The following is a 60,667-nucleotide window of genomic DNA, read 5'->3' as shown; positions in this document are numbered from 1 at the left end:
GGGCACCCTCTCCCGAGGGAGAGGAAAACCACAGGCCCACACCTCCCATACCCAGAGCCCAGCCTCCGCACAGCAGAAAGGGGGGGTGGGGGGAGGGCCGGAGCACCCGCCACCAGCCAGGCACCCCTGCCCACTGGGGCCTCCCTCACCCTCAAAAGGCTCCAGGATCCCTCCCCCAGTGTCAGGTGTCCCCAGCTACCCGTTCTTTATGTCCCCAGAGTCACACATCTGGAGAAAAAGGCAAATGTTGGCCGAGCTGTAAGACAGTAGAAAGAACCAGAAGTCTGAGGGGTCAAATCTCAGCTCTGCCACTCCGGGTGACCTTAGGCAAGTCGCTTAACCTCTCTAAGCAACTGTTTACTCGTCTGTGAACTGCCGACCTCAACAACGGGCTGTGTGATTTAAGAGATAAAAGTCCTGGAAAGCACCTAGCACAGCGCCCACCCAGGACACAGGAGGTGCTGGGCAACGGGTCCCCTCCCTCCCCCGCGCCTGCCAGCACCACCTCGGGGCCTCCCTGGGCAGTATGTCTGCTGTCCCTGCCCCAGCCAGGGCTAGCAGCTGCTGACAGGGCTGGGCGGGAGAATTACCCATTTTCCAGGGTCTGCTTCCCCCCAGACTGAGGACAGGAATGTGGGGAGAGGAATATTCGGGGTGTGGGTGGAGGCCTGACCACAACCCTTTCCCAAATTCCCTTCTTTCATTTCACAAACCAAAAAAGGGAAACCTTTGGACGTGGGGAGGGGAGGAGGGGAAGAGGAATAGACGATTTCCCCCCCTGCCCCCAGGGAGGAGGAGCCAGGGGTCCCCAAACCCAGCTGGCCCTGCCCCCCCTTCTTCATCCACTCCCTCCTCTCTGCTTCCCAGGCTACCCCACTACCATGGCTCCCAAGGAATAGAAGCCAGGCAGTCCCGGACGGGCTGAGAGGAGGGGATAAGGATTGGGGAGCTTAAAACAAGGGGGGAACGGGCTTTCCTAGGCATTCTAGACAGTCAGTGAATCAGATGCAAATGACACCCAAAGCTCAAGCTCAACTTGGGGGCGGGGGACAGGGACTCCAGCCCTGACGGAAGCAAAGACCCAGCCCCTCTGGACCCCCTCCCCTGTCAGGAGCTGGCAGAGCAGGGCAGGGCGGGACAGGGCAGATTTCAAACCAGAACAGTGGGCTGGAACTATTTATAAACTTTCCAGAAAAATACACACACACTCACACACACACAAAGCCAAAACCTCTCCCCTCCCCCATACTCCTCAGATGAACATTACTCCCTTTTCCCCCCTTTTTCCAGAGGCCCCTCTCTCCTCCTCCCGGCCACTCTGGTCCTCTGTTTACCTTTTGCTCTCCAGGCTCTGGGCTGCAGGAAGCCAGCAAGGCCAGCCACATTTTGAGAGAGACCACCCCAGGAGGGCCTGAGAAGGATCAGCGGGGTGAGGTTGGGACAGGTGGAGGGCACCTCTTCCCCACCAGTCCTCAGAAGCCCAGGCCCGCCTCGCTGGAGCTGGGACTTGTTGGAAAACCTGCCCCAAGCACGTGCAGGGCCTGAGCACATCTACGGAGAGAGTCAGGGGAGTGCTGAAGTCCAGCGTCTGGCTTCTGGAGGCTGCCACTGCCCACGGCCTCAAGACACAGCACCTAGTCCCAGAAAAGTGGATCTGCTGTCTCCCCAACTTGTACCCGCCCAAGCTTCTGCCCCAGCTACACAGGGCTGCCTGACCTCCACGGGCCATCATCCCCGCAGTGACTGAATACCAGGCAGAAAGGGCAACTGGACAACCCAAGCCCAGGCCAGGCCAGGCCAGGTGCTGGGAGGAGGAAGTGGGGGAGGCGGGGATGTCTGCTGGTCAGGGCAGTGTCCCGACTCCGCACCCCAGGGACTGCACCCCGGAGCCCCCTGGGAGATGTGCCCAGGGCCTCCGAAGCCCAGGGTGGCTGAGGGGCCCACCCAGAACCAGAGCTGAAGCCTCCCACCCAGTCTTCCCTTGGAGCAGAGAGCAGGTGAAAGGGCAGGGGGCAGCCCGGGCCTCAAGGAGAGGGATGGGCCCACGGGGAAGGAAGAAAACAGGAAGGGGAAGAGATGAGGCTGCCGAGGCCACAGCCAGACCACAGGAGTGTGTGGACCACACAAAGGCAGCTCTGTCCGGGTCGGGGACCGAAGGGGCGCAGACAAAAGGGGACAGCCCCCCAGCCTGGAAACCACCGTCCTCACAGCCAGCCTGGCACGGGGCTTTCCCCACCCCCACCTTGGCAGCTGCCCCCTCACCACCGTCTCCCCTCTCCGCGGTGCAGGAAGCATAACTCTCACAAGGGGCGGGGGCTGCCGAGCACACAGAGCAGCAGGTATGTGCGCGGCTGCGCGGCTGCAACCCGCCTCCCCCAGCCCCTCAACTGTGCTCCAACCCTGCCCCGGGGCGGACTGACTGTTGGCACGACCCAGTGCTACCAGCCCCCTCCCGGCGTCCTTCCCTAGGGACCCGGGCTGCAGGGAAGCCGGGAACGCCCGCCCCCGCCCCCCTCCCGCCTCAGGATATCCTTTTGGCTCTGACCCCAGACCAGGCCTGAGTCAGCCTGTGCCCCGCCCCACACCCCCCATCCAGCGACCCCCAGGAACTCCCGACTCCCCACGCTCCACACCCACCTACTCAGGTGGGGCTAGAACTAGGGGGAATCTCTTCCCCTCTCCGCCCCCAGCTGAACAGGGAAGCCCACCAGGGGGTGGGGCGGATGGTCACAAGGTCCCAGGACCAGCCCCTTAAAGCACAGGGCCTGCGGGATCAGGGCGAAGCGGGTGCAGGCTGTGTGCGGAGGGGAGAGGAGGCCCTGCGGACCACCACCTCCCCGGCCCCAAAACACACACAACTGGGGATCCTGCCCAGAGGCCCTCCCTACTCCAGCCTGGACCCCAAGAAACCACAGAAACTCCCTGGGGAAGGTAGTTTCCATGAGAACACAGGACGGGAGAAGGCTCCAAAGGGAAAGGGGACAGGGAGCGGAGGTTCCAAGAACGGGCATCTTTCTGGGACAGCGGGACCCAGGCTGGAGGGGACAGGGTCTGCACAATCGGTCAGATTCACAGTCAGCCACAGCCAAGCACAGCCAGACGTGGTCACAGTCTCCCCGACGCTCAGTCTGAGTAGGTGGCTGTGACTCCTTCCCACAGACAGAAGTCTGGGGGGCCCTGGGGGATCTGGGGCATCGGAGACCACACACACTCAGCTTGAAACAGCCCCCTGGGCATGCCCCCCCAATCCCCCCCGCAAACTGTGGGCCTAGGGGGAGGGGCAGCTCCCTCCCCACAAGAACCAGGGTAGTGCCCAAGGCGGCCATCTCCACGGCAACCAATAACAAACATCCCGGGAACCACAGAGAGCCAGGAAGTGACAGCCACGTGACAGGAAGACAGTTTTTTCAGTGGGGGGGGGGGCCGAGGAAGATTGTTAGCAGCCCCTGGGGAAGCAGCTGTCCCCTAAGTTTCCCCCACCTGGAACTGGAGAGAAGAGGTCAGCTGGGAAGGTGGCCACACATACACCCCCAACGCCACTGCAGTGTGCGCAGCTGGCCGCAGGGCTGACGGGCCCTCCCTTCCCGCCTGCCACTCACGGTTCTCCCCTTTGGGTCCCCCTCCCTTCCACTTCCTGCCGTGACTGGAGATCAGAGAACTCCCCACCGCAGCTTCCCCTTCTCAAGTCTCGATTCCTGGGCTGAAGGTTTACTGTGGGGCGAGGGACACAAGGAAGGAGGGCTGGGGACCTGCGGTAGGACCCAGGGGACAGAGGCTCCAGGGGAGGAGCCGGGAGGCAGCTACTCCAAGGTAGGTGTGTACACACAGGCACACATAGAGTGAGTGGGTCACGGTGACACACCACCGGGCGCAGTGACACACAGAGACTGCCTGACCTCAGGCAGCTCTGGGGGGAAGCGAGCAGGGCCACTGGATCCGCCCCGGCGCGCCCCACTCCAGCTCGGTTCCTGATCCTCCGGGTTCAGCTCAGGCGTCTCCTGGCCTCCAGGCAGGCGAGGTCCCAACAGTGCCCAGCCCCCACCGCCTCTCCCCTGCCTTTCGTGCTGAGGAATCCCCCTCCCTGCTCCAAGGTGCTCGCCCAGACGAGGGCACCTTGGCCGGAGGCGGGGGGAAATGGAACCTCCCGCCACCCCCCTCCCCTTCTCTGCAGATGTCCCAGACTATATTTAGCCCAAACCGGGCGGCTAGCCAGACCCAGACTCCCCACTGGCCCGGAGCTGAGCTCCCAGTTTTTATGCAATTAAAACATTAACAGAGAACCACCCCCATCCACACACCCCCATACCCCCCAGCCCAGCCAGAGCAGCAGAGCTCAGAAAACACGACAAGGGCAGCCCAGCCCTGCAGCCAGCGATGCGGCTGGCGGTCATCGGGCAGATAGCAATAAACTCACCCCCTTGTCCATCTCCCGGGCCCTAACCCCCACAGGCAGGACAGGGACATCACCCACGAGATCAGGTTGACACTTGGGTGGGGGGGCGGTTAGGCTTTCCTTGTTCCGGGGCCGGAAGGGAAAGGCATATCCAGTGGGTGGGGGGTTGCCTGGTTGCAGAAATTCCACCTGTCATTTTGCAGCCCCCCTCCCTGGCCGGCTCCAGTTACAGGGCTGGGGGTTGGCAACAGGTGCTGGCCAGGCTGGCAGCAGTCTAATCCCCCACCCGCTCCCCAGGCTGACGGTGGTGCCTGAGGTCCAGGCAGGGGCCCTGGCCAGCAGGATGCCGGGTAAAAGAAGGAGGCATTGCTGCCTGGTGGGGAGGGGGCAGCCCAGGCCCCTTCTGTAAGACCTGGCCCCCTGGACTCTGTGATGTGTGTTGGAGGGTCTGGGGAAGGCAGGGAAACCTTAGTTCCACCGCACCTATTTCATTTCCCCACGATGCCAGGCCGGGCGGGCTAGAGCGTGGGAGGTCTGTCTGCCTGCCTCTTCCTCCTCCTCCTCCTCTCCAAATTCCAGGAACAGGCAAGGGAGGCTCCAGTTGCAGAGAGAGCAAGCAGGCGGTCCCAGCTGAGAGGGAGGGGGGCGGGGACTGGAGCGGGAGGCAAGATCCAGACGAAGCAAGAGACGCCCACGCCCAAGCCAGACAGGACAGACACACCGACACTGACACATTCTCACACTCTGGGCCTGGTCCCCGAGTGCCGCCCACTCTGCAGGGACACCCAGACTCCCTCAGCCAATCCTGCCCATCCCCAGAACACTCCCTGGACACCCACGGAGGGCCAGGCCTTCGCTCCCACCCCACATCCCCCCACAAACCCTGTGGGCTCCGTACAGCAGCCAGAGGGTGGAGAGGGGAACCGAGGGAGGAAAGACAGCAGGCGTCAGAGAGGACATGGAGCCAAAGCCCTGGGAACTGGGGTATCAGTTGCCACACTCCTTTCCCAAAACCCAGTAAGTCAAGACAACCCTGGCCATCTTGCCAGGAGCCCTGCCAGCTTCCCACACTCCCCAAACCACCACCACTAGAAAGGGTGTGGGGTGCTGGGTGAGTGGAGATTACCCCCATTTACTCATCACAGGGATAGGATTACCCTCCCCAGATGCCCATCACCCCCAAACCCAGACAGAGCTCCTAAATGGACCCCACAGAGTCCCAAACACACCCACCCGTACAGCCCAGTCTGGGTCCTGCCCTGCCCGTGCCAGTGCCACCCAGAGGACAGGGAATGGGGCCCTGAGGTTTCATCTGGGGGCAGGCCCCACCCTGTCACACAGTTCTGAGGACAACCCACCTAACACCCTCAAGTCTGAGCAAGGAGTGGCGCAAGGGTGGGGGTGGAGGGGTTCCCAGAAGGCAGAGCCAGCTTCCAAGACCAAATGATTTAGGGGAAGTGGAGCTAATTAACTGGGGTCTGGGTCAGTACCCCCAAAACAGACCTTAAGGGCCACTCAGACAATGCCCTTTCCCCCCACAATAGACATGCTGGCAGGAACCACGTCATGGTACATGTGGGTGACTATGCCTAGCAGGGCGGCATGGGGGAGATCAGGATGGGGCTGCCCGCAGCTAGCTTCCTGCCAGGCTGCCACATGGCTGGGAGTAGGCAGGGGACCAGAGAGATTTCCCAGAGTGGTAGCAGGGGCATTTAGGGTCAACCTGAAGGATGGGGATTTGGGGGCTATAAGAGGAGGCGGCCAGGATTAAGCGGTTCCGAGCCCAGGGTCTTCTCAGAACTGCCACTGCATCTGCACTGCCCTCATCAGTCTGGCAGGGCAAGTCCTGAGGTGACCACCACATGCACACGCATTCACACCCTCCAAATCCAAGATCCTCAGCTCCCAAGGGTCAACTCCAGTCTGACCCTAGTGACCGCTCTGTCTCAGGACTGACATGGCCCAGACTCCCAGGCAGAACTGATGGCCTAGCCCCTCCCACTGCACCAACATCTTTCATAGCCACAAACTCCCTGATTCCACAACTACCCCTCTTCTTCCTCCAGGTCCAAATACTCTTTCTCTTATTCCCTCCCCCAGACTCATCTCCACCCCTCATAGGGGAAGCCCCAAGGCTCCAAACCACCCCACACTGCAACCTGGGGCTTCCCCAGCCCAGCCTCCCCATCAAGCACAAGCCCTGGAAGAGAGTTTGGGGCTTGAGCCCATTTCCTAGCAAGACCTGGCAACCTTACTGAACCACTTCCCCAGAACCCTGCCCTATGACCGCTGCAGCCAGGGAAGGGGACAAGACATATCCCTGAATCTCCTAACCAGGAAACTGGAGGAGGAACGGCAGTTAGGAGCGGAAGTGAGGGTTGGGGGTAAGCAGCATGGGGTGGGGGAGTGGGGGAGTGTTCCTCTGAAAACACACACACACACACGCACACACACGTGCACTCATCTCGCAGGTAGAAGGCAATCTGGTTACAGAAGAGGGAACTGGCACTAGTGGGGGCCAAGGGTACCCCTCCATGCCAGCACGTGGGCAACCTATCCAAGGTAGGATGAACGGTGGAAAAGCGTCTCCAAGACCGGGGAGCTTTTCTTATCTGATTTCCACATGAGTTAGTCCCCATCCCCAGCCTAGCACACTGGAGGCCTGGCCTCCTTCTCACGGAGCCTGACAATAGGGCAATGTCCAGAGAGGAGAAGGGGCATTGCCAAGCAGATTTTCCAGCGCCCCCCTCCCACATACACATCTGGCTAGCAGCTTCCCCGCCTTCTGGGTGGCACCAGGTCCCAGACACCCTCGGCAGAGCAAAGACGACCAATCTATTCCTTCCTCCCTACGCCCCCAAAAGCTTCCATAACCCCGTGGTGCCACCCGACCCTGAGACATCCCTCCCTGGCTGCACTGGCTCCCGTCCCCAATTCTGACGGCTCTCCGTGCTCCACGGGGGACACCAGCTGAATGGGCCCCGCCCCCCAACCGGCTGCCTCTGGTGGGGGTGGGCCCCCGGGCTGATTCTCCCCAAACCACAGGGCGGCTCAGATAACAGGAGGGAAAGAAGGAGGGGGCTAGTCCGTTGGGCATCCGATCTCTCCCCAAACAGGTTTGAAAGTCTTTTTGTTTTGCTTGTTTGTGAAGAGAAAAGTGAGAGAGAGCAGGAGTTCCCAGCGGCGGTTCTGCCACGGCTCGGGCGCCGGAGACACGCGCGGCAGACGGCCCCAGACGCCTCACGGCTTCGCGCGAAGACACGGGCGCAGACAGACGGACAGACGGGGCTCCCCCACCCTGAGCACGGTGGCGCGGGGTTGGGAAGCCCAGGAAACCCCAGGTTCCCGTCGGAACCCGCCCGGCACCGGGTCCCCGCCCACGGGTCCTCTCAGGAGAAGGCCAAGGGGCCGCGATGCCTGCGGGAGCCGGAGGCTCTCCAAAATCCCCGGGGGAGAGGTTACCTCGCAGTAGGGGGAAGCAATCCGTCCGGGTCGCCCGCGAGCACGGCGTCTGCCCTGACCCTGAGTCTTGGAGCCGCTCGGCGTCAGGGGTTGCGGGGTCCAGGGAGAGGAGCGGTTTGGGGGGCCGCGGCTCAGGGGCGCGGGGCGAAAGCAGCGGCCATGGCGAGTCACGTGCGGAGGCTGAAACTTTACCCGGAGCCCCAGACCGGGGGGCGGAGGGTACCGAGCAGCGGGGAGGCCCTCACCCTCGGGCCCGCCCCCGTCCGCCCTCCGACCAATCACCAACAAGGGGCGGGCCCACAGTATCACGCCCCCCCCTCCCCTTAACAGACCCGGGAAAGGGCGAGTCTTAAAGGAGCCGCGCCTAGCAGAAGGCTGGACCGTGGGAATCTGGGAGAATCCCTCCCTCTGCCCCAAAAGGAGAGATTCAGAGGGAGAAGGGGGAGTTCTCCGCAAAAAATGGAAGGAGGGCTCGGTAGGGAAAGGACTGCGGTGTGCGGTATCACACTCCCTTCCCTCCAACGACACACCCACACTCACAGGGGCAAGGATCATACGCACACACCCCTCACACCTAAACCGGGGTTAGAGGGGCTGCGACGTAATATGGAAGCGAATACAGTGACTCCGGCCCTATCTGTCAAGCCCCTGACTCCCACAGTTATAATCCTCCTCCAGAAACCCCTTGAAAATGAGAGCTGTGTGACCTTGAGCAAGTCGCTTCCTCTCTCTAAATTCTAATTTTCTCACTGGCAAAAAAGGAGTGCAAAAGCAGGTAGACCGCCCTCAAGTACACCTGCTCTCCTCGTCTCCCCCAGACACGTTTCCAGCTCAAGTGGGTCGGAGGAACTCTGGCCCAACCCAACCCTTCAGCAAACCCCAGAACCCTCCCCCAAAAAGGACAGCGGCTCTTGTGATCTTCCAAGAGCCGAGTAGGGGGCGCCCAGGAGCACCCCTACGTGCTATGGGACTCTCAGACCCAAGCTTCTTTCTCCTGGCCCAGGCTGGAGGAGCCAGGAAAGCTCGCATTCTTGTTCCAGCGGGGCAGGATCTGAATCACTCTCCCTCTGCAGAGACCCCAATCCCCAACACAGCCACAAGCCCCCTCCCAGCCTGCTGCGCCGATTGGGAGGACCATCTCCCCATCTCTAGCAGTCCACTGGGGGAGAGAAAGAGGAATCAATAGGGAACACCCCCCTCCCCGTCCCCGGTCAGAGAAGTAGCCACAAGTGCCCCCACAGGACTTCCCACTGGAAGAGGAAGTGCCACACTCCCAGGCCTCCACCCCAGTGAGGAGACTCAGCCTGACCCGGCTGGCAGAGCTCTCAAACCCACCGGCCCGACGGCCCCCGCTTTATAGACAAGGAACCGCAGGCTGAGAGTGGACACGGGTTTAGTCCCCGATCACCCTGGCACCGGTTGCACAGCCGGGTCTAGGACTGAGGTATCTGATTGTCTCTCTCCAGCTTTGGGGCCCCAGCCTGGGTGAGGTAGGACAAGCAGGGTCGGCGGGACGCTGTGCCCTGAGGTCCGGCGGCACAGGGGAAGAGCGTCCGGGCAACGCTTCCCCAGGCCCCTTCCCGCCTGCTGGGCCTGGCCGTCTCCCGCTCCCGTCTGGATTTCCGTCCGCCGGTGCGAACCGCCCGCCCAGCCCCTCCCACCCTGTCCCGTCCAGATCCATCCGCAAACATGCGCTCAGCGGGCAGGAATGCGCCAATGGCTCCCAGATGTGGACGCCGACGCTTAACCCCTTCCCCCCCAGCTCCCCCCACCACCACCACCCAAAGGCGTTCTAGCTTGAGTCCAGCCAGCAGCAGGGGGCGCCGCCCAGATGAGGGACCAGCCTGGGAGGGGACTTAGTGCCAGCCAACCCCCAAGCCCGTACAGGCTCCTCCTGGCCTACATTCTACCAGTCTTCCTTCCCGCGGAGGCTAGAGGGGAAGGATCACAGACACAGAAATACAAGTGTGCACAAACACAGGTATACTGCCTCCCACGAAGGGTGGCCTTCATGTACACCTGCCAGCACGGAGGGTCAGGTGCGCTCGTGCACACGGAGATGCAGGTGTGCAAGTGCACACCCAGGACACGCATATGTGCACACGCATGTGCACGTTTAGAGCACACCTGTATGCACATATGTATGCACATGTATGCACACAGAACAAGCACATACAAGACAGGCATCTGTGCATGCACAAGGTCATGAAGCAGAAGGTGCGGCACACTCCTGGACAGAGCAGTAGACCCAAGGGCAGATGAGGGAAGAAATTCATGCACCCACAAACCTGCTCCCCACAGGGGGCAGTCGCTCACGCACAGAAGATCGGCACCCAGGTATACAAGCATACAGCCTGCACACCTTTAGGGCAGTCCCTCCCTGCCCAGCTGAACTCCAGCTGTTCTGGGCCCACTCCAGTGTCCCCACCGCCCCACCCTCCAGGGACCCTCATGCAGGAGGGAGAAGGAGGCAGCAGGAGACTGGCAGAGGGAGAAAAGCCACAGTCCCAGGTGCTCCTCACTTCTTAAAAAAGACACTCCTTCTTGGGGCCTACCCTTCCCCTGCTGCAGGCAGAAGGAGATGGGCTGGGGGAGGAGCCTGAGCAGCTGGCTTCCCAAGACAGGGATCCCTCTTCCCACTAGAGGAAATCTGAGAGAGCCCTGATAGGTGCAGGGCCGGTGACAGGCCCCCCCACACAGACAAAGGAGATACAAAACAGCTGTGAAACACCCCGGGAGAGCCCACACTTCCCCCCAAACAAGGCCTCCCTTTCATGGCCTGTGGGGAACTCCTGGAGAATAGCATCATTGGTCATCGGAACAGAGGATGGGAAACTTTGACCATCTGGATGCAGGTGGGGTGGAGGTGTCTGCTGGAACCCGAACCGACCCCAACAGACTCCTCTCCCCCTCCCCAGCCACCCAGCTCATCCCCAAAGCCCCCTCATGGCTCCCCACATCTGATTCTCAGGGTCCTGGAGGGTCATCTAGGGCAGGGCTCCTGCTTCCATTGTACAGATGAGGAAATTGAGGCTCCACCAGGGGATTGCCTTGCTCAAGGTCATACAGCTTGTCAGTGGCAGACCTAAGATTCAAACCCACAATCCCTTCCTCACACGCCCTCCCATTTACTCTGAACGAAATACATTTCCATGCAGTACCCTGCTCTCTCTTCCTTTACCCTCTCAGCAGAGCATATGGAAGAAACACCAGCCTTGCCTGGCTCTGCAGAGTTGTGGGTGGGGCCAGGACATGCCAGAGAGAGATCAGAGAAGATGCTGGGAGCTACACACATAGCCCCCAACCCCACCCGCAAGCACGATGCCCACCTGCCCAGCAGGCATGGCCAGTGACTCAGCTGCATCCGGGGGAGATGCCAGGGCAGTGACTCACCTACCGAGAAGAGCTGAGCCTGGCACCTTGCCAGCCCCAGGACAGAAGTGACTTAGTCACCGAGACTGTGATACCCAGCAGGCACAGCCCAGGGACTGGGGACAGGGGCAGGCTGTGTCCTCCATGGTTATGTGTATTACAGGCTTCCTGGGGCGAGCCATGGCCTTACCCGCCCCCGCCCCCGCCCCACTGCTCACCCCCACCACGCCAGGCCCTGCTCCGGTGCAGACAAGCTTTGTGAGACCCCCTGGGCTGCCCTGCGTCTCCCCTGAAGCCTGCCCCGTGCCCATTACTCACCACCCACTCTCCCAGCCCCGCCTCCGCCTGCCACCCAAGTTGTACCCAGGCTGTGAGTCTCCTTTAACATGTCTTGGCAACACCTCCTGCCGCCACAGCCCCTCTCACCACCACCCGCCCCCCCCCCCAAATACACACATACACTCATACACACTTCTGCCAGCAGCTGCTGAAGTTGTTCAGCAGGAGGGGAATCGGGAGGGTGGGTGGGGTGCGGGGATCGAGTTACCAGAGGCTGATGGGGTGGGCTGCCACCCAATCCCTTCCCCAGCTCGTCCTCCTCCCTGGGCACAGCCTGCCTCACCCACCTGCTCCCCTCCCACCTCTGGCTGGCAGTGGACTCCACCCAAGCTAGAAAACAATAAATGTTCAAGGGTATTTGTCATGCTAAGACCAGCCCAGTATCTGAGAGAGAGGGAGAGAGAGAGAATGAGAGAGAAGACAGCGATGGACAGAAAGAATAATTCCCGTGCTCAGTGCCCAGGCTACAACCACTAGGTGTGTGTATCTCTGCGTATGTTGAGCCAGAAGTGGACTCAGTAACTCCCCAAGTCCTGGGAGAGTTGATGGGGCCCAAGAGGAGCTGACCGGCTGGACAACCTCAATCCATTTGCACTATTGATTTCTCATACACTGCAGCCGGCCTGATGGGGGCGTGGATGATAAGTAAGCCCCCCAGAGACATAGAAACTGAGCGGAGAGGGGGGAGGGGCCCCTGTGCCCAATCTGTGACCCACTGAGACCATGGCAGGGGAATAGGAGCCATCGAGCGGCAGGAGGGAGGGTGGGGAGTTGGATTCAAGCCTGTCTGGGACACCTCCTTCCAGCAGCATCTGAAGCTGATTCAAAGAAAGAAGGTGGGGCTTCCCTGGTGGCGCAGTGGTTGAGAGTCCGCCTGCCGATGCAGGGGACACGGGTTCGTGCCCCGGTCCGGGAAGATCCCACATGCCGCGGAGCGGCTGGGCCCGTGAGCCATGACCGCTGAGCCTGCACGTCCGGAGCCTGTGCTCCGCAGCGGGAGACGCCACAACAGTGAGAGGCCCGCGTACCGCAAAAAAAAAAAAAAAAAAAAAAAAAGAAAGAAAGAAGGTGGTGGACAGAAGCACCATCACTGGCTACACAGGCAGGGCTCTGAACAACTCGAGAGAGAGGGTGCCATTCATACCCTGGTCTATGGAATAGCGCCCCCTGCAGTTGTGCAACATGGTGGCCCTGGGGATGAGGCTGAATTCTGAGGAACCACGTTTCTGCACTGAACTTTCTTCCCCTGCACCTCCAACCAGCTGCCTCTGCCTCTAGGCCTCAGAAGGGCTCACTTCTGACTGCGATCAGAAGCCAATAGCAATCTCCCCGCACCTACCCCCTTCCTTTGTTGAGGGGGATTGGCAAACAACCACCTTGACCTAGGCACGGCAGGATGGGTGCTCACAAAAGGCTCTGGAGAGTCTGGAAAACTGCATCCTAGCCCTTGGTCTATCCCTAACTCATCCTGGGACTGTAGGCACAACCCCCAGCCCTCTCTGAGTCTCTAAAATGGAGTTAGACCGAGATGCCCCTTCTCAAAGGGGTCTCCAAGCTCCCGGCTCGCCAGCCTGTGAGACTTTTGGAACCTGCCCAGCACCTTGATTCACATCAGTGGCCACAGGCCACCTAAACAAACCCCAGCCCTGACCTCCTTCCAGCCTGGACACAGACTCTCTCCACATGGTGGAGACTTATAAACACACCCAGCTGGGGTTTACGGGAGACCCTGTGTAAACAAGCAGAGAGGGAAACAAACCAGGAACCCAGCCCTTGCTGCAGGAGGGGAGGGAACACAACCAGGTCCAGGGAGAGACCGTGACAAGAGAAAAACCAACAGTGCAAGGGGCCTGGGCTGGGGTTCCAGTGCAGCCAACGACTGGTTGAAGGTCCTAGGGCAAGTCACATGCCCTCAGCCTCGCCCTCTGTAAGGGGGAGGGAGGGATGGTCCAGGCGCCTCTAAAGCCCCTTCTGGTGCTGAGTCTATTCGGACAGAGAGAGCCCAGTCCAGCCCATCTACCAGGTCAGGACCCTCTCCCCCTCTCAAGGTCCTACCCCTGCCCGCCTCGCCTCCTTGCCCTGTGTGCTGCCCCTCCGGCCCTGCCTCACTCCCCCACCCGCCTGCTTACCCTCACCTTGGCCAGCCCCTCTGCCTGCCCCGTGCTTTTCTGCACGTCCCTCCTGCCAGGGGACAGACCAACTAAAAATAGTCCCTGCAGCCTTTCTCGCCCACAGCTGCCCAAAGAGCAGGAAATGAGGGGGGCAGGGAGGCCCGTGTCCTGCTCTCCCCCACAGACTCCCAGCCCCAAATCAGGTCCAGCCCTCCAGCCTGGGGCTAGTGCCAACTTGGCCATCTCGGGGGCATCCCACACCCCTTCTCTAGGGGGAGGCCTGCCCAGAAGTGCTTACAATCAGAGAGCTGTCCTTACCCCACGGGAGGAGGAGAGAGGAGGCCAGCGGTCTAGAGGGAAACCTTCCCAATTTCTGAAAAATCAGTGCCAACCACATTGTGGGCACCGAGAGGGCAGGGCCTGGCTCCACTGACTGGTCTTTTGAGGGCAGAGGGAATTGGTGTGGGGAAGTTTGTGCTGGTTTTCTTCATCCTGGCCCAGCTGGAAGGAAGACAAAATAGTGCCCCAGCCTCAATTACGCTAATCCCCTGCTGCCCCAAACGTGTGGGTGCAGACAGAGGGTTTTCGGTAGCCCCCCCCCCAGATACCATGGGAAAAAAGCTCAAGAGGCTAGATCTTGCTTCCCACACGTAAAGATGGAAGCCTGGAGGTAAGAAGAGGCCATGCCTGCCGGGCTGGGCAGATGCTGCCCTGAAGCTGAGTCAGAGGTTAGGAGGGAGGGGCCGGGGTGCTGGGGCACCAGGGGCTATAACGCCCCCACCCCTAACCCACCTGGGATTTCTGACGCCTCCCAGCCCTGGGAGAAGGCCCTCCCCACGCAGGAGGAAGGAAACCAGCTTAGCGATTCTCTGGAGGCCTGCAGAGCAGCCCTGCACCATGAGGCAGGCGGGAAACCCAGGAGTCCTGGCGCCCGGCCCAGAGAGTGAATGAGAGAAATACCTTGGAGTGGAGGAAACAGCCCAGAGTGAGGCAGACACATGCTGCCCCAGCAGCTCCCAGATATGGCCCTTAAGGAAGAACTGGCCAGAGGGGCTGGCTGGGGCAAGCAAACACATTTCTGAACAAGAAGAGAGAAGAAAGCAGAGCCCTGCGGATGGGGAGGGGGCCCGGCCAGCCGGTCTCTCACCTCCTCTCCTCTCCTCCCGGTCAGAGTCCGAAATGCTGAGGTTAAGGGCACTAAATATCAAAGAGGTCCTGGGGTCCTAGGTGTGTTCTCCAGTTCCCTTATCTCCAGACCCCAGCCTGTTCGTTCCTGAGCTTCCCCTGGCACCCCTTCCCTGGGGCCAAGCCAAGCCAGGAGTCAGCAGGCCCAAGGTGGTGCCTAGGAGGCCTGGGCAGTGCCAGGGGCAGCCCTCATACCATCCTCCCACTGGCTTCCCTCCTGCCTGCTCTCAGCCGCCACACATATCTCAGCTGTCGAATCCGATTAGGGCTCCTGCCCAGTGAGCCGGACAAGGAGGCCACTGGGCAGGGGAGAGACAGGGACAAGGACGCTGAGCAGGAATGGCAGGAGGAAGGTGGAGACGGGGCTCAGGGGAGAGGGTGTGGAGTCCCAGAGGAAGAGAGCTGGTGGCCAGCTACAGCCTACATTAGGGGAATTCTGCAGCCCCTGGGGCAAAAACCCTGTCTGCCTCCTCCATCCCCCAGATGGGCAAGGATGGGGGAAGGGAACTGAAGGCGGAGAGATGACCTAGATTAGAAAGAGAATCCCATCCTAGAAACCTCCCCCTGCCCCCACCCCGCGCCATTACTACCATTTGCACTGGGCTGTAGGGTATTGCTTTATGAGGTCTTTATGGCCGTATCTCTATTAGGCAAGCGGGTCTTGTTACTATAGCCATTTTTATAAATGAAGAAACCAGAGGCTTAGAGAGCTGTATAAATGCACGTAGTTAAAAGAGCGAGCTGAGTCTCACCTTCAGGCCTGATTCTCAGTCCACGGCTCACACTCAGAATTTACTTTCCTTCCTGGGTCAAGAGCAGAATGAAGTCACGCCATTATCCAAGTTTTCCTCTAAAACCAACCCTTTGGGGATCTGGGAGTCATGGAGGGATACAGAACACACCCCACACCCAGACAGAGTTACCAGATAGGGATGTGCCACTCACCTACCACACAGAGAGCTAGAGGGGTTCCCTCAAAATGTGACCCATCTCTTCCATTGCTCCCCACCCCGGTCTGCTACGCCCAGAGGCAACACCCACACTTACAAACACGGTTACCCCGACAAGCCATACACCCCTCCTGCAAACCCACCAAGCCAGAATGAGATGCCCTAGATGCCCTAGAGAACAAGGCCTGTCAGCCCCCAATGAGAGGGACAAACAAGTCACTGTAAACAGTAGGCATCATCCAACCCTCTCCCAGAGAGCCTGCAGGAGGGCAGAAGCTTTGGGGTAACACCAGGAGCCTGAGCTCTGAAAGCCAAGGAGCCCAGGGAGCTGGCATGGCTGGGCGGCCTCCCTGATCTGGTCCACACCCCCTTCCCCAGCCATCTGGGCTGAGTCTGTTCTGGCCTGGGCCACACTCTGGGATGTCTCAAGGCACCCAGTCACCTCCATCCTAAGATTATAGATCTTTCAACCATATGGTACACACACACACACACACACACACACACACGGTGCGGGGGTGGGAGCTTTTCATAGGTGTTGAGGTGTTGGCAGAGATGGGAAAGACAGCTCTTTAACCTGAAAGAACTTTCCCCAGAGAAAAAGGTCACACTCACACACACACACACACACACACACACACACACACAGAATTGTTCACAACCACCACTACCCTCCAGCAAAGCCTTTGGCCACTCAAATGTGCAATGAGCCTGGAAGGGGGCACTGGTTCTCCAAGGTGAGTAGGGAGTGGGGGGCAAAGTCCTGAGCTCTTAGGGCTGGGGGGGCAGAGAGGAAGCAAGAGAGGAATCTCCCAGGGAGTCTCGGGTCCCCGTCCGGCTCCCTGTCTGGCTCTCTGTTACCCCAGCTCTGCCAATTCTCCCCTCGAGGTGAGGTGGGGGAAGGGGGATTAGGCAATACTGCAAAGGAGGGTGCAGGGGCTGGGGCCTGGGCGGACCTTCCCCCCACTTGCCATTCTTAGCTGGAGAACGGGAATGCCTCGAGGGGCGTGCAGCAGGGGCGCCGGAGGGCGCAGGGGCTCTGAGCTTCCAGACACCCTTCTGCTCCCAGGCTCCCACCTCCCTGGACTACAGCGAGCAGTGGGGGAGGAGGCATGGGGAAAGCCTGAACTGCCGAGAGGGAAAAGACCAGATCAGAAGCGGAGAGGCCAGGCGGAAGGCGGCCCAGGGAGAATTGGGAAGGGGTGTGCGTGGTCCTACCTGCTCAGGTGCGTGCCGGCGGGGGGCGATGGGGTTCCCAGGAGAACTGGGGAAGCCCTCTCAGCTCGATTCAGGATTCCCCCCTGCTTCTGGGTTAGGCTGCTGCAAGAGGCACGGGTTCCCGTTGGGTCCTAAAGCCCACTCTCCAACAAGGAGGCTCTCCCCACCCTCTCCCACCGTCCCTGACTGGGTCAGCGGATGCAGAGCTGAATTGATGGGGCAGAAAGAACTCACTGTAGAAAGACGAGGTCTGAGTCATGGGCTGGGACAGCAAGAGTCCCCAGTGTCAAATACACAGCACATGGCTGATTTTAGCTGAGGGTATTATGGGACAGGAGAAGAAGACATTTCTTCTGCCTGCCCTGACCCGATGAATTTGGGCTTTGGGACTGAAGCTGGGGTTCAGATCGCTTTCCTAATCACTCCCAAGTAGCTTGGCTATTGAGAATTTGGGGAAGGGGGAGTTCATTTTGGACGGGAGCTCACTTCTACCCTCCGCCTCCTAGACAGAGCACAGTCTCCCCATCTCTCCCCCACTATTCCTAACTGCCTAGAAGGCCACGCCAAGTGGGAAAAAAAGTCCTGATTTCCAGCAAGTAAAAAGGGCAGTATGACTTGGATAGCAGTTGGAAACTGGCAGTTTTATATCCTGAGATCTGGGAGTGTGTGCAGATACACAGAGCCAGGTGAGAGTATAAGCAGGTGGGGCCGGGGGACTTTGCGTTACATCCATTAGCAGAAATGGCAGTTGTCAGTGAACGAAGGGGATGCAGAACCTAGGGGTCAACTGGGGCCCCTACCCAGCCCTTAATAGGATCCTGAGACTTTACTAGAATGAATACGTAAAAGAAAGAATATTTTCCCAGGTACGCCTTAGGATAAACATAGGGCGGCAGAGGCCCTCTTAGGCACAATTAGATCAACTTCAAGGTTACAGACCCCGTTTAGGATAGCCCAGCTTCTCCAGAGGGAGAACTCAGGGTTGGTGGGCCAGGTGGGCCAGGGAAAGGTGGGTGGGAAGGCTGCAGAGGGCTGGGTGGAGAAGATTTTGCAAGGAGGGTTGCACATATCTCCAGCAGCAGGGCAGGGAAAACGTCACGGGGTGAAGGGCCAGGGGAAGTCAGGGACAGAGTCGAGGGAAGGGAGAGGGCAGCAGCACTGCCCCCACCGCTTCATCTGTCTGGCAGGAACTGGGGAAAGGAGCTGGACGGGAAGTTTGGAGGGCCCCGGGGTGGAGTCCATGGGGTGAGCTCAGGTCAAGCCTTTCACCCTCATCTGCCTCAGTTCTCTCCCAGCTGTTAAACAGGGCTCTCGGTTCTTCCCAGGCAGTTAATGAGTGTTTACAGAAGAGCCTGGAGATATTCAAATCTCAGCTGGGCCACCACTACAGTTATAAAGCTCAGTAAGGGCTGAGTGTCATCTGGGGAGGGGAGGAGTAAAGGAAGAGGGAAACAGACTCTCTTACAACCGGAGGATAAAGCCACGCTCACAGAGCAGCGCAAGCCTCAGCGGCCACAGGATATCCTTGTGCCCAGGGATGGAGGTCACACACCTCCATCCCTCCAACCGCCACCAAAGGCTGGCCTGCAGCTAACTGTGGGCAGAACCCAGGCTACAGCTGGTCTTCATTAACTCCAGCTTTTTTCAACGCCCCCCCACCCCGTACTGTGAACCCACAGCTTCAACAGGCCCAGGCTGGAGGGGCTGCCCTAGCCCGACCTTGCAGCTGACTCTGGGGTGGGGGGCACCGCACCAAAGGCCAAGCTACCAGCTGAAAATAAGGTTGAAGCAAGACTCCCTTTTTGCCAGTGGGAGCGAGCAGGGAGGAAAGAAAGGAGTGTGGGGCTGAGAGGGTGGAGGTGGGGGAATTTAGGGCAAGCAGCAGGCAGTGAAGTCAGCGGGATCGGGGCCCGGAAACCCCTACACCCTGGGGCCAAGTCCTACTCTGGCTTCGCCTTTAGCTTGAGTCTTGGCGGGGCCCCAAACTAGGGAAGGCCCCGACTGCCCCTTCCCGCCTCCCTCCCCCCACCCTTATTAAATACACATTTTATCTCTCAGCATCTTCATTATCTTAACTGAAGGAGACAAGCAGTGGATGGCGGCAGCAGAGAGCGCGGGGGTGGGTGGGTGGGTGTGTGTGGGGAGCAGACGCACCCTTGTTATAAAGTGCTGATCTAGCTCTTTCAGGCAGTGTGGGAAACAGAGGAGGGATCAAAGGGAGCCAGGCTGATTCAGAACTCAATTAGAGCTTCTTTTAAAAAAGAGCTGGCTCTCTCCTTTCGCCAGTCTTCAGACAGCCTTCACCCAGGCCCCTTGCACCCAATTAGCTTCTCCTGCCAGCGCCTTGGGCTGGGGTTGAAATCAAGCGGAGGCCAGAGGGCAAGGCTTCTTCCTCTACAGAACCACCTCTTCTGGGAGATGGAGACCTGCTGCTGTTCACAGCTTAAGACAGAAACGTCTTCGAGGGCACCTGATCTTTTCGAGAGGAACCGGAGATCCCATCTTTCCCCAGAAGTTAAAAAGTGGCACATCAGAGGGCTTCCCTGGTGGCGCAGTGGTTGAGAGTCCGCCTGCCGATGCAGGGGACACGGGTTCGTGCCCCGGTCCGGGAAGATCCCACATGCCGCGGAGCGGCTGGGCCCGTGAGCCATGGCCGCTGAGCCTGCGCATCCGGAGCCTGTGCTCCGCAACGGGAGAGACCACAACAGTGAGAGGCCCGCGTACCGCAAAAAAAAAAAAAAAAAGTGGGACATCAGAGGTGGGTTCCTCCCCGATCCCTTACCAACTAGAAGCACAGCTTCTGGCCCATCTCTAGGGACATTAGGGAACATCCAGACAGGCACCCCCTCTTCCAAGCCTGTAGGTGGACTCTCTCCCCAAAGCCAAGGCTTCCTGGGAGCAACACGGAAGTTGCCTCAAGCAAAATACCACATCAGAGGGAACCACTGGAACGCATCTGTGAGGCCGATAAATGCTGTGCTGACACATGTTGTGGAGGGAGCACCCCTCTTTCACAACGGGCCTGCTCCACCTAGGTGCAAAAGCACGAGCAATGTCTGCCTCCAGATTAGAACTGTCTCCAAGATGGAGGGAGAGGCAGCATCTCACTTGGTCATGTATCTGTTCACTCAACAAGTTTATGGAATACCTCCCAGGTCTCAGGCACTGTACTAAGTGCTGGGGACAGATACAATGTAAATAAACCTCCATCTCGGCTCTCTTTTGGTCCCCCTCCGTAGTCAAGGTAACCTCTCCACAGATATTTTTTAAAAGCCCCAAGTCGTATCTCTTTCCTCCTTCCCAGTTCTTACTGCTGCGTCTTAAAAGGACACTGAATAAAGGCAGGGAGCAATGAAGGGGAAGAGAGAGAGAGCTCTGCCGACTTTCTGGATCTCTGGATGGCTTGGACCTCACACTCTCTTGCCAGTCATCCAGCCACAGGCAGGTCTTCACTGAGCCAGAAATGTCAGTTGCAGCTCTGGGGTTGAAACTCACGCCAATTTTATTGTGTCTGTGTGCGTTCCATGGCAATACCCACCAACACTCTATGGAAGCTTCATCTGCTACTGTGAAGAAAAATAAATAAACCACGATACAGACACACAGCCCACCACCTTCAAGAGGAAGAATGTAGGTCAGCATCTCTGCCACTACTCCCTGCGAAACAGCCTATGCTCCTGGCAAAAAACAAGTAACCACAGGCTCAGCCCAGCCCCTTAAAAATCCCACCACCTTCCCAGAGCTGTCAGCTTCAGTGAGAAAAGAACTTTCTTCCCCCTCTCAGTCTGCTCCAGCTGTCTGAATCACACTGAAGACCTTGCTGACAAACATGCATCAGGTGTTGCTCCCACAAGGGCAGCGGAAGCCAAGCAGGGACTCTAAGTCAGCTTCACGCATCACTGACAGAACCAACCCTGTTCCAATTGCTGAAGTCTTAAGAGCATCAACGACCTAGAAATTGACAGTGTGGGGAGAACCGAAGGAAAGGAAACTAACAAACCAGTACACAGAAAACCTGATTTCCAAATACCAGGGGAAAGGAAGAGAAAGGAGGTAGGGGGGGAAAGAAATTTGGCCCCTTTGAATCTGCAAACGCGATCTTGGCTCAGAGCCATGGAGGATGCATAGCAGCCCCACTGCGAGGCAGGCCATGTTCCTGACTCCAGCCCTGCAGTTAAGAGGAAGGCGCCAAGCCTCCAACACAACGAGGTGGGGAGGCTGCTCCTTTTTGGGCAGGATCCTACTGTGGACACAGAACAGACAGCAGCTGCCCACAGTGTGGAAACAAACTGTAAAGCAGTCACGTCTCTTAAGGCTGCAGCATCCAATAAAATGTAATTTAAATCAAGCCTCGCATCTGTTCTCAATCCCATTCAGTCTCTGCTTTCCATCAGCCTTCGGACAATCTCTGCAATTATGCTGGTTAACCCTTATAGCCCCAGACACTTTCCAAGCTTCTAGGTATAGAACTGTGTCCTCCCCTCCCAAATTGCTCTCAGAGGGAATGAACGCTCCGGTAAAGGAGTGTGACGGTGAGACAGTCAGACTCCTGTCCATAGACTATGCGCTGCTACACACACCGGTGGGTAGTGTTCATTTCAGAGGGCTCTCTCTGTGTGCCCTTCTATCCCATACCACCTGCCGTAGCCCAGATCACATTGCAAGGATACAGTGGGCAGCATGAACGAAACAGCGGCCAACAGATCATTTGTACACGTATCAAGTTCTCAAACCCAAGCCATGTCGGGAGGGCGGGAGGAGGCAGGAGAGCTCAGGGAGCAGCAGACTTGGCCACTGGCTCTCAGACCATTCATAGCGCACATGGTTTGCATTCCAAGCATTTGCTCGAGTTATAAAAGTACAGCAACCTCCCAAATGAAGCAAACTTAAGTTTCTCTTTTCCCCTTCTCTCAAAACTACCCCAGCCCTATGCCTGCACTTTCAAGGCAGTCAGTGTTATAATGGTGCCCTCTGGTGTCCCCGTCACAAATTGCCATTTAATGCCACTGGAAACCAAACCCAGATAAAAGGGGAGACTTGAGTAACCATATGGATACATTTATCTGGGAGACTGGGAAAATGAGGTGTCATTGAAAATCCAGCCCCAAACGAAGGCATCTTGAAACAAGTGGCTTCATCTGAGGGCAGCTAGGACAGTGGGACAGTTTGGGGAGGATTTTCACAATTTTCACATTGCCTTCTGAAAGTTTGAGCTCTCCTGAAATGTGATTGCTTAAGAAGACAAAGAATGCAACTTGAAAATAAATATATTCACAATCTGTAGTCACATTCTCCTTACCACCTCCACAAGCTTGGGAGTGCCCAAGACGCTCAGTGAGTCTTTAAAATGTCACAACGTGGAAGTATCTGCAACATGAACGCAGTATACTCCAAACAGAAGGACATTCTTTGATCAAGGTGTCCTCCAGATCTCCACGTGGACTTATTTTCCTGCATCATCCCCCTTTTCATTCTTCTTCCTCTAGTCCAAAAATTCTTTAAAATACACCAATGTTTGAGGAAACAGAGATAAATATATAAACTTCCCACAGCCTAAGTCTGTATACTTGCAAGCATGTTGGTTAGAGGCACACTAGAGGTAGAGGCAGTGAATGTAATTAAAAAGGGTCTACTTGGTATTTTCTAATGCATAAACATAATAAGACCCAAAGATATATAATTCTGTGCTAATATTCACAAATTTATAGCTTAAATGTTATCAGTTTTAAATAAAAAAGGTCATGTTTGCTTTCAGACCTAAGTGTATAAAGTAATAAAGTGAAGATTCCATCCCTCTCCAAATGCCAGCCAGATACATTTAGGCGGAGTATTAGTATAAAAGAAAAGAATTTAAGGCAATCCAGTAGCTAAGATATTTCCAACTAAAGCTTTGTCTTTCAGAGCATGCTCTATTTCCTTCTCTTCAATCTTCAGAGACACCTGCAAAGGACAGAAAACGACTTTTCATGGTGGAGAACTCACAAAAGCAGTTTTTATTACACAAAATTCTACCGTGTTAAACTTTTCTCACAAGAGGCAACAAGTTAAACACTGCTTTTGCAATAGCCCGAAAAAAAAAAAAAATCTCATTCATACTACAGCCCTATCTTCACACACCTTAAACCCTACCTAACAAAAAAATTGTTTATCTAATTGTGGTCATCTTTACACCTTTACTTTAGCAAAACATAAGCTCGCCAAAGCAGGGCAGTTAAAAGCAATGTCACAAAGTAGCAGAATTGTGGTCATTTTTACACCTTTACTTTAGCAAAAGATAAGCTCGCCAAAGCAGGACAGTTAAAAGCAATGTCACAAAGTAGCAGTTCGTTGTACCTTTGTGAAGCGCATTTCCTTGTTTTTCTTCAATCGGAAAATGCCTCTGGCCTCCAAGAGCCCTGAAAGTGACAAACACTCTGACTGGTCCACAGCTGCCACCTGCTGTTTGCGACAGACGTTACTATAGGCTTCATATAACTGAGAGGAAACAAGGGAGAACAAATGTTGCTTAAAAGTCGTATCTCTTGTAACCCTGTAATCTTTTAAAAGAATGTGAATCTGGGTTTGCAAAATAGTTATCTGAATACCCTAATTCTCTCCCTTTTCAATGAAATCCTTGAAAAGGCATTTTGGAGATACTGCCAAAAACCTATCTATACTGTAATGCAAGAAAGGGGCTTTATATATTTCATAGGGAGAGGCAGAAATAAAGCGGAGAAGATTAATGGTAAAGTCTCAACCACAACCCAAGGGAAATAAAGTCAGCTGCCTTTTACATGATACCAGTACTTATTCTTACTGTTAAAATCCATTTTTAATTCACATCAGCTGGAGCGTGATAGGCCTTTTGGAAAATATCTGCTCTGCAAAGCAGATTCTCATCTCCACCCCAGCTCCATCTGCTGAGATTCCCAACTAACCTTCCCCAGAGTGACCTCTTTGATTTTCAACTGCCTGGTCAAGAGCAGCAAAGAGCAGACCAAGATCTTCTGCTGAAGAGGGAAGGAATCTTGTGCTCCTTCTTGGCTCAAAGTCATTCTGTTTCCATCAACTTCCGAAATGACTTGTGATATGTGAACAACACCAACCCGCTTGGGAACCAGTGACTCAGAGGGTGATTTACCTATAAAGTAAATAAATCAAGCTTAATTAGATTTTTAAAATATTGTGGGTATTGAGACAGATGATATTAAATTTTAGCAGAAGGAAATTCAAGAGCAAAGCAGAAGTTCCAATTCTGTAACTGGAAGCCAAAGGATGAGACAAAATGTGATCCTTAGAAAGATGCCAAAGTGTGACATGACTTGGAAAGTAGTTATCCTCTTTCTGGGCAGAACGGTGAGCTATTTTATCCTGTAGAGTGCAATTTAATGTCAGAGCGACGAAATCCACCTCATGAAAGAATAAGGACCAGACAGAGAACCAATGTACTCAGCCTTGGAAGGTTCCTAATATCTCAAAGGCAAAGAAGGATAGAACCTTGAAACAAAGATGGCTGGGCCTGGTCTTTTTTTTTTTTAATTCATTTATTTATTTTTGGCTGCACTGGGTCTTTGTTGCTGCGTGCAGGATTTTTCTCGTTGCGGTGAGCGGGGGCTACTCTTCATTGTGGTGCGGGCGTCTCTCATTATGGTGGCCTCTCTTGTTGCAGAGCACGGGCTCTAGGCACACGGGTTTCCATAGTTGTGGCTCGCGGGCTCTAGAGCACAGGCTCAGTAGTTGTGGCACATGGGCTTAGTTGCTCCGCGGCATGTGGGACCCTTCCCGGACCAGGGCGCGAACCCGTGTCCCCCGCATTGGCAGGCAGATGCTTAACCACTGTGCCACCAGGGAAGTCCCTGGTCATTTTTTTTTTTTTTTTTTTTTTGTGGTACGCGGGCCTCTCACTGTTGTGGCCTCTCCCGCTGTGGAGCACAGGCTCCGGAGGCACAGGCTCAGCGGCCATGGCTCACGGGCCCAGCCGCTCCGCGGCATGCGGGATCCTCCCGGACCGGGGCACGAACCCGTGTCCCCTGCATCAGCAGGCGAACTCTCAACCACTGCGCCACCAGGGAAGCCCCCTGGTCATTTTTAAAGGCTCAAAAAATTAACCTAATATTTCAAATCAAATGAGTGGCTAGGGGACTTCCCTGGTGGTCCAGTGGTTAAGACTTCACCTCCTAATACAGGGGGTGCGTGTTCAATCCCTGGTTGGGGAACTAAGATCCCACATGCCTCACGGCCAAAAAACCAAAACATAAAACAGAAGCAATATTGTAACAAATTCAATAAAGACTTTAAAAATGGTCCACATCAAAAAAAAAAAAGAGTGGCTAAATGTGGACAATCCTACCTAAGTCCTCTAGATGGCCTCCCCAAATGACCTTTGAGGTTGGGTTCATTTGCCCAAGCTGATCTCCAGGAGAGCAACACTTGAGAAAATGTCACTGGATATCTTAGCAGATAGCACCATCTCAGAGTCTGGAGGTTGGGAAACTGCCAACAAGCTTCGGAGGATTGTGGCCTCATTGTTTGGACGCAGGAATTGCAAGACAGAGGAGCAATTTGCTCTGTAACAACCTTTGCCTAAAGTTACTTCCTGAGACCAAGTCAGTTGTCTCACAAGAGTTTGCTTCTATTTCATGATCACAAATGGGATGCTACCGAGGACTAATCGTCATGGAGAAACTGGAGATCAGCGATCAAACAAGCAGAATCTTAAAGTTGAGAGGAATTTAGAGGTCTAGTCTCACTCCCTACCAAAAGCCGAGTCTCTTCAAAACAATCCCAAAAAGTGGTCACCGGGCTTCCCTGGTGGGGCAGTGGTTGAGAGTCCGCCTGCTGATGCAGGGGACGTGGGTTCATGCCCCGGTCCGGGAAGATCCCACATGCTGCGGAGCAGCTGGGCCCGTGAGCCATGGCCACCGGGCCTGCGCGTCCGGAGCCTGTGCTCCGCAACGGGAGAGGCCACAACAGTGAGAGGCCTGCGTACCGCAAAAAAAAAAAAAAAAAAAAAGTGGTCACCTATCCAGCTTGTGTCTGAGTATCTTCAACACTGGGGTACCCACACTGTGTCAAAGAAGCCCAGTTAGTGCTATTTATGGAAAGTGTCTTCTTATATTTATTTCAAGTCAGTCTCCCTATAGCTTTCTAGAGCCATTAAAAGCTAACCACACCTACAGAGGTCAAAAGACAGGAATTAGATTAATAATTTATGACAGGAATTCACAACCCCTTTTAGTTGTATGTGTGCGGGCGGTGCTCACAGGGTCCACTGACAAGCCTAAATGTTAGTGGTAAGGGAAAAAAGGAAATAGTGTGAAAAGTTGAAGAGAAACCAGTATCTAGTCTATGCATTGGCAAATATTACCTGCTATCAGTCTAAGCACTAAGTTTGGCTAATTCTGAAATATTTTTATTAATTTTCTTTCAACAAGTTGATGAAAACAAGAGTTTTCTGTGGAACTATGGTGCTAGAAAAGATTTTAGTAACACTCAACCAGTGCAGGAGTGAAGGAAGAAACAATCAAATCAGACTGTCCTGTTTCTAAAGATTAAGAGTGGATATTAAACACAAGATATGTAGTTCATGGCCATTTTACATCTGCCATAGCTAAGAGAACAAGGCTGAGGGAAAGGAAAATTAATTTTGTCGTTTTTGTAAAAGGCTGCAGTTTACTGTAGCAATACTATCTTTGTACCTCCACCCTCCTGGACTTGTTTAAAGGCTTGCGATATCTCAAGTTGAACTCAATTCTTTCCCGTCTGACTCTCTTACTTCCCAGGCTTTGCTTTCACCTATGTTGAGACCTAAAGTGCACTCAACGTAAGTACCCAGAGAGAAGCTGATCCAACCTTACTGTCTAGTTTTCATTCCTAGAGCTTGGAAAGAAAACTGACTCTGTCCCAACCATTCATGTAACACCCTGGAGAACTCATTTCCAGTAACACATGGATTATAGCACTGGCAGGCAAGATGGAAATAAAGTGGATGAAACTGATGAAAAACACGACACCCGTACACAAATGGGTGAATGTGGATTTAACTATGCTCATTTCAGCTCTCTATCTCTTTCCTCAGAGACGTTAAGCTTCCAATTATAAAGGAAGACAAAAAGGAGATAAACTACTCACATTCAGACAGTGGTTTGAGGATAGTCTGGCTTTTGACATCCGACTCTACAATTTCAATAGCTCTCCTGTAAAAAAAAAATATTTCTAAAATTAATTTAGGCTGAGCCAAACCAAACACCACACCAAACCACCAAGCTCAAAAACAGGCACATTAACAAAAAGCAACATGTTTTATAATTTTAAAGCCCCCAGACAAAACTGGGTTATGTCTCAGCTCCAGGGGACTTAATTGCCTTGAAATAATTCATGGACCAGGGAATCTGAGAAACTTCAACACTACATGGTTTCCTATTTCAGAGGCCGAGTAAGTCACTGTACACTGAGCCAATGATAACATTTTGGACAGGGAAAACCCGTCATGGATGGGAGAGAGGACACGCAGTGTGGGTGCTTGACTAAGAGAGCCAGTACCACCCATACACACCAGACCTAAGAGGAGAGTCCTCAGTTATCTATATACAGGATATGCGTAGGCTAAAACCACACTGGCCTACTTGACTCTTGTTCATATTACCCAAGTAGTTTGCTGACTAGGGGAAACTTTCAAATCCAGGATCACACCATCTAGCAATAGGAAGAGCTTACTCTCCCACTGCTCTCTCCAAAGTACTTTGCCCACAGGAAGCCCTAAGCCAGACCTGGATCTTCTGCATCGCAGTAGGGGGAAGTTGGACCAGCGGGCCGACACAGCAAGTATCATTTTAATGGACCAAGTGTCCCTACTGGGAAGGAAGAAATTTCATCAGTCAGCACAGAGGCTTTCCCCAGCAGGAGGGGCCGGGGGACGGGAAGGGAGAGAGAGGTCTGGAGTACAACTGTGGGGGACCACCAACTGGAGGAAGGGGTGCTCACAAAAGCAAAGGAAGGGAAAAAAAAGTCTAAAGGCAAAGATGGTTCAGGTCCATAAATAAACCTGCTTGAGACCAGCTAATGGAAAAGTAAACTGGAGTCTTTTTTAATACAAATGTAATTAACCAATCTATAATCACCACAGGGAGTGCCAGCAACATCTCATTTGTTTCTCCCTCTGTAGGTAATGGACTGATAATGTTTCAGACATTAACACGGTGGAAATGCAGAGCTCCCCACTGAGAAACAAGTCCTCCTTTCTGAGCGTAAAAAGTGGCAGAATGGAGCCTCTTAAGCCACATTCACTTGAGTTACATGAGACAATTAACAGCATTTCTTTTTTTTAAATAAAAGTAGCCAACAGTGCCATAACTCACCTGCAAACATCTAGCGCTTTGCGAACATCTCCCGAAACAGCAGAGACTTTGCGGGCACAGAACTGAATGGCAGCGTTGTCCAGGATCTGATCTTTAGATGCCTTTGAACAAGACATAGAAGATGACAGTTTGAACTATAAGACTTCCCCTCTGCAATTTAGGTCCCAGACTTGATTGACCAACCTTTAGGGTCTAAGACGCCTTTTCTGCTTAGAAGTAAATGGGGATTTCATACATTTAAGCATTTTGTAGGAATGTGATAGAGGTTCACAAAGGGAAAAAAAAGCAATTGAAACTTAAATTAGCAAAACTAAACTAAGCTAAAATCTATTTGGTCATTTTCAATAGAGAAAGTGTTTTCATAGGTCCTATTTTATAAATTTATTTATTTATTTAGGGCTGTGTTGGGTCTTCATTGCTGCTCGCAGGCTTTCTATAGTTTCTGCGAGCGGGGGTTACTCTTCGTTGCGATGGGCGGGCTTCTCAGTGCGGTGGCTTCTCTTGTTGTGGAGCACGGGCTCTAGGCACTCACGCTTTAGTAGTTGCAGCACGTGGGCTCAGTAGTTGTGGCTCGCGGGCTCTAGAGCACAGGCTCAGTAGTTGTGGCGCTCGGGCTTAGTTGCTCCGCGGCATGTGGGATCTTCCCAGACCAGGGCTCGAACCCGTGTTCCCTGCATTGGCAGGTGGATTCTTAACCACTGCGCCACCAGGGAAGTCCCCATAGGTCCTATTTTAAAAGGCCATTAGAGAAGCATTTGGGTGACTCCTCTAACTCTTTTTACTCCAACACTAAGGCATCTAAAATGGAGCCAAGAGTAGAAATTCATATAAAAATGAATGGGCTATAGGAACTCCCTGTTTAGTAATGCAATCAAAGCAAAATATTTTTGAACCATCTTCACAGGTGATACAAGGAACACTCAGCTTGGTACAATGCTTGGCACTCACCTGATTAAGTCGATCCTGCAGGATAGTGGCTATCTGATTTTTGGTATAAGGTGGGAAGTTCAAGAGCCGTGGCTTACATTTTTCTCTAGCTTGAAGCCTTGGCAGAATTCTGTATGTGAGATCCAGGGTATTAGCAATACCTGAGGAGGAGATAAATAACACTAAGCATCATTGGTCAAATCATCGTAAAAGGAAAACTAAACCCTCTGAAAGCTGAATAAGGGACTTCCCTGGTGGTCCAGTGGTTAAGACTCCACACTCCCAATGCAGGGGGCCCGGGTTCGATCCTTGGTCAGGGAACTAGATCCCGCACGCTGCAACTAAGACCCAGCGCAGCCAAATAAATAAACATTAAAAAAGCACCCACCAAAAAACTGAATAAAATTTCCAGTTATAATCCAGCATTCCAACTGTTGCTTCGTACTTTCCCCCACCCCCCACCCTCAATACCCATTAGATAAGATGTGTACAATCATCGAAGAATGCTCTTTTCAAGTTAGGTTTAGAATTGCTCAATTATAAGCAGGATCAGATACTCCCCAAATCAATTGTCTCTGAAATGCAGCGTTATGTCATTTCTATCCAGAGTTAACAAACTTGATTTGACTTAGATTAAGGTTCCTATTATTTTATAGTAACTTTCTTATTTTGGTAAGAAAGCAGAAAGCTGGTGTAAGATCAAATAATAGTTGATAAGGGAATTCCCTGGTGGTCCAGTGGTTAGGACTCAGCATTTTCACTGCTGGGGCCCAGGTTAAATCCCTGGTCGGGGAACTAAGATCCCGCAAGCTGCATGGCACAGCTAAAAAACAAAACAAAACAAAATATGTGATGAATAAACTGAAGAGATTAAAAAGAGGTCTTTAGAACCACCATGTAACATCAACAACAGAGCACTAACCAATCAGCACCAACTGAGAATTGCTTAGCCATGGCCATTCAAACAGTGTGTACAATACATCCTGCCCTCTGCTGTCCAGCTGATCCATCTCGTCCAACACCAACACACTACAAAAAAAGAGAAACAATTAGTATCCACGTTCACCTTAACTCTCCAATCTGTTTGATCTGGGCTGACGCTAGGTCACATTCCTACAGCGAAGACCAGTTTGAAGATCATAATCTGTCCCACCTCCAGTCACTGTTATGATGATAACCCCATCATCACCAGAAAGTAACATACAGGTTTTTCAAGTAATTAGTTTAAAAACATTTTCCCCCAATTTAAAATTAGAAGGTTTTTGTTTTTTCTTTTTTTCTCTCCCTTTAAGCTTATGTAACTACCCCTCAGAGAGAAAATACAGGAAATGTTCTTTTTATGAGCAAACTGATAAATTCAAGAGACAAGAATGTGAGTTTGTGGGCAATGGATCCTGCAGATTTTCACAGAGCAACATGCAGCAGAGCAGTGCTTACATCATGGGGCCCTTCTCCGCAGTCATATGGTTTTCCAGTTTCCTCATTATGTCCTTCCCAGCTGGCCTGGATACTTCTTCCTGACAAATCTCCTGAGCAATGGCTGGGAATACAGCCTGGGCACTCCTCAAGGACATGCAATTCAGCATGATAGTTTTAAAGCTTTTCAGTTCCTTCTAGAAAAATGCAAACATGCGAGTTATTTTGGCCTCAGATAAAGGTTTGATGGAACCTGAAGTGTCTTTGAAGAGTTAACAGCATACAAGAGAATAAGGTCCACTTTCATTTGGAAAGATTTAGACAGTGAAATTAAAAATGTCTTATTTTGGGGAAAACTGCAGTCCCCCTAAGCACTCCTACTTTTTCTTAACCCTTGATAACCAAGTGTCATATTGGCAAGAGCATCATAATTCAGACTCTCAATGTACCTTGAGGTCTTGCAGAATTCGGCTTAAGCAGGCCGTTTTTCCAGTTCCAGGAGCACCAGAAAGATAAAGACTTCCAGCTTTCTTCCCACAGATGTGCTCCCTCAGGAAATTCCTGATGACATCCATCTCCTTTTCCCTGGCAGGCAGCTGATCTGGGACAGCTGTAGTCAGGACCTGCTTTGCTTGCTGGTAGCAAGTGCCTGTGCCAGACATGAAAGGACAATGAGACACAACAGAGGTGACTGAGAAGACCCACCAGGTTTCAGTTGGAACCACCAGCCTTGTTTACGAGGCTGCACTAACAGCTGCCGTGTAAGAACCAACCTTCTTGCTTGAGAAGTCTCAGACATGCAGATTCTTTCTCCAGTGAACATCTCTGCTCAGAATTTGTTGCGATGTCTTGACCTTTTGGAACGGAGGAACGTATTTTGTTTTGGTGAACTCTGGCTTGTTCTCTTTTGCTAGGAGATTCAGTTGTCAGCTGATTGTCAAATACCAATCTGCGCCCCTTGGATGTACGTGAGCGAGGAGGACCATTTTCTTTCTTGCTTTGCTTTGGTGGAGAACAGGGAGGTAAACGGGGAGTGTTACACAGGTTGTCGTCACCTGAAACATTAAAATCAAAATGTGGTCATTCATAGCAGTGGATAGTAAAAGGACTTGGAAAGATCTCTGCACCACCCCCCAAAAGGGGGATGAATTTCTATCATGGTCAGAACCACCAAAATAAAATGCCTCTCATCCAGAAGCAAATAGTGGCCACCAGATGGCACCACTGAGTCTTACTATTTTTAATGGGATGACATTCTAGGATTGCTCTAAAACAGGGTTTCCCAACCTTGGCACCATTGATATCTTGGACCAAGTGATTTTTCATTGTGGGGGCCTGTCCTGTGCACTTCAGAATATTGAGCAGCATTACCAGCCTTTATTCACTATGTCAGTATCACCCCCTCAGTTATGACAACTAAAAATGTCTCCAGATCCTACCAAACCACCCCTCATTAAAAACAGATGATTTAAAACAAGAAAGGAAAAAACAAACAAAAAATAATTTTTAAAAAAAAGGAAAGAAAAAGAAAGGATTACCAACCACTGTTCTAAAACAAGAATTGTCACCTGTTTTTATTAATTTCACAACTAACGAGGCAAGTTTCAAAATACTATATAACTAACTGCAGGGTCGTTTAAAACACTGACAGAACCAAGTTCAGTATTAAGGAACTGAAGATCAGACCTATTAGGTAGTTCAGAAAGTGATCTCAATAAGTAGCTTAACTCTGAAGTTCAATAAGTACTTAGCAACCATTCTGAAAATAACCAAAGGGAACAGAGTGTTCTTAACTGAACTCAGAAAGCTGTTTCAAAGGCATCTTATTATTGAGAAAGAGAGGTCGACAGCTACCAGTCAAAAAGTTGTACTCAAATAATGGCTAGCTTACCCAGACGTTTTCTCGGGCTAAGAGGCAGAATTTTTGCACGAGGAGAACGGCGTATGGCCTGGACTTTTGTCAGTTCTAGTTTGGTGTCGCTGGAGTTTTTAGATCTGTCCAATGTCCGAGGCTGTTTCTTTTTTGGAAAACTGATTGCAGCCTGTGACTGGGAGCGGGTTTGAGGCATGATGGCAACACAGCTGTGTACAAAAAGGAGAACAGGACAGCCAGTCAATATGTAAAAGTGAAGAAAAAACAAATAACATGTAACTTATACAGAAGATCGAAATTCATTTCATAAGTAGATTATGTTGTAACAATATTTTAGCATTTAATTCTGCTTCATATCCGAATCTATGCAACAATAGCGAACACCACCTACTACGCGTAAAAGGCTGTCATAAACATTTTAGGTATTAACTCCTTTAAGTTTTACAACCACCTTAGAGGTAGGTACTATTATCCTTATCTTACTGATAAAAAAAGAGGCAGAGAGGCCCAACGTCACAGCAAAGCAGGATATAAGACCAGGCGTTCTGGCTCCAGAGCCCCAATTTTTAACCACTCGAGACGTGCAATAACAAGTTGATCTTAATTGGCGTCCATAGTACTTCTACTCCCCTGGCTCCAGGCACGGGGTACATCGTTAATACCAGCTTAGCCCAGCAGCCTCCCACATTTACAGGCTTCCCCAAGCCCTCACTCCGCACTCAATCCCCGCTCTACCCAACTCTCGGCCCCACATAGCCCCAGATGTTCGGAGAACGTCTCCCTCCTGCCGCACTCAGCACAACTGCCAGAGCACTCCGAGGGCGCACGTCTCCCTTCCCTACCCCGACCTTCTCACCCTCCCGCGGTCTGAGCTCTCCTCCTCTTACGGAACCCGCGGTCCTCGCCCTAGCCCCTCACCCAAATCCGCCGCCCCCCAGGACCCGGGCCTCTTCTCCTTTCCACTTCACAGTGCTGCGTCACCTCAGTGCCGGCGCCTTCTCACGTCTCCCGCAGACAACTAAAGGGACTGCCCACAACAGGATCCTGCACAAAACCCACACCGTCAGCCGGAAAGCCCAGACTCGCTCGCGCCAAATCTGCACAGCCGCAGCTTTCCCGCCTCCCGCCAAAGCCCGGCCACGTTTCTGATTGGCTATCGCCAGAGCGCCGCACGCCTTGGCCCCAGCCCCCTCCTTCACAACCAATCAAGCGGGAAGGCGCACAACCAATAAGAGAGCCTCAGGTCTCAGCGCCACCGTGAGGCCACGCCCACCGAGCCGTAGGGGCAGTCTACATCCGGGGCCTCGGCGGAAAGACGCGCGCTTGCGCCGGGGCCGACTGAGTGGGGCCCGGCGGGAGCTGTAGTCTTTGCCGCTCGCGACGGTATTCCCACGCCCTTCCTTCAATACCCCTTCTCACTGCTGCACGTACCCATTTTTTCCTTACCCTAATGGGCTAGATTTTCAGAGAGCTACTACATGACACCTGCCATTATTTGGGCGGTTCTAGGTGCGAGGTATGATGCTAGGCGCTTTACATATCTAATGCTCAACACTGCAAGACACAAAGCCAATGTGCCGAGGGTTAGTTAGAGGTCACAGAATTTTGGTGGCCTCGAAGGGCCTAGGACCATTTCCTGACACCAAAAGCAATGTTTCTTTGTAAAGTTCTACATACATACATAAATACACTGCACTTCATCACAGTATCTCCCTGATTTGTGTTTCAAGGGTGAGAAAAAGGGCCAGGCCTTTGCTTTTATTTTGTTAAAGATAAGAATACGATATTCTGTGCACCTTCCTATCATTAATCCCATTAATCCACACAATGTGGGGAGTGGAGAGACTTATGGCCCCTTAATTTAAAAATATTTTTTTTATGGCTAAATACAAGGATTTCAGGGCCAGAGAAGACCACTACAGATGGAGTGGCAATCTGAGCTTTTAATGAAAAATACAAATTAGAGCAGTAATTTACAGGCCAGTTTCCAATGCTAATAACCCAGGTTCCACTAAAAACCCAAACCCAATTCTAGGTGATGGTAGGCATGTATCTGTCATCCTTCAATATCAAATGAAATAGAGCAAGCCGAGAAACAGGGAAACAATATTACAATCAACTTAATTGTAGTTCATTCATAGAGGAGATAAAAGCCAATATCGAGTGCTTGTGTGTGTGCCAGGCACTGAGCTCTGGTATTTTACCTCTATCACCTGATTAATTCCCACAGGCACCCCCATGAAGTTGGAATTATTTCCATTTCACAAATGAGAAGACTGAAATAGAGAGGCTGAGTAAACCTGACCAAGGTCACACGACCAGTAAGTGGAAGGACTGGAATTCAAGCTCAGGGGGTCTGACAGGAGATCCAACTCCTGACCACTTAAACATACCGAGGGGGAATAGACAGGTGAAGGTTTTAGAGGGAGAGATGGCGAAGGAGCACATCTGGGGAAGGCTTTCTAGGAGCTGAAACCTACAAGAGTGAAGAGCGCAGGCTGCCACGAATGGAGAAAGTGTTACCACAGAATGGAGACTTTTTTACCAGCTGGTATTTCTGATCTCTTAACAGGGGAACAGAACCTAGAAAGAAGCAACTTTCACTCTTCATATTTATTTTTATAACCTGGGCACCTAAAACTTGTCCTTCATAACCAGAAATGGTAACAAGTGCCCAGCCACCTTTTAAGGGATGGTGGTGAACAACTACCTCAGTTACAGTGGGACAGAGGGGGCAAAGGAAGCCATGAGTACTTAACGTGCATTACTGGAGCCTACGAAAGCATTCACCAGGAAATATAGCACCGGTCCAAGAAAAGCCTACAAGAATAAGTGACTATTGTGGAAGCAGGCAGAGAATCACAGAATGTCCAGATTGCAAGTTCTCTAAAAGGTTACCTAATTGAAGTTTTCTCTTTTCACTACTCCAGTAACATGATGAGCATACCATCATACTGTTTCTCGCTTCTGTGCCTTGTCCTTGCTGTTTCCTATGTCTGGAATGCCAGTCACCATCCTCCTGCCCTGGCTAATCACCATAAAGCCTTTAATGCCCCACAAAGGTTTCCCTTGGTGGCTGTCCTGAAGTCTTCTGCTAGACTCTGAGCTCCTTGGAGGCAAAGACCATGTCCTATTCGTCTTCATATTGTCGGTGCCTGGCACAGAGTAAAATACGCAATCAATGCTTGCTGAATGAATGGAAAGGACATTCCTGCCAAGTGGATATCCATCTTTTGCTTGAACATTTTTTGTGGTCAGACAGCATACAGTCCTTTAAATCTCACAGCCCTAAACCTAGGAGTGGAGAATGAATTCAATTATGTGTAAAAACAATCCAGACTGGCCTCCAGTGATGTCAAAGACGAAGCATTTCCCCACAGTTATCCTCTGGGGTGGTTAGGATCCAGAGGTTGACATTTTAGTTCTCTTACCTCTGTCTGCAGAGTAATAGGAAGTCAGAGACAGGTAGCTTCCTTGCAGTAAGTTGCAGTTAGTGGCTGGGCTGGGCCAGAAAATACTTAAGAGGCACATTCACCATAAGCGGCTATGTCTTGGTAATAATTAAAGTGGGCAAACTGGTGTCCTTATCACTTGCTAATCCATACACGGTGTCATGGGGGAAGAACGAAATGACACAGGACGAACCTGTCCGGCATCCTTATGTGTGTCTGTGCGCATGCTTGTGTGCATTGTCGGGCACGTGCACACAAACACAGACTAGCAATACCATCCCAACAGGACAGAGAAAGCTTACAGGGTTAGGAAGTTGAGGGTCATTTAGGCAAGCTCTATTTGAGGGCTATTCAAAGTCACAGGAGGAACAATTAAATCAATAAATAGGTAGTTTATTAATCATATTAATAACAATGATGGGTCAAAGAATCAGGAATTCAGCCAACCTGGCAAATATGGATGAAAATGAAAGGAGGCCCTTTTTTCCCCTCGCTCCCGCACCCTCATAGGTTTTTATATCAAACTGTGTGAGAGTGACTCATACACACACCTATTATGAACCAGTACGGGAAATAATTGCAAGACCTTTGCTACTGATGAAAGTGTAGGTTAAGCTCATTAAGTCTTAGTGGTGATTATGTCAGCTGACCACAGTAAGCAGAGAGTGTCTGGTTCAATTCTGACATCTATAGTCAAAGTTCAAGAAAGCCAGCTAAGATTTCAACTTAAGCAGTGAGGAAAAAAAGGCAACACCCACATAAAAACAGACACAGTCTGTGTGTTCTGACCTCACCTTTTCTTCACACTTCAGTGTGAGAATCTACCACACACACAGGTGGAAAGAAGCACTAGGGATATAAGGAAAGGACACAAGGCCAGGGCGTCTCCTGAGTTCCCTGGAATCATGGGCAAAGGGGAGTTAGGTGGCAAATATAAATAATGACCAACTCTATCAGAATCACCCAGTCAGCCTGGCTAACTGGAACTGTGATTTTCAAAACACAGCAGGAGGGGAGGAGAGAAAACTCTCAGGAAGCTGCAGATGCTTCTGCCCAAGTTAGTATTTCTACTTTCTCAGGGGATCTGGAGTCAAACCACTACCCTAACCGGAGGCAACAGATTTTCTCCCCTCTCTGCCACCACCTGTGGTGGTATTCCAGACAAGACTACACAGTTTTCAGGTTTTTTGCTTTTGTTTTTAAGCAAGGTTTAATTAAACCGCACGGCATCCAGAAGAAAGAAATGTACCAAAGAATCCAACCTGAGACCGGATTATACACTGTAGAAGGGGGTAAAGAAATCAATGCTAATTGGGAGAGGGAGCACTGTAATCAGAAACAACTCCAAAATAAATCATACAATAAATAATTTTTTAGAAGAAAAGAAACCAATCCACACGCAGACAAAGATGGACGCACACATACATACATACACTCTTCACACACGTCACTCTAGTCTTTTATTCAGTGTTGACGATGGCTCCCATGCTGGTCGCCGTGGAAAAGGACAAGGGTTAGACGTGAGAAAAGAAGGCTCGGCCCCTCTGCCACCAGTGGAATGCGATTTAAGACAATTAGAGAGGGAACCCACTAAGTCGTCAGACGAGAGTAGAAAGAAGGAAACAGCAGTTATCAAGGGAGATTTTAATCGCTTCAAAGAGGGAGAGAGGAAGAAAGCACAGAAATCTAACACAAGTAAAGGCACAATGAATGTGGAGTTGAATGGAATCGAACCCTTCGGTTAAAATTATCCTTTTTTCTTTGTATGTATTTTGAAGGTGGTTGTGGTTTTGCTTCATTTTGCTTTTAAGAGACGAGTCTTGAAGGCAGAGTTGTAGTGCCTCCCATTCCCTAAATTAGGGTGGCTCACAGAAAGCCACCTTGACCACGTACAGCCAGGGACTGAGATTCAACAGGGAAAGAAAGACTACCACTGGAATGCGAGGCATCTGATTTGCAGTAGATTGTAGGTTGGGTTTCCAGAACAGACAGCTCGGTGTAGTGCCGTCCAAGGGCCTCAGATGCTCTCTACTCCACCCCCAGAGCTTTGCAGAAGGGAAGGACCCTGGAGTCACACTTCACCCCCACTCCCGTAAGCACTCAGCCTACAGATTATTTCAAGTGATCAGGAGAATTAAAACACGCCCCAACCCTGAGTTGCTCTGTAGCAAGTCTATTTACAATGTTATCTCACCTCTCCCTGGAGGTGAATTTAGGTTTCAAGAGGGGAAGCTATGGGGTGAGGAGGTGCCCCCAGGGCAATGGTCAGCGGCTAGTCTCCTTGCCTGTGCCGCCGGTCCGGAGGGCTGGGACGAATTTCTGGAGACAGGAGCCTCATGTCCGTTGGGTGGGATAGCCCCTAAGGGCTCTCGCTCTGCAGGCCCAGCTGGGAAAACGCTGGGCCTCTGCAGCTGGAGGAAACCCCCACGATAGAGCAAACCACACCTGGAGCACCACAGTGCTACGATCCAGGTCTGGGGACCAGAGGAGAGGGGCGGAGGGGCATCTAGCTCATTTAAAACGCCTGCAGACCACGGGCCTGCTTCCCAGAAAGGGCGGTAAGAAACAACTATGAAGTTTTTCCCACCCGAGAAAAACATCATAAAACCAAACCCACACAAGGGCTTTTAACACAGCTTCCTGACGCCTAGTTGGGCAATGTCTCTTCCTTCTGGGAAGGGATAAGGGGGTTAATGGGACTGGGCAACAGCCTCAACATGAGACCACCCAATCTTCCGCTGAAGAGGTGACATTCCCACAAGCAGATAAAGAGAGCAGTTTAAAAGGTGAGAAGTTTTAGTGCTCTTGTAGCCAGCCCACCTCAAACTTATATTACAAGCTTTTTACAGCATACAAAATAGATCAATAACTATGAGGCTCACATTCCCATTCATCAATAGTAAATATACATGATAATAAATCTGTTATTAACACAGGGACCAAATAAGGTATAAGGCAAAGACATTTAAATAGGTACTGTGTCATCAACATGCTCTGAAGAAGAAAATCCATCTGACTAGATCTAGCCCCAAGCCTTTTTCCACGAGGCCAAGAAAATGAAAATACAGTCAATACCCACGTGACACAGTCCAAATGCTGGGGAATATGAGGGGCAGGTCATACGGGAGGAAGACAGTGGCCCCAATGAAAAGCTGGGGTTTGGCTTTTACGTGTGATGCTCAGTTCAATGCTCTATGTTTGAGTAGTGAGGGGAAAAGAGATACGCTTTGATAACATTGTACAAAAGGCATCAACTCCCATTTCAAAAATAAATGGGAAGACTTCACAGTCCAAGTTCAGTAACTGGGGTCAGCATCTACCCTGGAACTCTGCTGCAGTATCAAGTCTTGTACTTTCTCCTTTTCCCTCCACTAGCATCCTCCCTCTAAGCTCCACTGGCTTCAGGATGCTGGGGGGATACTGCCGGGAGGTAACTGCTAACAGATTTGAAAATAAGAATGATAAATAAAGAATGATTAGAAAAAGCGTGGTCACAGACCTAATCATGGTTTGCCCCAGCAGTCAATATGGTCCAGGGGATGGCAAAGGATCGCAGACCCCAGATAAATAACCCAAGTCGAGAGCTCTTTCACCTAGCACTGGGAAGACTTGGGTTTCACTGGGCACCATGTACAGATCCTTCGTCTGTGATCCAACAGATAGGAAAGGTCCCTAGGGCAGTTTAAGCCTGTGATGTATCTGATGAAAGCTCCTTTGCTCTCACTTCAAGCTCTGAGCAGCCTCTGCACTTGACAAGAGCTTTAGCAAACCAAACCAGCTGGATGTGGAGCCCAGGAGCTCCATCATGCTGTTGGAGAAGGGGAAGTCCCTGTACCATGATCCAAGCTCAGTTCCTACCTAGATTGGGAACCTCCATTTTCTCTGTGCTCTTTAACTAGGACCTGGAAGACGAAACAATATATTGCTGGCTGCCAGGGAAGATCAACTGGACTGAGGCACACCGCACCAAAGTCCTTGTGCTTTTGGCAGAGGAATCTTTGACTACCCCCATAAGCTTCCTCACCCTTCTCTACTCTGCTGTGTTAACCCCTGCAGTCTTGGGGTTGAACAGGAAGAGCCTGCTCACTTAGACGGGCTATGAACTTCACAACGAGCGGGCCTCAGTTAAAGCCATTCACAGCCCGCAGAGCTGGTCCCTTCCACAAGGTGCTTCACCCTTCCCTTCTTCGTCATCCTGGAGCACCCATCAGGGGTTGAAGTTTTTGAACAGGGCTGCAAGGGCCAGTGGCCTTCAGGGCCAAGCAGAGAAGACTGAGGCAGCCTCAAGGTCAAGGTTAAGGCCAAGGCCAAGGTCCTATCTTCCTATCTCTCACTAGAGGTTTTGGGGGTTTCTGAATTCATAATGAATGAATGAAAGGGACTTTTCTCTTGAGGGGATAGGTGGTGAGAGGAGGAAAAACATCCCTCAGCCTCAGCACCTGAAGAAACGGAGCAGGGAGCCCCAGAGGGCTCACATGGCTCCTGGTCCCTGTGCCGCAGAGGAACTGACTAGCTCTAAAAGGACCCCCAGTTTACTTCACCCTCTCTTTTTATTAGATGTTTAGTTCAACTGATTAGTATTTAGTGTTTATATCCAACCTACTTCTGGGTATGAGCGTGGGGTGGGGTGAGGGCAAAACCAAAATACCCCGAAAAATAAAGCAGACCCATTTCCTTGCCCATGCTCTAAACTTGACCTTTAAAACAGATCACTTCTCTGCAAACTCCTTTCCCATTTCACTAAAAATGCCCACCCCCAGAAGTCCTGGCCATGCCAGCCTCCTAAAATGATGAAATATAATATACCCACCAAGCTCCCCCCACAGTGGGTAGGAGAAGGTAGGAGTACCACTCTCCACCCCGGCCCGACAATGAGTTCATTCATCACAACAAGGCACCTTTCCCCAGAGGAAAGCAGGAGACATGGAATCTTTTTCCTCATCTGGCCAGCAGGGCTTGCAAGAGGAGGGATGGATGCAGGGTTTGAGACCCTACTGTCAATATAAAGAGTCCGGTCACCAAGTCCAGAGACGAGATGCATAGATGGAGGTGAGCTGGGTGGACGCTTGGAGTCTCGAGGTTGGTTGCACTGGAGAAACACGTTAGGAGCTGTCATGCAGGTTTCAGGGAGAATGGAAGGGACCATCTGAGAAGAGGAGAGGGTCCATCCTTTTCCTGAGGAACAGGACCAAGCCAGGCTTCACCTGAGAATGGGTGGCAGAGGTGGGGCTCCACGGGCAGCTGAAAAAAATAAATAAAAACCACATACGCGAGGTCACCCACCAGACTCTGAATAACCCAAACATTCCTAAAATGAGAGACAGACAGGCTCTTCAAGCTGACCTTTAAAATCTGGGACAAGGCTTTGTTGTCTTTTTAAGAAAATGCAGACAAGGAGAAGCAAAATTAAGCTAAGAAAAGCACACACCGATTCTACAGCTTATGCAATTATGGAAGACCTTCCATGATTCTCTTCTCTCACCTCGGTTTGTTTTGCTGGGATATATTCTCTGAAAGTGTTTATATTCTTCTGGAGCAGGAAAGTCTTCTACTGGATGGAAAGAATACTTTGACTCAAAATCATCTGCAAAAGGAACAACATTAATTCACATCACCCCTCCTCGTGCTCCCACACCTCTCTGCCACTTCGGACCCTCGCCATACTAGTCTCCCGGGCTTCCTGGTGTACCATGAGGGCCTGCCTTGCCCTCTAAAGCAAGGTTCGTGAGGGCAGCAACAGCATTACTCTCCGCGCCTCGTACGTACAGAGTGTGTTCAAAGGCTCTTTACGTTAAGGAATGAGCCTTTGAACTGGTTCTTTAAATCCTTCCACCCCAAACCAGGCACATACCAGGAAAGGAGCCCAGCTGTCTGCGCGGCAGGAGAAGGAAATATAGTTCTGTGTTTCGGTAACATAGGCATGTTAGAGACTATCACCATGGGAAACCAACTGAACTGAATCCACAGATTGGTAGAAATTAATCTAAAATGGGACTATATGCCACCAGCTAGGGAACGATCTGACCAGAAGACTCCCTTTTGGCCCAGGCTCCCCTCACTGAGCTCTGCAACACAGTCGGGATGGCCATGTCATGGCTCCCACTCCCACTTTCCATGGCCCCTCTACAAGAAGGCTCAAATGTTCTGTGGGTGTGGCTCGATCACATTCCAAAGGGCATATCCTCCAAGCAAAAATACTGGTCCACTTAACAGGAACAGACTAGAGCAGGGCCAGAGAAGGGTCAACCATTAAAGAATCTACAGTGTTCAGGCTAAAAGGGACTGTGCAGATCCTTCCAGACTTCCTCAACAGAGGGTCTAACAATACCTGCTGGACAATCTTTACTTGGTGCTCCATCCCAGACCTAATGAATTAGAATCTCTTAGGTGGGGTCTAAGATTCATTTATAAACGTGGAAAAGTTAATCCGATACACTCTTGAGCTAGTCAGTCTCCTTGTTTCACAGATAAGGGAAGTGAGGTCCAAAAAAATGAACTGACTTCTTCAAAGTAACACAACTAGTCAGTGGCTTTGGATTACTAGATAAAAGTTGTGTACACAGTATTGTTTTGTTTTCAAAGGTCCAGAAAGGAGCTCTTCTTCCTAGGAGGATACGTAATTCCTGTCTCAATAATCCTGAAGAGGGCTTCCCTGGTGGCGCAGTGGTTGAGAGTCCACCTGCTGATGCAGGGGACACGGGTTCGTGCCCCGGTCTAGGAAGATCCCACATGCCGCGGAGTGGCTGGGCCCGTGAGCCATGGCCGCTGAGCCTGCGCGTCCGGAGCCTGTGCTCCGCAACGGGAGAGGCCACAACAGTGAGAGGCCCGCGTACCGCAAAAAATTAAAAAAAAAAAATAATAATCCTGAAGAGGATACAGTCTTTGACCTAAAAGCTAACCGCAAATAATGAGCCTTGGGGAGCAAGAGATTGGCTTTAGAGTTAGCAAAACACCGGCTGATTTTACTTCCATCTATTCCAAAGGAATCGTGCCTAGAATTTGCCTAAGGAAAGGGATGGCCATGGATGGGACCCAGAAGTCTGAGGGAAGGTCAGGAGAGGAACTGCAGTGAACAGAGGACACCAGCGACCACTCCCACTCTGCAGCGGCCACTGGAATTAGTGAAGTCACCACAGGAACTATGAGGCTAAAACAGCTAGCTACTCACCCAAGAAAGATCGGACAGTGGTAACAGAATCTCTGTGGCCATTCCTCAGGGGTGGTGGAGGCGGCAGGGGGGGCCCAGCTGGCGTCCTTGAGGGCGGAGGTGGGGGCCTTCCTCGGCTCAGGGGTTCTGACCCATGCATTCGGTACGGTGGGGGGGGAGGGGGGGCATCCCTGGCACCATTTCGGATCATGGGTGGCGGGGGTGGAGGAGCTGCAATTAAAGTTCAAAGCAGTTAGGTTTGGACGTAGAGACGGTGAGGGACGGAGGGATTTGAGAGACATGGGCCAAGAGAGCGCTCGGTGCTTTCCCAAAGAACCAGACCCTGTGAACCACTGGGCATCATGTTAAATATCATACTCACCCTCCCCTCATCCCTATTTCTTTAACAACATCATTCTTCTCAATACCAAAGTTCAGAATAGATTTATGACCCTTTTTCATTTCCCATGACAAGTCAGTCAAGAATTCCACTTATCCTTGATGATTTTTTTTCTCTGCTTTCACATGCCTTCCTCCACAATTCTAAGTCAGGGCTTTCTCATTTTTATCTTGTTCTACTGAAAAAAGCCTCTCAAATGTTTTCCTTGCTTCTAATCTCTTAGCCTTTCAATCCATTCTGCATACCACCAACTCACTAATCTCCCCAAAATACCAGCTCAAACTTTTCCAAGGGCTTTGCATTTCCCATATCGTAAAGTTTCAAATGCTTAGCTTCCACACTGACTGAGTCTCACCCAATCATCTTCCTTTCTTACACAGTACCCTACCACATCAGTCAGCCTGACCGCACCTTCTTTTCTCCCTTGATTCCTACATTGGATGAGGTACCACTCTTCTGTGCTGCCTCTGTCGACTCTGTCTCCCTCTACCACTACTATGTTGTATTACACGTGCTTCTTGCCGAGGGTACTGTATATTTCTTAAAGTCAGAGCAGTGTCCGTTCATCTGAGTTCCCAAGCTCAGCACATGGTAGGTCTTCAATCAATACGTGCTAAATAAACCAAATTACATTTGCTTTGCTCTTGTGACTCCCCCAAAATATTCAGAAATACCACCCCTCATCCCTTACTATCAAATTCTACTTTTCTTTAAGGTTCAACTCAAGCCCCATCTTCTCAAGGCTTTTCCAAAGCAATCCACTCTAATCTGATTCCCTCCTTTGCTCTCCCACAGCATTTACAGGTTATGTCACTTATTCTAACACTTAGTAGTACAGACTAAAATGAGTGATTTTCAAATTATGTATAATAATTTCATCTGCAGAAGTTACATATTTCCAATGATAGGCTCATTGCTCAAAAAAAATCGGGAACACCTCTTTTGGAATTGCCTCCAAACCCAGGTTGTCAGACAGATCCATAAATATTATCATATGATGGTCACTTCTCATTTCTGAGGTTGCATCACCACCAAAAAAATTCATACCTACGTCTGACTCTGATTTCTGGCCATTTTCGAAAATCAAATTCACCCTTAAAAGACAAAATTTGCCACCAAGCATAAGGTAATGTCAAAAGCATGCTGGGAGGAATTCCTTGGTGGCGCAGTGGTTAAGAATCTGCCTGCCAATGCAGGGGACACAGGTTCGAGCCCTGGTCCAGGGAGAGATCCCACATGCCGCGGAGCAACTAAGCCCGGGTGCCACAACTATGAGTCTGCGCTCTAGAGCCCACGAGCCACAACTACGGAGCCCACGTGCCTAGAGCCTGTGCTCTGCAACAAGAGAAGCCACCGCAATAAGAAGCCCGTGCACCACAACGAAGAGTAGCCCCCACTTGCCACAACTAGAGAAAGCCCACGCGCAGCAACAAAGACCCAATGCAGCCAAAAATAAATAAATTTTTAAAAAAAAGCACGTTGGGGGACTTCCCTGGTGGCGTAGTGGTTAAGAATCCACCTGTCAATGCAGGGGACATGGGTTCGAGCCCTGGTCCAGGAAGATACCACATGCCGCGGAGCAACTAAGCCCGTGTGCCACAACTACTGAGCCTGTGCTCTAGAGCCCGCGAGCCACAACTACTGAGCTCACGTGCCACAACTACTGAAGTCCGCAGGCCTAGAGCCTGTGCTCCACAACAAGAGAAGCCACTGCAATGAAAAGCCTGAGCACCGCAATGAAGAGTAGCCGCCGCTCGCCGCAACTAAGAGAAAGCCTGCGTGCAGCAATGAAGACCCAATGCAGCCAATAAATAAAAATAAATAAATAAAAAGCATGCTGGGGCTTCCCTGGTGGCGCAGTGGTTGAGAGTCCGCCTGCCGATGCAGGGGACCACGGGTATGGCGGGGAGGATCCCACATGCCGTGGAGTGGCTGGGCCCGTGAGCCATGGCCGCTGAGGCCGCGCACCCGGAGCCTGTGCTCCGCAACGGGAGAGGCCACAACAGTGAGAGGCCCGCGTACCGTGCAAAAAAAAAAAAAAAACCAAAAACAAAAAAGCATGCTGGACATCACTGGAATAGGTTCGAATGTGTTTAAGTTAGATTATTTCTATGCTTTGCACTAAGAATACTAGCAGCTACCATTTATTTGATATCCATCATGTTCCAGGCACTGTCCCGGGCACTTTATATGTATTAAATCTTTAAAAATTCTTGTAGCCACCCCTGCACAAGTATGAGGCATTATCCCCATTTCACAAATGAGGAAACTGGGACTCAGGCTATTTGTCTAAGGTCACAGATCTAACAGACCCAGCATACGTCTGCTCTTCCATAGTAAGAAAACTGCTACACAATGCTTTTCACAACAACCTCAAGTATTAAATATCTCCCGAACAAATGTATAACCCAGTGAGATGGCAATGTGTCTTTTGGTACCTGGGCCATGTTACCAAACAGTACATGGAGACTACTCGGCTTAACAGACAACACTGTCTTAGTAATAAGAGTATATATCATTCCTCCTGAATTACTGTCAGAATTTCTATAGAGTAACCATAGTTAAGAATGAAACAGTAATGGGATGATTTTGTTTTGGTTTTGTTTTTATTAAATATTTATTTGGCTGCACCGGGTCTTTAGTTGCAGCACAAGGGATCTTCGCTGTGGCGTGTGGGATCTTATGGTTGTGGCATGCAGACTCTTAGTTGTGCCATGAGGGATCTAGTTCCCTGACCAGGGATAGAATCTGAGCCCCCTGCACTGGGAGCGTGGAGTCTTAACCGCTGGACTACCAGGGAAGTCCCTGGGATGATGCTTAGAGACAAGAAGTCTGGCACCATAGGCCCAGTAAATGTTAGTTTTAGCTTCCCATAAAACACACTCAGAATGTCAACTCTCCCTCACTCTCCAAGGTGTGTATAAGTATGGACGGGGCCATTAGAGATCATAATTAAAGAGAAATCTCCTTAACTCCTCCCAGCAGATCCCTGAACCCTGTTTTCACTCCAAATCTGCCCAAATCGAAGCTCTTTCAGGTCATCCTCAAAATATTTCCCTAAAACTCAGATTTCTCAGGGCCCTGAGAGTCTGCATCTACTGCGAGGGCGGGACCAGGGAGAGTAAGGTAGAGGGTCGGTCAGGCTCAAAAGGACACCAGCTAGACTCTGAGCGGGAGGCAGTGATGAGGGCCACCCTGGATGGGCAAACCGGAGCAGGACCAAGAGCTACCTGCTGGGCTCCCTCAGCACCCTCCCTCAGGGCCGGTCATCCTGACCAGATTCTGCCATCTCTAAGAAGTTTCTGAGCTCTTTGTCACATCCAGTTTTAAGACTTTCAAGTGACAGAGCCAGAACCCAAGGACCCCAAGAAACAAGCAGTGTGCAAAAGAAACCCTGGGGTAGGAAGACTGACTTCTGTAATCCAAGATAAACCTGTATTAAAGAAAGCATGATGTTATATTTTTTTAATTGAAGTATAGTTGATTTACAATGTTGCGTTACTTTCTGCTGTACAGCAAAGTGATTCAGTTATACATATTCTTTTTTTATATTGTTTTCCATTATGGTTTATCATAGGATATTGAATATAGTTCACTGTGCTATACAGTAGGACCTTGTTGTTTATTCATTCTATATATAATCACTTACATCTGCTAAACCCAACCTCCCACTCCATCCTCAATTCTTTTAAAAAGAAAAAAATTCCCTTAAAAAAATAGTGTTTTAGGGACTTCCCTGGTGGTCCAGTGGTTAAGACTCCGTGCTCCCAATGCAGGGGGACTGGGTTTGATCTCTGGTCAAGGAACTAGATCCCTCATGCCGCAACTAAGACCCAGAACAGCCAAAATAAAATAAATAAATAAATAAATAAATATATATATATATATATATATATATATATTTTAAATAGTGTTTTACTCTGCAAAGGAAAAATTCAGAAAACAAACCTTATGGACCAATAATAAGGGACTTTTCGGTCTCTGAGCACCCTGGGGAGGGTAAAAGACTACATACTCATTCAAATGTAAATAATTCATAAAGAAACAAAAGTAAATTATCCCATGTTATCACACCATATGATTTATTAACAGAGATAAGTCCATGAAAACTGCCTAGAAGTCCTCTGCATAAAACCACTAAATTCGTCAGCACACCACAGTTTATAAAGCACTTTTACACATTATTTTATTTATAACCACCTCTGAAAAGTACTGTGAACACCATTTTACGGATGAGGAAACAAACTCAGAGAATCAGAGTGATCTGCCCAATGTCACAGAACAAGTGGAGCCAATACTTGAAAGATCTCTGACTAAAATGTCTCAATTTTTTTTCAGAGTGTCACTCTTAAGAACTGCTGCTCTGGTTACTGATACAGAAAGCACGCTGAGGCCTATGTCAGGCCTCGAAGTTGATGATGGCTGTAGACAGAAGAACAAGGCTCATAACTTCACATTTTTCTAAAGAAATCACAAAAAAAGAACTGAGAAGTGGGAAGCAAGAAGTCTGCAGACATTTAAAACGACTCAGTTCAACCCACAGAAATTACATTTTTCTCCGCTTCTATTCCTGGTTGGCTTCAGAAAGATATGGGCTCTGCTCAGATAAAGGGTCATTTTAAAAAATCCCTGAGTTAAAAAAAAATTTTTCTTTTTAACCTAAACTTTGTAGAGTCAAAGGTCACGTTAGGACTACATCCTTATGGCTAAAGCCAGGGAACTACAGGGTCGGCCACATACCAGGCTCCCGTGTGACCGCCTGATGCTACTGCCAGCTCCTAGAATACAAGTCTCTGTACCTAATCAAGCAGCAGTACCAGTTTATGGGCCTTTAATACATGCTTCCTGATGACATACCTGCTTAATCGATGATCTCATCTATACCTGCAGGGACTGTTTAAAAGCAAAGTTCAAAAGCCATATGTGGAGGCTGCGGCTCAAAGCCCAGTGAAACAAGAGAATACAGGAGCCAAAATTCCTGGGTCTGAGAAGGCCCCAGCATGGCCTCGTTCACTCTCTACTTTCAGGCAGGCTATTTTGTAGGATGACACAACCTCTCCCACCTTTTTGAAGGTTCCTTAATCCCCTCCTTACCCAGTTCAGGACCATGGTCCCTTGTTACAAGCACTCCCTTACACACGCCCTCAACTCCCTGGCCCTGCTCTCCATTACAGTCGCACACGCCTAAAAAACGCTAACCTGGTTAAATACAACTCCGCTCCAACTCAGTACCTGCAGAGACACAGCTGAACACACATCGAGCTGATGAATCTCACTTGAAATGTGTGGCCCCTAAGCTCGAGCGCGCCTTCCGTGATGCTGGTCATCCTAGCACACTTCTCTCCTCCACGCCCAGATGGCCATTTTGTGCCCTTTTTCCTCTCTCCTCAAATCTCCCTCTATTTCCTTACCCTCATTCACAGCTTATGTCCTTGCTTTCAATTTCACCCAGAATATAGAAGCAAAAAAAAAAAAAAAAAAAGGGGGCTTCCCTGGTGGCACAGTGGTTAAAGAATCTGCCTGCCAATGCAGGGGACACGAGTTCGAGCCCTGGGCCGGGAAGATCCCACATGCTGCGGAGCAGCTAAGCCCATGCGCCACAACTACTGAGCCTGCGCTCTAGAGCCTGCAAGTCACAACTACTGAGCCTGTGTGCCACAACTACTGAAGCCCACATGCCTAGAGCCCATGCTCCGCAACAAGAGAAGCCACTGCAATGAGAAGCCCGCGCACCGCAAGGAAGAGTAGACCTCGCTCCATGCAACTAGAGAAAGCCCGCGCGCAGCAACAAAGACCCAACGCAGCCATAAATAAATAAATACATACATTTATTTTAAAAAAATTTTAGAAGAAACTTTCCACATGCTCCTACCACTGCACCCACCTACCTAGTTGCTTCTTTGCCTGTATGCTCTGCCTTCCCTCCCATCACCATAAAGAACTGTGTTCTTATCTAAGGCCAACCCTTGACCTGTGGATCAGGTTCCATTCCTTCTTGCCTCCCCAAGGACACTATCCAGGCAATTTCCTCCTCTCTACTGGATCATTCCATCAGCACACAAAAGATGCTGAAATATCTCCCGTCTTGGGGGGGGTGGGGTGGGGGGAACCAACCCTCAATCTCTCATCCTCCTCCAGCACCCATTCCACATCCCTATACCCCCGACTCCCCTTTACAGCAAACTCCCTAGAGTTTCTCTAGCGCTATCTTCATCAAGTCCTCTCCTATTCCTGCATGCTTGAACCCACCCCAATTAGACTTTCACCCTCACGCTCCCTCCAGCACTCCACTGAAACTACTTAGAAGGGTAGTTTGGGGGTCCCCCAATGACTCCCACGTTGCTGAGACCAATGTCATTCTCAGTCTTCAACTTACCTGACCCATCTGCAGCACAGGCCACAGCTGCTCACTCACTCTATCCTGGACTTTCTCCACTACTCTCTTGGCATTCCTCCTTTCTTCCTCACTAGAGGCCCTTTCTCAGTTTTCTCTGCTTAGTACTCTCATCACTCTCGCCTGTCATGTAGGAAGGCCTCAGGCCTCGGACCTCTCCTCTTCTCTATACTCACTCCCCAGGTGATCTCACCCCAGCATGTGGTTCTCAATATCCTTCAAATTTCTCTCTCTAGCCCAGACCACTCCCCTGAACTTCAGAGCCTGAGAGTCAATCGACAATTGGTTATTTCCTCTTGGATGTCTAACAGGCATCTCAAACTTGACATCCAAAACTGAACACCCACCTTCCCCCAAACCTGCTGTGATCCTCCTATCCATCTACTCAGATTGTCGCACTAGCCCCCTAAGTGGTCTCCTTTGGCCCCTTTGTCCTCCTGTGGTGGGTTCTCAACAACACAGCCAGCTGCCTTTTCTGTGTTCCAACCCCCCGTGCCCCGCCAGTGGCTCCCCATCTCACACAGAGTAAAACCCAAAGTCTTAACAAGTCCTCCAATGTCCTCCCGTGGCATCTGGCTTTCTGACCTCCACGTCCTGCCGCTCTTCCCCTCACGCGTCCTGGTCTTGCCACAATGGTCTCCTTGTTGTCCCCAGTGTCTCAGGGTCTTTGCATTTGCTGCCCTCAATGCCTGCGTAGCGTACTCCCTCACTTCCTTCAGGTATTTGCCAAACTGTCACTTTATCAGTAAGGCCTTCCCTGACCCCACCCCTACCCTCACCCCTGTAATTTAAAATATTACCTCATCCCCACTCCAGTATATCCCATTCCCTTTCTCTGCTTTGTATTTCTCTAAAGCATCTATATACTATGTACATATATATATATATATATATTTTTTTTTTACTAATTAATTTGTTAACTGTCCAGGAGAACAGGATTTTTTGTCTTTTTTTATTTACTGCTGTTTTCCTAACAACAGAGTCTGACACGTAAAAAGGCATTCAATAAACCTGTTGAATGAGTATTCACTTCAATCACTGAAGGACAGCTTTGGGGAAAAGGGTGAATAGGAAGGATAAACTCAGTCTCAGTATGGTAGGAAAAATCAGGTGCTTCCAGGCACTTACCTGCTCCCCGACTGGGAGGGTCTCGGGCTGGGGGAGGTGGCCTATTACTCTGTAAAGAAGGGGAGGCTGAGGTGGGTGGAGGAGGCGCTAGGCCTCTAACAGGCCCTGGTGTCTTCCTATGCAAAGAATTGTGTCTCTGTGGCAGCTCAGGGGCTGACTCGTTAGTGGGACTGGAGGGTCCATTGGGGACCCCGGGAGGCTGGCGGTAAGGCGGCGGCGGAGGAGCTGGAGACTGGCCGCCTGGTCCTGTTCTGACATTCACAGGGGAAGGAGGCGGCTTGACTGGGGGTGGAGCGGGAGGTCCCTCTCGACCAAGGTGAAGCCTCTGTCCAGGTGTGGGTGGCAGGGGCTTCTCTCTGTTGTAGGCTGCGGCTTTGCTGCTGTGCACAGGCAGAGGCGTAGGGGGGGCGTTGGCACGCCGCCCCGGGGGAGGCGGAGGCGGGGCGGAGGAGCTGTGCTTCATGCCTGTACTGCTGGTGGTATTAGGCCGAGAGAGGTCCGGTAACGAGGGTCTCTGCGTCCGGGGCAGTTCTGGGAGTGAGGCTCGGTTGCTGTCTGTATCATCCTGAGGGCGCCCGCTGGCTGTAGACCCCGGAGGCCTTGGGGCAGCAGCTCGAGAACTGGGGACTTGTAGGGCTGGCTTGCCAGCTAGGTTCTCTACAAATACACCAGACAGCACTGGGTCAACGGAGCTGGACCTATGTTGCTGGTATCTCCACGTCACCCCGCCTCCTTAGTGCAACCTGCATGGCAGCAGGGCAAATACCTGTACGATTCTGGGTTTTAACCTGGTTTCAGGCTCAGGGCCCATTAACAAATACTACTGATGCAAGTTGAATGCACTCTTATTTACCCCCAGCTTTTGCTTTCTTCTACTTTATAACTCCTGCCCTGCCCCCACTCCTCCTTCCCATCTCTACCACACTCCTCAACCCCAGAGGGCCCACCTGGGACCAGTCAGAAACGAACGCGCTTGGGAAATATCCTAAGGACGTACTTATCACATACCTGAGCCGTCCTTGGCTCCCACAGGGCGGAGCTTTGGCACTCCTCCTTGGAAGAGACCTCCCTTGGGCTGCAGGGCAGCTGCTCCAGAGCCATAACCACCACTGCTTCCTTTGGGTTCTGGAAAGCACACCATTAGGATTTTCATTTCATATGTTCTGAGGCTGGTGACCAAGTCAATCCTGAGGAGAAACCCCTCCTCTACCTGGGCTTTAATTTGCAAACAAACCGATATTGCTTTTGCCTTTCCACTGAAATAGAAAGCTGGGCTTCTCTGCTCCACAGCTTCATGTAGGTGTGGGGATGAAACTCTGTGCTGTGATGAAAGAGAGAAAACAAAAGGAACGAGGAGCCAGTCTTCCTTTATTTAGGGCAGAGCAGTAACCAGGATGAAGACCTGTTCAACAGAGTTCTCGAGGCTTTCCTCTCCAAGTCCCAGATGGTGAGGGGGCTTAATGGCTCAGGGACCCAGGTGTGAGAAAACCCCCAGAGGCCTTTCAGAATGAACACTTGTAGCAATTATAAAATCATCGTTGGCTTCAGCTTACAGGCTTTTAGGACTGTGGTGGTCTTCTCAGAGAAAAGCCAAGGATATGCCCTAACAAGCACTAGTTATAGTAGGAGATGGGAGGCTTAAGACCCCGAGAATGCTTCTCAAAGGTCAAAAGGAAATTTCTAAGGTATTCAAATGAACAGATGAGAAGACAGCCAAAGAACATCCCAAGACAAAACTCTCCCACTGGGCTTCCCTGGTGGCGCAGTGGTTGAGAGTCCGCCTGCCGATGCAGGGAACACGGGTTCGTGCCCCAGTCTGGGAAGATCCCACATGCCACGGAGCGGCTGGGCCAGTGAGCCATGGCCGCTGGGCCTGCGCGTCCGGAGCCTGTGCTCCGCGGCAGGAGAGGCCACAACAGTGAGAGTCCCGTGTACCGCAAAAAAAAAAAAAAAAAAAGACAGCCAAGCCTAGTCCCCGAGTCAACCCTGGGATCCCAGCGGTTCATCAGGAGATGAAGCTCAGACTCACTCTCGAGGATGGGAGCACTCCGATCATTAATGTTGGTCACCTTCTTCAGCTTGGTCCCTTTGCAGATGTCCTGTAAGAGAGCACCTCGACCCCGCTGCTCATCTCTACTCAGCTTGGGTAGCTCAGTGTTGGCCTGAAGGAAGAGGGAAACATAAGTTCACCCTCAATATCCCCTTCATCACAAGCTCGGGATAAATGCCTTAAGCCAAACTGGATTCCACGAGATGCCTGTCTAACCTAATAAGATACATGTGCCAAACGACAGTATCAATGTCCATTATCCTCCTCCTTAGACCTTTCTCTCATGCTGTACCTTCTGTGAAGGGTATAGGTCTTCCTCCTGTTCAGAAGCTTCTGACAGGAGGCCTGCACCAATACTTACTGAGCACCTATGTGCTAGGCTTGTGTGTCGGACACTTTATTCGTAGCATCACCACCAAGGCAAACATTTATTGAGCCCCCACTATATCCCAGGCGTTGTGCTAATAATAAGCACATTACTTTCATTATCTTATTTAAATCCTGAAATATTCCTATGACCAACAACAACAGGAGCATAGGGACAGACAGCTAGATAAATGGAACAAAACAGAAAATCCATAAAGCAGGCCCAGGTCTATATAGAAATAATAAAAGCATATTTCTTCAGTGCAGAAAGGATAGATTATTAAATACAAGGTGTTAATAACAAGTGGTTAATGTTTTGGGCCATGCCGGGCGGCACGTAGGATCTTAGTTCCCCAACTAGGGATCACACACACACGCCTGCAGCGGAAGCGTGGAATCTTAACCACTGGACCGCCAGGGAAGTCCGACAAGTGGTTAATTTTTAGAAAAAAATGATAAAGTTAAATACCTACCTTAGCACTTTACTCTCAAATAAATTCTAGCTGAATTATAAAATTTAAGTGTAAAAAAATAAAACCACAGAAGTACTATATGCAAAAATATAGGAAATGGGAAGGACTTGCTAATCAAGACAACCAAAATACAGGAAAAGATCGACAGATTTGCTTATTACAACTTATTTACTTAGGAATATGAGTAAATAAGCAGATGACACACTGGAAGAAAAACTGTCAGTGACAAATGTAACATATGATAGAAAGAAAGGTAGTGGCCTAAATCTATAGAGCATTAACATATAAAGATGACTTAGCAATCAGTGGGATAATAAGGAAAAGATATGAACAACACTGCATAAAAGAAGTCAAAAGAGGGCTTCCCTGGTGGCTCAGTGGTTGAGAGTCCGCCTGCCGATGCAGGGGACACGGGTTCGTGCCCCGGTCCGGGAAGATCCCACATAACGTGAAGCGGCTGGACCCGTGAGCCATGGCCGCTGAGCCTGTGCGTCTGGAGCCTGTGCTCCGCAACAGGAGAGGCCACAACAGTGAGAGGCCCGCATACCACGAAAAAGAAGTCAAAAGAGCCAACAAATATGAAAAAAAATCAACTATAATAAAAAAAAATGTAGTGTAAAACTATAATTATCTACCTATGATACTGGTAAAGGTTAAAATTACAAAGAGACTGCTACCTTTGTGAAGGCAAGGACCACTGCCTGTACAGTGCCTGGCACACTGAAGATGTTCAAAACAACGTATAGAATAAAAAACTGCCCTATGGGGCTTCCCTGGTGGCGCAGTGGTTGAGAGTCCGCCTGCCGATGCAGGGGATGCGGGTTCGTGCCCCGGTCTGGGAAGATCCCACATGCCGCGGAGCGGCTGGGCCCGTGAGCCATGGCCGCTGAGCCTGCGCGTCCGGAGCCTGTGCTCCGCAACGGGAGAGGCCACAACAGTGAGAGGCCCGCGTGCCGAAAAAAAAAAAAAAAAAAACAACTGCCCTATGGTGATCTTAAGGATCCAGGAAAACAGGTACTCTTTTCTACTACCTGTGGTAGGATAGATTGGTATGATTTTTCTAGAAAGTAATTTATGTATGAAACACCTTTTAAAAGTCTAGCACAAGAATTCTACTTCCAGAAATTAACTTTAAGAAAATAATTGGAGACGTGCACAAAGACAATAATAATAGCAAAAAAAGAGTTTATAATAGCATGAAGCTGAAGTAATCTAAAAGTTCAACCGAAAAGAACAACGACGGTATAATCATACAGTGGGATGCCAGTTAAGCTCTTAAAGATGTAGAAGTAAGCATCTTTTCATGGAAATAAATATCTGACACAATCAAGCAAAAAATACTATAGAACAATACATACAGCATGATTCCAGTTTTCTACAGGAGTCATAACAGAACCTATCTCATAGCGTAGTTTTGAGAATTAAATGATAACACTTTTTAAGAGCTTAGCACAGTGCCTGGTGTATAGTAAGAGTTCAATAAGTAGTAGCTAGCTTATATTGTGAAGACAAAAAAGGTACACACATACAGAAAATTTCTAGAAGAATAGACACTGATACTAGCAAAAGTTAATCTGGGGTAATAATTATTTATGTTTATCTGTATTTTCTAGTTTACCTACAATAAACATACAAAATGTTAACAAAGGTTAATTACAGATTAACATTTTCTATGTTTATTGGTGTTCTCTAGTTTTTTCTGGATTTTTAGTGCAGTAAAAAAGTTTTTAATGATATCACTAAACGTTTAATGACATGACAAGCCATTCATGATGTATTAATGAGGAAGAAGAGCCGATCAGGAATCAGTATGTATATAAAGCACAGCCTTTTTTAAAAAAAAAAAGGTAGACGGGCTTCCCTGGTGACGCAGTGGTCAGGAATCTGCCTGCCAATGCAGGGGTCACAGGTTCGAGTCCTGGTCTGGGAAGATCCCACATGCCGCGGAGCAACTAAGCCCATGCGCCACGCTACTGAGCCTGCGTTCTAGAGCCCGCGAACCACAACTACTGAGCCCACGCGCCACAACTACTGAAGCCCACGTGCCTAGAGCCCATGCTCCACAAGAGAAGCCACCAAAATGAGAAGCCGCGCACCGCAACGAAGAGTAGCCCCCACTCACTGCAACTAGAGAAAGCCCGTGTGCAGCAACAAAGACCCAATGCAGCCAAAAATAAATAAATTAATAAATAAATTATTTTTTAAAAGGCAGACAGACACAAAAGGAGGAAGGAGGGAGGGGAAGGCTAGACACAAAACTGTTATGAATGGTTGGATTATGGGTAACTGCTCCTTTTTGCTTAACCACAGTTCATAAATTTCTTGAACATATTACTTTTGTAAAGAGAAAAATATCACTAAGCGTGTCCAAAATTGAGCTCATATCCTCCCCCACAAACCTGTTTCTCTTGTAAATAGCACCAGCATTCAATCAATCCCCCAACTAGAGTCATTCCAATCTCCTTCCTGTTCTTCACTCTTCCATCTGTCATCAGACTCTTAAGATTTTACTTTGTCATTGTCTCTTGTCTCCACTCTCCATCCTCACTGCTTTAGTCCAGACTCTCATTTTCAATTGTCACCGGCTTCTGTCTCCAGTCTCAACCTCCCTGTCTGTAGTCTCAACTCCCAACCTACCGTCCACACTGTGAAGAGTAACTTTCCTAATATAAACCCAAGCAGGTTCCTCCTGCGGCTGAAGAGACTTCAGCATCTCCCCATCACAACCAAGAGAAAACTCCAAACCCGCCACCTACACCTCCAGCCTCAGCTCCCACCACACCCCCAAAATTATAGGAAAAAAACCAGAAGTTGGCAGACCTGAACTCTAGTCCTAGTTCTGAAACAAATTAGCTAGGTTAAGTCACCTTTCCTCTTTTAGGGCACAATTTCTCATCTGTTAAACACCCAACACACCCAACACACCCAACACACACACACACACGAGATGAATCACCCAGGTTGCTTCCTTCTTTCTCATGTGACTCCAGGTATCACAACTCAGATATAGTAAAAGTGGCTGTCTCCTTGGTTCAGAAGCCACACTGCTTTTTTTTTTTTCCTTCCCATTACTGAACCTTTAGTCTTCTTCCTAATTCCATTAACTCCTTTCTTTCTTGATATGGGGCACGGGGGCATTTAGACCTGATGGACTTGACTTTAAAGTGAACTGATTTGGAGAAGAAGAGAAGGAAATGAAATGGCAGCAAGAAACAACAACTAGGAATTGCCATCCCTTTTCTCAAAGATGCAGGGAAAGGACACATTGACCTTTATACTACAATAGTTTTAGGGAAGACACACTAGTTCCGACTCTGATGCCACCTGCCCAAATCTCCATTTAGACTGAACCAGGATAAAAAAAACCAAGACAAGCCATTATGGTCCTAAGAGGACTTCTCAGGAATCAGAACGAACTGAGGAAGACAGACTTTACTTATCTATTCTCCATCTTCCTACACCACATGTCTTTGAGTACACTATGTCTTATACCAGGAAGCCCTAAGTATCCATTCAGGTCTTGAGATAGCCAGGTGGATGGACTACCTACCTGATTAGAAGTGGGAGGTGGAGGAGGACCGGGGGGTGGTGGAGGGGGAGGAGGAATTGGCATCCTTGCCCTGTTTGCAGTTGGCACTGCTCTCTTTCCTTTTTAATCTGCAGCTTTAGGTCACTCATATACCTGCAAGTGAAACAGAAATAAATTCATGAGAACAACTTTGCCATGAGAGACACTGAGGACCAGGAGAACCAGAGGACTGAGCATGACACCAGAGAGAAACTAGGCACTCATCTCCTAGTCGCACTGTGATATAGTCCAGGGCTCGGTAAATCTTTTCTGTAAAAGGCCAGATTAAAAAAAATACTTTAGGCTTTGTAAGCCCCATATGGCCTCTGTCGCACATTATTCTTCTGTTTTGTTTTGACAACCTTTTAAATTAATAAACTTTATTTCTTAGAGCAGTTTTAGGTTCACAGCAAAACTGAGCAGAAAGTACAGAGTCCCCCTAAAACCCCTGTCCCCCCCAACACACAGAGTCCCCCACTACCTGTACCCTGCACTGATACATTTGTCACAATTGATGAACCTACACTGACACCTCGTTATCACCTGAAATCCACAGTTTACATTAGGGTTCACTCTTGGTGTTGTACGTTCCATGGGTTTGGACAAATGTCTAACGACAACTCTCCACCAATGACGTATCATATAGAATCGTTTCACTGTCCTAAGAATCTCTTATGCTGTATCTATTCATCCCTCCCTGCCCCCCACCCCTGAACCCCTGGCAACCACTGAGCGTTTTAATGTCTCCATAGTTTTGCCTTTTCCAGAATGTTGTATAGTTGGAATCTTACAGTACCCTTTTCTGATTGGCTTCTTTCACTTGGTAATATACATTTAAGTTTCCTCCATGTCTTTTCATGGCTTGATAGCTCATTTCTTTTTAGCACTGAATAACATTCCACTGTCTGGATGTACCACACAGTTTGTTTATCCATTCACCTCCTGAAGGACATCTGGGATGCTTCCAAGTTTTAGCAATTATGAATAACGCTGATATAAACATCCTTGTGCAGGTTTTTGTGAGCACATAAGTTTTGGACTCATTTGGGTAAACATCAAGGAGCATGACCGATGGACCATATGGTAAGAGTATGTTCTGGAATAAACTGCCAGAAGACCTTCCGCGATGGCTGTACCAATTCGCATTCTCACCAGCAATGAATTAGAGTTCCTACTGCTCCACATCCTCGCCAGCATTCTGGATTTTGGTCATTCCAACAGGTGTGTAGTAGTATCCTGTTGTTTTAATTTGCAATTCCTAAATGACATATGATGTTGGAATATTTTCATATGCTGACTTGCCATCTATATATCTTCTTTTTTTGAAATTAATTAATTATTTTTTTTTGGCTACACTGAGGCACGCAGGCTTAGTTGCAGCATGTGGGATCTTAACTCCCCGAACAGGGATCGAACCCGGGTCCTCTGCATTGGGAGCGCAGAGTTTTAACCACTGGACCACCAGGGAAGTCCCTATATATCTTCTTTGGCGAGGTGCGTGTTCAGGTCTTTTGCTCACTTTTTAATCGGGTTGTTTGTTTTATTATTGTTGAGTTTTAAGAGTTCTTTGTACATTTTAGGTAACAGTCCTTTATCAGATGTATCTTTTGCAAATATTTTCTCTTACTCTGTGGCTTGTGTTCTCATTCCCTTGATTTTTACATTTAAAAAACGTAAAAACCGGGACTTCCTTGGTGGCGCAGTGGTTAAGAATCCGCCTGCCAATGCAGGGGACACGGGTTCCATCCCTGGTCCAGGAAGATCCCACATGCCACGGAGCAACTAAGCCCGTGAGCCACAACTACTGAGCCTGCGCTCTAGAGCCCGCGAGCCACAACTACTGAGCCCATGCGCCACAACTACTGAAGCCCGTGCACCACAACTACAGAAGCCAGTGTGCCTACAGCTCAAACTCCACAACAAAGCCACCGCAATGAGAAGCCCACACACCACAACAAAGAGCAACCCCTGCTCACCACGACTAGAGTAAGCCCACGTGCAGTAACGAAGACCCAATGCAGCCAAAAATAAATAAATAAATAAAAAATAAATAAATAAACTTATTAAGGAAAGTTGTAAAAACCATTCTTAGTCATTGGGCCATACAAAACAGACCATGGACCAGATCTGACTCATGGGCCACAGTTTACTGACCCCTGGTATAGTCACATCACTGGAATCTGATAAGAGCGTAAATACCACGTGAGAATTTATCCAGTTATCAGTGGCTTAATACTTAACACTCAAAAAGTATACAGCTGTCTCCTTATTACAGTCTGTAAGTGATCCTCATTTCACAAATGAGACTAAAGCCAGGGAACTTTAGTCTTCATAAGACATTGAAGCAGGGGGCAAGGATAAAACTAAAACTCAAGAACAACACCCCCCAAAAGTCACCCCAAGGAAATCCCACTTCTTGAACCCTCAAAAGTCAAAGCCAAATAATTGCAGAGGTTTGGCTCTAAACTCTTTACATGGGTGATCAAAATCTCTCTGTGAATAAAGAAGTAACCACTTAAACACTTCTCTCAGTGCCCTGAGAACGATAAAAGGGCAAATATTCCAAAGGTTCTATAAGACCAAGGACCTTTGTAGGTAGTAAATTTGATCAAAAACATGACCGTTAACATCTTCAAAATCCCAGCTCCTTCCAGTGGAATGCCACTCTAGGCTGGCTGCCAATAGAGCTTTTTGCTCCAGTCACAAAGAACTGGACAGTACTTTGGCTAGGTGGTTCCCACAGGGAATGATGTCTGAACTCACTTCAAGGAATGAGCAGCTGACTCCCCTCTAAGGGAAATACCTTCTCATTTCTGGTTTCAAAATTAAGTCTAGTCTTTCTTTGCCAGGAATCTAACATACTAGGCTTGAAAAACTGATCAAAATAGTAAATCCTCATAAGCAGAACATCTATCTCGGGGCGTGGGGGGGTGTTAAAGTGAAAGAAACACGTGGAGAAGAAGAAAAAAACTTTCTTCTATTAAATTCTCTGGGTTCACTATGACCATTCCACTCAAGTCCCCATAGCAGTCTTAAAGCTAGCAGCCCAAGAATAAGGAAAATAGTAGTTTATTCAGAAACAAACATTTTCAACTAATTCCAGTCAC

At 50.2% G+C, this 60,667-nt stretch overlaps 2 protein-coding genes across 3 annotated transcripts; both read right to left on the bottom strand.

The window, feature by feature from the left end:
* Nucleotides 1–22,774: 22,774 nt before the first annotated feature.
* CDC6 (cell division cycle 6) lies at nt 22,775–32,791 on the bottom strand (the record flags this gene model as incomplete). Of its 2 annotated transcripts, none has more annotated exons than XM_079724519.1 (11): nt 22,775–22,970; nt 23,364–23,504; nt 23,948–24,150; nt 27,141–27,205; nt 28,367–28,467; nt 29,315–29,454; nt 30,216–30,322; nt 30,731–30,906; nt 31,159–31,358; nt 31,483–31,764; nt 32,601–32,791. In XM_079724519.1, 11 exons carry the CDS (start codon nt 32,776–32,778, stop codon nt 22,881–22,883), a joined length of 1,683 nt encoding a protein of 560 aa, XP_079580645.1. In that variant the 3' UTR covers nt 22,775–22,880. The 2 variants fall into 2 exon arrangements, with proteins under 2 accessions (XP_079580645.1, XP_079580646.1); XM_079724520.1 differs by having other exon boundaries at nt 30,731–30,903; nt 32,601–32,778.
* An 8,443-nt stretch (nt 32,792–41,234) lies between these two features.
* WIPF2 (WAS/WASL interacting protein family member 2) lies at nt 41,235–57,605 on the bottom strand (the record flags this gene model as incomplete). The annotated part of the gene is made up of 7 exons (XM_079724534.1): nt 41,235–41,275; nt 41,517–41,618; nt 43,203–43,412; nt 51,104–51,760; nt 52,112–52,228; nt 53,133–53,265; nt 57,543–57,605. The coding sequence occupies 7 exons, from the start codon at nt 57,603–57,605 to the stop codon at nt 41,235–41,237; spliced, it is 1,323 nt and encodes a 440-aa protein (XP_079580660.1).
* Between the last annotated feature and the right edge of the window lie 3,062 nt (nt 57,606–60,667).

The sequence above is a fragment of the Hyperoodon ampullatus genome (genome assembly GCF_949752795.1).
Source record: "Hyperoodon ampullatus genome assembly, chromosome: 19".
NCBI lineage: Eukaryota > Metazoa > Chordata > Mammalia > Artiodactyla > Ziphiidae > Hyperoodon > Hyperoodon ampullatus.
The sequence above is the reverse complement of the archived record's forward strand: the minus strand, read 5'-3'. Positions and strand labels throughout refer to the sequence as shown.